Below are 71378 nucleotides of genomic sequence, written 5' to 3'. Positions count from 1 at the left end.
GGAAGGGAAGCCCCCACCTGGACAATCAGTGGCCTGTACATTTCATGGGTTACAATCCAATAATTTCACCTTGACTCAGGGTCCAAATAAATAATGTGACACATTGTTGTTTCGCTGTGCCCGGACACAGTGGAAGAGTGGCAGGAAGTAGCAGATGGATTCCAGGCTCAGTGGAACTTCCCAAACTGGCTAAGTGCTCTGGATGTTAAACACATCAACATCCGCCCTTCACCAGGAAGTGTCCCAAGCAGATGGAGACAACACCAGCAGGCCTTCCTGCCATGCACAACCAATGCTTCAACATAAGCAAAGCTGCAGAGGGATGAATATGCCACTACAGTTACTTTGTCTCTGGACAAAGTGTGGTGCTTTTCAGTGGGTCAAAATATAGGAAATGTCATCTTTTAGTGTAGTGTTTTGATTTTGTTTTCTCTTGTTTGTTCGCTACCCACGTTGCGCGCTGCACCAGCTTATGTGCAGCGGAGGAATAAGGAAGTGTTTATGAACGATGACTAAACTGAAGTTTAGCATACTCTCCTGTTTTAATGTTTTTCTGAAAAACTGTCCCCCAAGGTTTTAGTTATCGGTGTAGGGGGAGGAGGTTAGCCCAGTATTTAGACAGGTGCACTCTGGAATCTGATTTGTAGTTTAACTGCCATGTGTGGCCAACTCTAATTTACAAATTTCTACTTGTTGTCATAACATCAATTTTGACTAAATAAATGTAGCCTATCCTAATTGACTAACTTCTGTCTTTCCCCTTTTAACTCCTCATTGACTTCCCACTGCAGCTCCTTCCAGCAACATTTTAATAAATTTAAGCCTTTTTACCCACCCAAGTTTACCCACTTCTTTAAAATGAGGCTGAGAGTTTAGCCTATGTTACTCACATATTTTAGGTGTGTTAATCAATGATTGTGATTGTTAACTGTGTTATCACATATAGATTCTGAATAGTATGCAATGATAGCCGATCAGATTAGCGGGGACGTGCAGAATATGTTTTTTTTACTGACTTCATACACGGGACAGAATGAACTGTAGGCTGCCACTTAAAAATCGTTGTTTACACAACCTTCTAGATTTGATTAGATTGAGCATTGCACCGTAGCCTACTACTGGAACGACAAAATGCAGTTAAAGGGGTAGTGTGCTATTTTGGACATTTAGCCCTATTTGTCGTAGCCTACCATGATTTCACTGAGCTACAGCTGCCGTTGAGCTACATTGGAAGGGAAGCACATGTTCCTCAATTCAACTTTATTGCACACTAAGGGTGATACATAACAAAACACATCACATAATACTGTCCACTTCCCTACACATGTGTGGAGTGTAATAAATGTTTTTGTGAAAACCCAGAGGGCACTCACACTCTGCTTGAGCTCCGGCGGACGGACATTCCGTTAAAGTGTTTTTACGTTCCCTTCCTTTTGATTCAAGTTTAATGTTATTTTCGGCGCAGTAGGCTACGGCCATCGACCTTCCGACGCAATATGTAACAAATAATAGTTTTATGGATATTGATGCTATATTATACAATATATTGATGTAGATTGTTTCCATTTGGAAAAAAACATGTGATCATAACCCTACGACCTTGTGTGCACCAGACTAGGCCTACTAGTCCGACATAACATTCAAGATCAGTCGGCTCTGGAAAGACCGCTAGGTAGCCATCTTACAAACTTGGACCCTAACCTAAATATTTTGGGTGTGTTCTGAACATAGTGCTAACTATTAACCACAACAGATCATGAGGTTATAAAATAGGCTATAGAACCTGATTGATGTAGCTTGATGTCTGGTTGAATAATGTAAATCCTTTGTACGTTTTCCTCCTTGGAACGACATATTTCTTCTTGGCACTCTACAAGCGTTTTTTCAAACTGCTCAAATATCTCCAAAGCTGCCGCTGTTAATCGCTCGGTGAGAAAATCTCTGAATAAGTGAAGTTTGGACATTTTTACGGATAAAATAACGAGTTACTCTACTGCAGTGTACTATGCATCAGTGTGAACGTATGACGTGTCCGGAAGCTAGGCAGTTTCTTTCAAGAATTTCAAAAGAAAGGTCACGCAAAAAACTACGCAGTACTTATTTGATTAGTTGAGTAGTAGGCAACACTTTCTGTCCCAAATACTCAAGACTCAAGATCTGTTTATTGCCATGTATATGGTTCACACATACTAGGGTTAAGGCATGCTGTTGTAGACGACAAAGGACATGGTGCCGGACAGGACAGTGCAAAAACAGAATAAAAACACTGCACAAAATACAAAAACCAGTGCAACAAAATGCAGTGCAATGTACAAATTACGATAAACAGTTAAAAATAAAAAGTGAGGCACGATTTCAGTATACGTACTATAAACAGTGGGCTGTGGTGAGCGTATGTACAGTGTGGGTGCAGAGAAGCCTGGTTGCCTATTTGCTTTGCAGTTGTGGTTTCCGGTCTACGCAGTTAGTGATTCCCCTGTCCAAAAACAGGCCTACCCATGAACCTGCTACGATGCAATGCAGCAATAACCTCTTGTGAAATAGGTTACTTCGTTTGGTATGTCCATGTTGTCCATGTTTTATTCTTAGTGACTGGCGAGACTAGGCTGCTCGATTCAGGGCCGTCCCTAGGATTCTGGTGGCCCTAAGCAAGATATTTTTGGGTGGCCCCCCAAAACACTCCCAGCGCAACCACCAAACTAAATGCATGCACGTACACACATAGAGATGGACAAGTGAATTAACAACAAAGCTCTTGCTTTATTTGGAAAGGATATAAAAAGTTACTTAATTACAATTAGTGCAAAATATTCTAAATTAACTTAACACTACAATATTGCACAAAACAATAGCTATATGCTACTGTAAAACTATAGCTAGTCATCGCTTAACCGTCATACAAAAAGAAAGTCCTCAAATATTTGCCTCCTTGTCAGAATAAAAGTATAAATCTTTCAAAAAAAAGTGAACACAGGAAAGTATTGCACAAAACAAGCTAGCTATAGGCTTATGTAAAAAACTAAAGGTCATCACTTGACCACCATCCTGCAAAAAGAAAGCCCTCAAAATCTTTGCCTCCTTGTCAAAATAAAAGTGCAACTCTTTCAAAATAAAGTGAACACTAGAAAATACGCCGTGGAAACTCATCACTTTACAAGACTCTCAGTCCCGTGAATCTCGCTGCGAGACGAGTGAAATAATTTTAACTGAACACAACTTCTAGGTAGCGAAGATCTTCAAGTCGGTCCTCTGACAGGGTAAAAGCTGCCAATTGTCCCTCTGTGTTATTCGAGACATCCCCTATGCACCTGTGACTGTGCACTTTTGTGCCAAGTCTCTGGTGCGTTTTAAAGTGATGATGAGTTCCCTGTGGACCACACAATCGTTCTCCAGGAGGGGAGGTATAGCTAAAGTAGCCTATAAGCCAGATTCAAGGGACCTTGAAGGAGCATAAGGTTCCAGCAGTTCCGAGAGATAGATGGGTGCCAAGCCATTTAGGCACTTAAAAGTAAACAGCAAAATTTTAAAATCAATCCTAAAACGCACAGGAAGCCAGTGGAGGGAAGCCAGTACCAGGGTAATGTGCTCTTGCTTACGTGTACCAGTTAGCAGGCGAGCGGCAGCGCTCTGGACTAACTGCAGGCGAGAGAGAGAGGCCTGACTGACACCAACATACAAAGCATTGCAGTAATCAACACGAGAAGTCATAAAAGCATGTATTACATTTTCAAAAACACGTGATAAAAAAGGTTTGACCTTGGACAGCCTCCTAAGCTGGAAAAAACGTTCATTTTGCCCCATTCATTTCTACCAGAGCTCTATTTTTACCCTACATCATTTTCTCATGGTATGAAAAAAGTAATTGTATTATACTATTATTGTATTATATACATTATTATTATTATTATATTGTTTGTAATTCCCCCTGGATTAAAGCATATACAAATGACTTTATTGTGATATAACAGAATGGAATGAACACCTGAAATGCATGCTGACTCCAACCCGGGCCCCTGAATCCAACAAGCCTACCCACAGACTCCTGCACTCTTGCAACCTTCCTGGCCCATGGCGGACTCTCCCATGGAGTTGGCTCCGCCCCCCACACACCATGTCATCACATCAAGACTCAATGAAATATCGCCATCCAGTCAAGTAGGCCTACTGTCATTATTTAAACATCATGAATATTATTTTACATTCATACAGCCTAAATTCCTACATTGTATTAGATTCCACATGATAGTCATTGTCACTGCTATAATTGTGTTGACTAAGCTGTCCATATTGTTCAGCAAAAAGGTTCCAACACGCATCAGCTCAAGACAGGCGGGTCCGAGAACCACAAATTGTGTGCCCCCAATGGCAAATAAAATACACATGGAAGAGTAACATGCATGGTTCTTTATTGTATTAAGATAAATCAAAGCAAATAAATCAATAGGCAAGTAAGTAAACTGTCATCCATCAAGCCGTCATTTTCAAACTCATTCAAAACGGAGTCACGGTGCTGTACACAAGACAGAAAGCACAGAATCAATGCATACCACACAAGCTTAGAATAAATGTAGCCTACATTTACAACTGTATGCAAACAATGCACTCTGCATGTATGCAGAATGAAATATGTGTGCATGCAAGACAAATCCATAATCACACCTGTATACACACAGGTAAAAACAAAAAACAAAAAAAACTGTATTAAGCGCACTAGTTTACCCACATTGAGTACAGGCATGCATAGTGAAGGAATAAGCAAACAATATACAGCAATAGGCTCAAGTCAACTGAAATAATGTCAAACATATTGGTTTCTTACTGCTCACATTTGCAATTTCAACTGATTGATTGATCAGTGGAAAACTGTTAATTTTCGGGTAAGTTAGTGGAAGGGGATCTATTAACGCCATTGTATGTACTTCCTATCACAACTGCTCGGATGTGGTTTCTCCCATATCTCCTCAAATAGTGATTTATAGAATTCTTATTTCCAAAACCTTTTTATCCTGGCACTGAAATGGTTGTGCTGTGTTGTGGATACTTCTACAGTATTGCAAACTTAAATCCTCTACTCACTAAAATAATTTCTGGCACTGATATAATTTTCTCTTTCGTGGATTGTTCTATGGTTCAGTAAAGACGTCTCTTAAAGCTTTGTCATATTCCTCAAACTGATATGTTGTTTTGTCTTGTATGGATTCTTCTATGTTTAGCTAAATTACAACTTTTACTAAACACTTTTGCACATTCTTCACACTGATATGGTTTCTCTCCTGTGTGGACTCTTCTATGATTAACTAAACAACCCTTTAGACGAAAAGCTTGGTCACATTCCTCACACTGATATGGTTTCTCTCCTGAGTGGATTCTTTTGTGGTTGACTAAACTAGGCTTGTGACGAAAAGCTTGGTCACATTCCTCACACTGATATGGTTTCTCTCCTGTGTGGATTCTTCTATGGTACTGTAAACTACCCTTTTGATTAAAAGCTTGTTCACATACTTCACACTGATATGGTTTCTCTCCTGTGTGGGTTCTTCTATGGTTAACTAAATTACCCTTTAGACGAAAAGCTTGGTCACATTCCTCACACTGATATGGTTTCTCTCCTGAATGGATTCTTCTATGGTTAACTAAACTAAGCTTGTGACGAAAAGCTTGGTCACATTCCTCACACTGATATGGTTTCTCTCCTGTATGGATTCTTCTATGGTAAACTAAACTAAGCTTGTGGCGAAAAAAATGGTAGCATTCTTCACATTGATATGGTTTCTCTCCTGTGTGGATTCTTCTATGGTTGACTAAATGAATCTTTTGATTAAAAGTTTTGTCACATTCCTCACACTGAAATGGTTTCTGTGCTGATTTGCTCTCAGCCTCCCCAGAAGAAACATCTTCACTCTCACTGCCAGAGTGGGAGCTGGGAATAGGCCTGGTCCAGGAGCTGGGGCCGGTCTTGGTCCTGACGGAGGGACCAGAGCTGGAGCCAGGGCTGGAATTAGGTCTAGAACACTTTCCCTGTGTTCTCCTTGATTTCATCAGTTTTAGTTCAGGCAGCAGCCCTCCTCTCTCCTCCTCTTCTAAACTCGGTGCTGTAGGCCAGTCTGGGTTTATAGAACGGGGCTGAGATTCACTGACTGGGTCTGGTGCTGCACAGTCCTCTTCATCAGACTCTGCTTTGAGTTGCTCCTCAGTGGTGTTGGTGGGTAGATAGTCTCCTTCTCTGTTCTCCACAGTTGGAGTTTGGTCAAGAGGTGGGAGTTGAGACAAGATCTCAGGATCACAGTGGAGTCTCACACTGGGAGAATTGAATATGGAGTGTGTAGTATCAGACTGCAGCCCTTGAAGCTGATCTCCCCCCTGACTGGTCCACAGCTCCTGTTCCTCTTTAATCTGCAGAGGCTCTGGGAGAGGGAACTGCTGGACACCTGGAGGGAAAAGGAAGTATTAGGAAAGCCTACTTAATCATTCTACGACCTAACATGTTTGACAGCAAAAACCAGGGAAATCCATATCAGTTTTTTTTTTTTAAACCGTTAACCACAGTCACATCTGAGCCAACTTAACAGTGCAAGTCCAAATGGTAATTTCAACACAATGAGATGAAAACTTCCATTAACAAGTGCACAAGTAAACATGTTTCCCCTACCCAGCATGTTCCCTGTGGTAGCAAGTTCCCTGCCCCTCACTGACTGAGACCGCAACCCCCCCCCCCCCACACACTGCATTCCATTTGTATCGGAAACATCGGGACTCCCGGGTTCGACGTCAATATCGCCATCAATACGTCGCTCGAACTGGGGATTTCCGCCATTTATCCTGACTTCAACCACAGCTGATGATGTCAATCAAGACAACAAGCTGTAAGCTGTAATAAGACTGTTTATTAGCTCTTAGCCCTCCCCCCCCCCCCCCCCCCAAATGAAGGTTTTTGAGCGCCTTGTTCTGCGGCATCTCAAATCCATCACAGACCCCCTCCTGGACCCTCTGCAGTTCACCTACAGAGCCAACAGGTCAGTGGACTTAGCAGTTAACATCCTCCACTTCATTCTCCAGCACCTGGAGTCCGCCAGCACCTACGCCTGGATCCTGTTTGTGGACCTCAGCTCCGCTTTCAACACCATCCTCCCACTCACTCTGGAGGGCGCGCTCTCCCAGCTGTGCGTGTCCGACCCCACTTGCAGGTGGGTCACAGACTTCCTGTCTGACAGGAAGCAGCACGTGAAACTGAGCATGCATGTTTTTGACTCCAGGACCATCAGCACAGCCCCCCCCCCACTGTTGACTCCTTCCGCTTCCTGGGCACCATCATCTCCCGGGACCTCAAGTAGGAGCTGTACATCAAGTCCCTCACTGAAAAAGCACAGCAGAGAATGTACTTCCTGAGGCAGCTGAAGAAATTCAACATGCCAAAGGCAATGATGGGTATTCTTCTACACCTCCATCGAGTTCATCCTCACCTCCTCCATCACCATCTGACGTTCTCAGCCGCAACAGACAAGGACAAGGGCAGACTGCAGCGCAGCATCTGCTCCGCTGTGATGCACTGCAGGATTCTGTCCTGGTGCTGCTTGACCCCAGTGCAGCTTTCAATAGTGGATCAACGCATCTTGCTAGACAGGCTTAGAGTGGGTGGACGTCTCATGGAGCACCTTTCGATTGGTTTGCCTCAGGTAGAAGTTTCTCTGTGGCTGTTGGGCCTCATATGTCTGAGTCCACTCCCCTATCCTGTGGGGTGCCCCAGGGATCGGTTTTAGGTCCGATTCTGTTCGCTCTGTACATGCTTCCTCTTTGCCTCATATCAGCAAATTGGAAGGCATTTCATACCATTGTTACGCAGACGATATTCAATTGTACTTTAACTTTAAGCCTGACATGACTGAATTTTAATCTTTTGCATGATTGTTTGTCTGCTATTAAGGACTAGATGGCCAGTAACTTTCTTCTACTAAATGTCGACAAAACGCAAGTTCTCATTGTTGCTTAAAAATAAATAAATAAAACCTTTATAGAAGCCTTATAATTACAGGACACACACAGGGACCAAGACCAAGTGCTCAGGGACCGGGCTGCTTGTTTTTTGTATTGGGTTCTTTTTGGGAGGAAACTCTTGCGTACACGAGGAGGACCGTCTTGCTGTGAGGTGACAGTACTAGATACTGCGCCACCTTGACGCACATGAGCGATTTTGGGGTTCAGCGTCTTGCTCAAAGGCACTTCAGCACACCGGAATGTGGGATCGAGCGGGACCTTGCGATCCCCAGCCGGCCACTCTACCTCCTGCTACGTCACTGACCCAGATACAAATTTGGAAGCTAGCTACAATCGCTACACGCTTTGCTATAGAGAATAATGTATAAATTCAATTCAGAACATGAAATAGAGACTAACCACAGAAGATGAAGGTATAATTATAGAACCTGTTGGATGTAGCTTGATCTCGGGTTGGACAATGCCCAAAAGCCGTTGTGTTTGTACGCTCTCCTTGGAACGACATATTTCTTCTTGACACTCTACAAGCGTTTTTTCATACTGCCCAAATATCTCCAAAGCTGCCACTGCTAATCGCTCGTTGACAAAATCTCTGAATAGCTGTAGTTTGGACATTTTTACGGTTTAAAATCAGGAAACGTTATGACTCGTCTCGCTCTACAGCAGTGTGAACATTTTCTGAGAAACTCATGTCCGGCTTACTTTCAGGGTATTTCAAAATAAAGGTCACGCAAAACAACCAACGTGTAGCCTTCCGCCATCTGCTGTACCGGATGCTGTAACATACATAAAAGTAAAGAAAATGTCTCACAGGCTACGATCTAATACTGTAGCCTATCTTATTAAGAAAAATAAAGAGCCCTGCAGCATTCCCCCCGTGTTTCATCCATCCCTAAAATGCACTTTCTAGGAATTTCAATAGAGGTCACGCAAATGCCGTGTTTGGATCCAGTGTGACATCTGATGATGGAGTCAAGGAAAATATTGCCTAAACAAAAGTATATTTGGAAAGCGAAACATTCTTTTTTGAGATTGGATTTGAAAAGATTAGATGACTGTGAGGTTGAAGTTCATACTTTAAAATATGGGTACTTTCATCCATATCTGGCATTAAATACCGCTGATTTCTGCAATATTCACCACAGATAAACTGAGTGAAACCCACTTTTAGCTAGTGGCATTTTTCACATTAATTTATGGTCCTGACACAACCATTATCATTGATAGACCAATCACATATAGTATTATGAGTACATGTTTTTGGTGAATGTAGAAATGTAAAACATTTTCAGAGCTCTGAATGACCTTCGTCCCTGATTTGAGCATTAAAGGCACGCTGGAGGCAGAGCTCTCCAACATCATGTCCTGGCCCGGCCTATCAGAACGCAGCCTACTGGACTACTACTGGAACATGTTGCAGCCAGTGTTGCTGCTGGACCTGACCCAGGTTGACCCCCCCCGATGTGAACTAGCCTGTCTCCTCTTATAGGTGCTGATGGAGCTGGGCTATGTGAGGTGGAGGTTCCTGAGGAAGATCCCAAACCTCCCCCCTTCTCCCAGTTTTTGTTTATAGGGTCGTAAAAAAGTTGCACATTTCAACTTTAAACAGCTACAGAAAGATATAGCCTACGTATTTAACACTTTTTTTTTTTTTTTTTTTTTTAACAATGATTCTGGTCTGAGTCTTTTCTAGACTGTGCTTTTTATATATCTTTATAGCATGAACACTGTTTATCTGAAGCCATTGGCGATTTTATAGGGGGGCAGGGGGGGCAAGTGCCCCCCCTGATTGGACAGCCCAACTCTGCTCAGATTCTTAAAAAAAAAAAAAAAAAAAAAAAAAAAAGATTTTTTTTTTTTAAACTAATTAACACAATTATTAAATACATAATTGTGGTTTGTACCAGTTTGTGTTAGATCATCATTAATTTTAAAAGTGTATTTATTACTTAAACTAGACTACCTTTTAAAATATATATATATTCATAATCCACTAATGGCACAACTCGTCCGTCGAAAAAAATGAGATCTGACTGAACTGCTCAGTGCTCAACAAGCTTCAACTAGTCAACCTGCTCACAATGGCAAAAAGAGCTATAAAAACAATTTACCACTTCATAAAATAAAATAAAATCTGGCAATGCTAATGAAGAAGCTACCACTCGAAATGACAGCGCAGCAGGTGCAATCAAATGCAGAAGTGCTCCAGAGGCTATCGGAGCTAGCACACTAGCACTAGCACTAGCACTAGCACTAGCACTAGCACTAGCACTAGCACTAGCACTAGCACTAGCACTAGCACTAGCACTAGCAACATCACCATCGGCGAGGAAGCTAGCACCAGCAGGCAGTTGCAGTTTGATGTTGTGATGTTGGGTATGGCCTAGTGCTCGGTCATAAAGTCATATTGACATGCTCGTGGTGTCTAGATGAAGTTTGATGCGTTGTACATATTGAATTGTCATACGGATTTCTCATTAGCATACTGTTCACAACTGGCATTCTTTGTAAATAGATGGGACGAGACGGCAGAACAGTTGTTTTTTTTTCTCACGTCAAAATGTTGCCCCCCCCCCCCCCCTACTCTCAGAGGGTAAAATCGTCTATGTCTGAGAGTCTAGTTTAGCACAGGATAGTCTAAATGCTGCTTAATAAACCTATATAAACATGATGACTCTACTGGACTATAGAATCACTGCCAAACTCCCGACATGCTGCTGAGGAAATAGTTACTTGTTATATATTCAAATGTTTGGTGACATTTATGTTACTCACTATTGAGATGGAAGTTTTTGACTGTTGTTGTTTAAGTGATCTGTTAGTGGTTTTCTCTCCCCTACTTTTACATCTTAAGTGGTTGTTATTTACCTAAACAGTAAAATAAACACAAGAAAATGAAATGCATGGATCATTATTTATACTGCATGGACATTTGTGATATTTGTTAATTAATTAGCTCTTTTCCCCCTTCACCCCCCCCTCCTCTTCTCCATCCTTCTCCTCCCTCTATACTTCTCTCCCTCCCTCACTCCCTCCCTCCTCATCTCATCAGGGTTCTTTACAGCAGCCAATTCGTGTATTTTCCGGGATATCATGCATTTCACATGCTTTCTCAAAACATTCTGTAGGCATATAGAAGCTGCGTGTTCTAATGGATGTTGCGGGATAGCCAAGCACATATTACAACATCTGTGCCAAGTCCAGGCATATCCAAGGCCCCGTGCGTCATGGCCTACTATAATCCAGCTATATGTGCCTGTATCGAGGTCTTGTATGGGGTCCATGGATGGGTTTCATGTGATTCGATAATTATAGCTACAAACATGATGATTCGGCAAATCAATAATCTAACTTGCTGCCGTATTACTCGGTTCACCACGGATCTTTCAAACGTAAAGTTCCTTTCCAGTAATCCAAACTCCATATCCAATTCCTGTTTTGATTTTTGTTTGATCATTGACTCACACGAACAGACTAATTCCGATTCCGATTTCAGAACGATTAAACTGTAACATAGCCTAGGCTATTTGTATTCGTTGGCGTATTCATAAAAACATCTACACACCCGAATATCACAAACAAGAACTTCTGCGTAAGGATTGTTGACATAAACCCATTCTTAAGTGTCATATTCAAGTCTCGTCATAATATGGGAGCTATAACGTGCGGGAATGGATGAAGGACTTAAAACAAATTGATAATAAGGACTGTATATTGGAACATTTTGACAGAATTAGATTATTGAATAGAGAATATTATTTAAAAAAGAAAAGGGCAGGTGTTCTGGGGAGCCTATACCCACGCCCTAGCGGCATATCTCAATAAAGACTTTTTAACTTTTGGCAGTTGCTTTATTTTGAACGAGAGAATATTATTATACTATTAACGCCAAATCCAGGATACTCGTGAAGGCGCCTGCGTTGTTATGAACCAGACCTGGAGTAATGAAAAAGGTGACGACATACAAAACTAAAACCCTCTAGATTCACTGAAATTACCATGGTTAACATAAAAAAGGTGACTGTAGCCAAAAGGTGACAAGTTTGCAGGTCCGTTGAACGGAACGCTGCTCGGCTGCTAGAATAGGCCTACGCCAGCTAATTTAGGCAACAAAACCTTTATTGAGATATGCCGCTGTGCGCGTGGGTGGGCTCCCCAGCTCAGTCTTGTTGTTCCGATCATGGTTTAATTTGCAATAGCTCCTTCATCACACCTGTCTGAAAGTGCCAATCAAGTGATTTACAGTGATTTTAGAAAGTAGTTTTGTCAAAAGAGCCTCGCAAACCGTGACGTCACAGAGCGCCCTTGTGACGTGGGCCAGGAGGCGTATAAAAGCCAGAGAGCGACAGAGGAAGAACAGCCAGAGAGAGAGAGAGGGGGACGTCTTCCTCTCTTTCCCTGACTCTCTCTCGTGGGCTAGAGAGAGAGAGAGAGGAGAAGGAGGTATCATCTCGACATCTCCTCCCCCCCCTTCTCTGTCTCACTGAGAGAGATTCAGTGAGAGAGAGGGAGATGTCCTCTTCTCTCTCTCTCCTCTTCCCTGGCTCGGAGGAGGAGGCGGTGGTGGTGGCAAATTAAAAAATAAATAAAAAAACGATTTTAATCATAAAAACTGATTCTGATTCTCATTGTAAGCTATAGTGTTATTAAGATATCCATGTTAGCATATAGGAGTACTGTTACTATAGTTACTGTTAGCACTTCAGACTTAGGGGCTGGGCAGCCTCAGCCCTCCACCTCTGACCAGACCTCCACCTCTGACCTCCACCTCTGACCAGCGCTCCACCTCTGACCAGCGCTCCACCTCTGACCAGACCTCCACCTCTGACCAGACCTCCACCTCTGACCAGCCCTCCACCTCTGACCAGACCTCCACCTCTGACCTCCACCTCTGACCAGACCTCCACCTCTGACCAGACCCCCACCTCTGACCAGACCTCCACCTCCACCTCTGACCAGACCTCCACCTCTGACCTCCACCTCTGACCTCCACCTCTGACCAGACCTCCACCTCTGACCAGCGCTCCACCTCTGACCAGACCTCCACCTCTGACCAGCGCTCCACCTCTGACCAGACCTCCACCTCTGACCAGCGCTCCACCTCTGACCAGCGCTCCACCTCTGACCTCCACCTCTGACCAGACCTCCACCTCTGACCTCCATCTCTGACCAGACCTCCACCTCTGACCAGACCTTCACCTCTGACCAGACCTCCACCTCCACCTCTGACCAGACCTCCACCTCTGACCAGCCCTCCACCTCTGACCAGACCTCCACCTCTGACCAGACCTCCACCTCTGACCAGACCTCCACCTCTGACCAGCCCTCCACCTCTGACCAGACCTCCACCTCTGACCAGACCTCCACCTCTGACCAGCCCTCCACCTCTGACCAGACCTCCACCTCTGACCAGCACTCCACCTCTGACCAGACCTCCACCTCCCCCTCTGACCAGACCTCTACCTCTGACCAGCGCTCCACCTCTGACCAGACCTCCACCTCTGACCAGACCTCCACCTCTGACCTCCACCTCTGACCAGCGCTCCACCTCTGACCAGACCTCCACCTCCACCTCTGACCAGACCTCCACCTCCACCTCTGACCAGACCTCCACCTCCACCTCTGACCAGACCTCCACCTCTGACCTCCACCTCTGACCAGACCTCCACCTCCAACCAGACCTCCACCTCCACCTCTGACCAGACCTCCACCTCTGACCAGACCTCCACCTCTGACCAGACCTCCACCTCTGACTAGACCTCCACCTCTGACCAGCCCTCCACCTCTGACCAGACCTCCACCTCTGACCAGCGCTCCACCTCTGACCAGCCCTCCATCTCTGACCAAATGTTAACGGTACAGTCGAGCTCCTTGAGTGTGATCTTTACTAGCCTGCTTTGTCTTGTCAAACCCAGCCTTACCCCGTTTGTGTCTACCTAAAAAATGCCAATCAAAATAACAGAAAACATCAGCTGTTACCATTATAACAGCTGCTGTTATAATGGTAACCTACAATACATCTGATTAAAATATGTCTATAAACCATAGGATTTATTAAGTGCCTGTGTGGTTACTGTTTTATCCCGTCCAGTTACATGTAATTAATTACATTTTAAGCTCTAGGACTTTAGCAGCCTTACGAGATAAGTTAGACCATCTTTATAGGCCTACTTATAGGAAGGGGACAGGATAGAGGAACAAGGGAGGAAGAAGGGCGGTCTCCGATCCCCCGTTTTGGTTTCGAAATCGGACTCTTTTTTTCACACACCACCACACCAAGAGATCAGTTCCACAGGAAACACTGTGTTTACGGATTTTGCCACAATTGGCAACAGCACAATAGCGTGTCATTGTTGAGATCCCAAACAAATGCTTTGCACGAGCCTGTCTTGTTGTTGCGGCTAGCTTTTCAAGGAAGGAAGCTGAGCCGGAATCCACAGACTTCACCTACCGCGAGATCGAGGCATAGCGCAAGATCGGAATCAGTTAAACCTGGCTACACCCAGGTTCTGTGCAGAGAGGGTCTGTCTGGACGCTGTTACTGGGAGGTGGAATGGAGTGGTCACACTGTTGACATTGCAGTCTCGTATAAAATCATCAATAGAAAAGACAAAACCTATTTTGGTGGAAATAACAAGTCTTGGATGTTTCGGTGCTCTGGTGACGGTTACAGTTTCTACCATGATAAAGTTGAGACTAAAGTATCAGGCACTCGATCCTCTAAAATAGGAGTGTATCTGGATCACAAGGCAGGTTCTCTGTCCTTCTACAATGTCTCTGACACACTGACCATCCTCCAGAGTCCAGACCACATTCACCCAGCCACTCAATCCTGGGTTTCTGCCTTGGAATTGGGGTAGTGCAGAGATTAGTAAACTGTGGTAGAGGAGTGATACCTTCTTTCAGTCTATAGAATGAGGCTAGCCTTTCTTTGAGCATCTGAGAAGCAATAGCTTACTTTCACTTTTGACAAACGTCCGTTCCTTTGTAGCCTACCATTGCACTTACTGCTGAAGATCATGACGCCAGTACACTGACGTAGGGTTAACTGGTCAGTTGGTCCGAGCAACCAGTAGAGGTCGTTGTTTCACATCGATTGATGATCCTCAAATATTTTCATTTCAGAAACAGAATGTTTTATTCCCATACAGTTTTTCAACATAACCTATTAGGAATCTGCATGGCAATTAAACACATTCTGATTCTGATAGTATCAAAACAATATTGTAGGTTCAGTGAAGGTGGAATCAAATCTCGAATCGAATCTGAATCCTGTGTTAAACCACCTCACAACATCACCCAACACAGAGAGGTTATCACACCTTTTAGAATGATTTATTTATTTATTAAACATGTTATCCATCTGCATTATTTGCCTGCTGGCAACAAGTTTACACATCATGGGTGGTGCATTGCATTCACATCGTATGTTTCTGTCAAAATAAATGTAGTTTTAATTTAAATATCTCGGTTTAAGGCTAATCATGGTTGTGTTGACTAGGTCACGTAGCTCGGGAGGTAGATCGGGGATCGGAAGGTCCACGTTTTGATCCCAGCTCCTGGCCAAAGTGTCCTTGAGCGAGACACTGAACCTTAAATTGCTCATGGGTGGCACGGTGGCTTGGTGTGTTACGTCATCACCTTACAGCAAGAAGGTCATGGGCCTTTCTGTGTGGAGGTTGCATGTTCTCCCCGTGTTCGTAAGGGTTTCCCCCATAAAGACCCCAATATGAAAAACATGCAGACGAGCAGATCTCTAACGCTGTCCGTCCCTGACGAAGGCGGACAGGAGCACTGGGATTGGTCCCCGGGCGCGGCTCATGCACGCTGCCTTCCGGCTGCTCCCGGCTGCCCTTGGGGGAAGAACGACGTGATGGGTTAAGAGCAGGAGAAGAATTTCATTGGTGGATGCTCCTGTCACGTGTGTGTCTGTGTGTGTTTTGGCCTCGCCACCTCCCTACACCTTGTGCTGTGTCTCGCTGCATGATAAATAAAGATGTTTGTATAGGCTATTGACTACATTTTTGGTCTACTTTTAAATCAGAACTGTAGTCTAGGTGGAAACACTCAGCCTGTGTGTGTGTGTGTGTTACATGCCTGCAAAGCTCCTAGACACTAAAGACCTATGGACCCTCCCAATGACTGGCCTCTGTGTCACTAGCCTCACTCCAGCATTAGACATCTGACATGATGAGGAGGGATACCTAGTTAGTGTGCTTATAGCACCCTCTGGTGGGGCGAAAGTATCATCTTTGAATGACTGGGTGCCAAAAAAACACCTTCAACCATTACAGCTGTGGCTTAGGCTGCAAGACATGGTAGGCTACTGATGGCTTTGTCTGAGTTAAAGACTTCAAATGTACGGTTGTAATGTTGAAATCAAATGAGTCAATCAACAATCTCCATTGCCAAATGATCTCTCCAAATAGGCAGGCTAAGGGTTAAAGTTTGGCTTTACAGGGCTACACTTGTCCAGCACCATTTAAAATACATAAAAAAATACTTACATTTTCTCCCACAAATCTTGCAATAACATTATTTTTGCAATACACTATGGGAGAATATAACTTAAGATCTGCTCGCTCATACATACTTGCTGAGAAATAGTCACGTGAGTAAAAGAGTAAAAAGAGTCACAACATGCCCCACTCTCCCCTAAAGTTACACATGTAACAGACATCCAGGTAATTGACCAATCACAGCCAGCCATCTGGAAGCCCAGGGAACAGCTAGGGCCATGTTCACGTGTGTGTGGTCACAAGTATTAGAGAATTTAGAGGGAGGTTATACACTGTCCTTTTGTTTCTGTTGGTTAGACAGAGCATTGGGGTTACAGTTGGGTGAAAATTGGTTGACGGTTGACAAAAGGCCGGTCGAAGGTTGGTTGAAGGTCGGTTGAAGGTCGTGGTCATCAGGACCTGCTGGAGCAGGCGACTGAGGGTGAGCCCATATGGGTCAGAACCTTGTCCAGCCACATGAGCGGTCCACTGAGGTGCAGCTCGATCCAACATGGGGTGCGGGTCACTGTCTGCCGTCTACAGGACCACAGGAGAGGGACAAGAGGCTCAGACACCTGGCCAAGGCATTGACACAAACCTTCAGTCTACTACTTCAGCTTCCTACCTCACCAACATCCTAACCTACACCCTGTTACTACCTCACCTATATCTTCACCTGTTACAAGCTAACCTTCCACCTACAGGTACTCGTCCCCCCCAGCCTCTAACACCCAAGCCTCACATGTACTCATCCTCCCAGCCTCTAACCCCCCAGCCTCACCTGTACTCGTCCCCCCTAGCCTCACCTGTACTCGTCCCCCCTAGCCTCACCTGTACTCGTCCCCCCTAGCCTCACCTGTACTCGTCCCCCCCAGCCTCACCTGTACTCGTCCCCCCTAGCCTCACCTGTACTCGTCCCCCCTAGCCTCACCTGTACTCGTCCCCCCTAGCCTCACCTGTACTCGTCCCCTCAGCCTCTAACGCCCTAGCCTCACCTGTACTCGTCCCCCCTAGCCTCACCTGTACTCGTCCCCCCTAGCCTCACCTGTACCCTCCCCCCAGCCTCTAACGCCCCAGCCTCACCTGAACTCGCCGCCCCAGCCCTTGACGAAGCTCATGCGGATGGTGCACATGCGGGTCAGCTGGTAGACGGCCTCAAAGCCCTGGTTGACTGACTGGGCCAGCAGGGCCGCAAACTCCTGGTTGTTAAAGATCTTCAGATTACAGCCTGGCAGAGAGAACACAGCCTCGTCATCTTCACCACCACCATCATCATCATTATCACCATCATTATCATCATCATCATCATTATCAACACCATCATCACTATCACCATCACCATTACCTTCATCAGCATCATCAGCACCATCATCACTATCATCATCATCATCACTATCACCATTATCTCCATCATCGCCACCACCATCATCATCATCATTATCACCATCATCACCACCACCATCATCATCATCATCACTATCATCACCACCACCAATCATAAACTCACCGCTATCTCACCCTAACTATCATCCTTATCACCGTCATCAGTGTAATGTGCAGTATTTCAAAACACAGCTAACATCCAAGAGAGCCTTTGGCTGACCAAACATCACCCCCCCCCCCCCACCTGGAGATATCTTGCAGACCGTTGCCGGGTGCCATCCATGGCGCCGGTTGCAGCTGGGGCTCTGGACAAAGATGGCGCTGTCACTGAGGCATTCGGCAAACACCTCTGTTCCGTTGTAGTGCAGCAGCATGCCCCTGCCTGCTCTCACACACACACACACACACACACACACACACACACACACACACATACACACACACACACACACACACACACACACACACACACACACACAGGTGAGACGACGTGTTTCTCTGTACACTGTACTCGTGTGTGCACGTCCGCCTGCGTTTGCGCCCGTCTGAACGAGAGCGTGCGTGTGCGTGCGTCCAGCCTACCTATGTGCCTGCGTGTCATCTCCACCACGGCCTCGCGGTTGATGTTGGCGAGCAGACCCAGGCAGAAGCGGTCGGACGCGGAGGGGTTGGTGTAGCCGTCCACGGTGAGGGAGGGCCGGCTGGCGTGGAAGGTCTCCCCCACCCTCTGGTTGAACTCGTAGTACATTAGGGAGCACCAGAAGGCCGGCTCGGAGTACGCTACCGGCTGGAGGTCTGGAGAGGCGGGGGTGGAATAGAGAGAGACTACGGTGTTCTGCTACGGCAGGTACAGAGATCGCTACGGTGTGTGTGTGTGTGTGTGTGTGTGTGTGTTCGTTCCAGTGTGGGCACTTACCCAGGTCATGATTGACAGGGGAGAGTGTACCACTGGGTGACAGCTCTGCTGGAAAACTTTCTGTTTTCTATTTCATTCTTCACTTATGTGTTCATATCGTCACTGTAACAGTTAAGACTACACCTACAGTACCTGTGTTCATATAGTATAAGCACTATTACAAACAGTTAGCAACACATGAAAGATATGTGTGCGTGTGTGAGATGCATGTATGGGTGTGAATTGCGTGTGTGTGTGTGTGTGTGTATGTGTGCTACTGACCTGGTATGTAGCCGTTGGGAGACTCTATCCCTGCAGGGAAGTTGGGGTTCTCGGGGATGCAGTGAGTGTAGTCATCCAGCAGGGGGAGCTCTGTGGGGATCTCTGTGTATCTGGGAACCAGGACAGGGGGGAGGCCTGGAGGAAAGGAGGAGGCGGAGGCAGGGAAGGAGAGTTGAAGTAGAAAGAGGAGGAGGGAAAGGGAGGAGAAGGAGGAGGAGCAGACGGAGAGAGGGAGAAGGAGGAAGACGAGCAGAGGCGTAGAGGGTCAGTTCAATCGTAGCCGATAAATTCTAACTCCTGCCCCCAGGGACTTGTCTAGAGGGAGGGTCATACCAAGGTTCTCTGGTAAAGGTTAGAGGTACAAGTTCACTCCAGGGTCTCTGGTAGAGGTTAGAGGTACAAGTTCACTCTAGGGTCTCTGCTAGCGGTAGAGGTTAGGGGTTAGAGGTCATACCTGAGGTCTCCATCCTCTGGTCGTGGTTGACGCAGACCTCAACCTCCTTCAGGTGGAAGGCGCGTACTCTAAAATCACATTACATTACATTACAGTCATTTAGCAGACGCTTTTATCCAAAGCGACTAACAATAATTGCATTTAACGTAGGAAGAGCCAATGTACTACTACTTGCCAGAACTCACAAGTGCATCTTCTTTCTAAAACAAACAAGTGACTAAGAGCATAATCTAGTGCTGAAGGCAAAGTGCAAGAATCACAATCTAAAGTACAGTGCAATATAATATAATAAGTGCTTAGGTGGGAGGATTGTTGTAGTACTTCTTGAAGAGATGAGTTTTGAGCCTGCGACGAAAGATGGGCAGCGACTCTGCTGTCCTGACATCAGTGGGCAGCTCATTCCACCACTGCGGGGACAGGACAGAGAAGAGCCGTGACCGTGTCGATCGACCGCAGGAGCCTCGGAGTGACGGGGCAACCAGTCGCCCTGAGGTAGCAGAGCGTAGTGGTCGAGAGGGGATGTAGGGTTTGACCATGGCCTGGAGGTAGGAGGGGGCTGTTCCTTTCATTGCCCTGTAGGTTAGCGCCAGAGTTTTAAACTGGATGCGAGCCGCTACAGGGAGCCAGTGTAGGGAACGGAGGAGGGAAGTTGTGTGGGAGAATTTGGGGTGGTTGAACACCAGGCGAGCAGCAGCTTTCTGGACAAGTTCCAGAGGTTTAATGGCTGACATTAAACAAATATTTTGCTTTCGGATTCTTTAAAATACTGGGTTCAGTGAGTCCAGGGGTCTCATTTATAAAACAGTGTGTAGCATCCATACTGAAAGTGTACGTGCGCAAATCCAACCCCGGAAATGCTGTGCGCCGCCCCGCAAAAAAATATGATTTATAAAGCCTTGCGCATGCACACCTGCGCAAAATTTCCCCTTCATTAATCAGTCCACACTGTTTTAGAAATGAGGCCCCAGGTGTGCACATTCTCCCGCCAAGTTTGTTTTTATATATCACAACCCTTGCGCGGGAAGTACTCTCATATGAAAAGTATGAAAATGGACAATGACAAATTTTTCCTGTCTGACTTTTTTGTGGTTGTTTCATCAGATCTCAAACCTCTTGTCTGTCAGGAAGAGCCCTCTGTCCTGGATCCTGTTGTTGAAAAGTCTGTAGAGAGGGAGGGACACAGTATTCAATGTTATACAACACATGTCTCACTTCAGATGTTATACACCAACCGTTAGATACTGTATGTATGTCTGAGGCCCATACACACAAATGTGAGCGCATACTGTACAGACACACACACACCTCACAGTACTGATGGATGTGTTGATGGAGACCAGCTGGAGTATTCTGCCACCCAGAGCATCAGTGATGTAATTGTGACTCAGGCTACAATACAGAGGGAGAGAGAGGGGAGGGAGAGAGAGGGGAGAGAGAGAGAGAGAGAGAGAGACATCAGACTTTTCCAAATTGCCAGACAACATAAAAAACAACCCCCCCCCCCACACACACACACACACACACACACACACACACACACACACACACACACCATACTCACTTCAGGACTTGTGCTTTGGGCAGGTGTGTGAGCAGAAGCTCCAGGTGCTGGTCTGTGAGTTGGCAGTGGCTCAGGTCCAGTTCTGACAGCCCCTCAGAATGTTCCAGAACCAGGGCCAGAGATCTACAGTCCCCCTGGTCCAATCTGGTCTCACTGAGGTCCAGCTCCCCACCCAGGGCTCGGCAGAGGGACCCAGCATAGCGAGGTGCTGAATCCCCTGTGGAACACTCCTTGATCAGCTGGAGCAGCAGGGCTTTACTGGTGCTGAGGGGGGAGGAGACAGAGAGACCTGAAGACAGACAGTCTCCCTCACAGCGCAGTGAAGTTGTCCAGAGGTGACACAACATTGAGGAGTCAGCTCTATAATTAGATACCGAATTTCAAGTTAAACTGACATAATTACATAAATGTATGTCAGTGACTTCTTTTGGTCTAATGCATTTAATTAGGTGAACGTGTTCGACCGATGTACCATCAACATTAGTTTTTGTAAAATAAAATAAATAAAAATAAAATAAATAAAAATAATAATAATAATGCATTTAATTTATGGTTTCACTCAATGGAGAACCATGACACAATGACTCACCCAAGAGACTGGACATCCTCCAGACAGCCAAGCAGCAGCCCCAGGCCTTGGTCTGACACAGAGCAGTCCTCCAGGTCCAGACTTACTTTTCTTTCTCTGGACTGATTGATCACGTAGGACACGGCACAACAACAGTGAGGATCTAGATGCTCTCCGCTCAGGTCAAGTCGATAGTCCAGTCTTTCCAGAAGCAGCAGACAGGCCTTAGTGGACTGGGATTCATACAGGCACTGGCACAGAAACTGTAGATCCATCTGAGGTTGCAGGTCTTCACAGTTGTCATCATCTTGGTTTGTTTGGGGAGGAAGGAATGTGTTCACCATTTCCTTGAAGAACCAAGCTGTTGTCATCTTGACCTTGTGAACTGGAATCAGACATTTCACCAAATTTGAGTTCTTTGCATTCAAAAGTCCACACAGGAAAGGAACAAGGTGTTTCATGTGTTTCTTTTCGTCAGTCAGGCAGTCTCGTAGGACCCGTGTGATTCTGTCTGGGTTCTGCAAAAGATACAGAGCTGCAAAGAACTCCTGCATTGTGTAGTGAAGAAAGGCAGAGTGGGCTTCCCATTCAGTAGGTGAGACCTGCTCCATAACAGTCCTCAAAAAAGCAAATTGAACACTCTCTTTACAACTTACTGCTCTCAAGTTCACAATTTTGCTCTCTGTGGCTTGAAAAGCAATGTCTGCCAAAGACAGTATATTCTCACTGTTCTCACTGATGCAGTTATTAAGTTGGCGGTTGTATCCACTTGGTTTGTCAGTGTGCTTTTGAATGCAGTTGCGAAGGATGTGGACATACATTTCCGTTATTGTGCATGGATGTTCAGTCTTCGTTGAAGGATGAAAAGTAATGCAAGCAACCACCATCGATGCATACATTGGGACATGGCAGAGACTGAACAGTTCCAAGTTGGTTAAAACACTGCTCAGGGAGTCTGGCTCAGCACTCAGCGTCTTCGTTAAGTACTCCCGGATGGACTCGTCACTGAAGCCGTTCACCTCCACTCTCAGCGTAGACCAATCTAACAGGAAATTTTCTGATTCCACTTCTGGTCTGCATGTGATCACAATCTTGGCATCAGGGAGCAGGTCCTTCTCCACAAGTTGCTTCACTGCTGAGGGAGAGGAGAGGTCTGTGATTCCATCAAAAATGATGACAACGTTTTCAGAGTTCTCCTTAATATCCTTCAACACGTCTTCCTTACTTTCGTCTGGCTCACAGTACATGTCAAAGAGAAGACCTTCCAAATTCATGGGATACGTTATGCATGATATGTCTCTCATGTCAAAGTAAAACATGTAGTCCAGTTCTTTCTCAACCCAGAGATTCAACATGTGATGTGTGACAGTCGTCTTTCCAATCCCAGGTTTTCCAACCAGGAGGATTTTGTTCTCAGGACTCCTTAGCAGAGCATTCGGAGATGTTTCTTGTTTGTCAACAGGGATGTAGGTTTTCATCTTTTTGGGACGAGCTTTCTTGCATTTTTTGTTCTTAATCTTAGAGAGAGTTGAATTATCATGTGTGTCTAATACAAGAGGAGTGTAGGACAGAGCTGCACCGTTTCCATTTGGTAGCAGGCGACCAACTTGTTTCCATGCTTCCTCTGTGATCCTCTGAGCTTTTGATTTCAACTGCGCCTGATATCTGTGACAGGGTTTTTGGCCTACATTAAATGAGATTAGAAAACAATACATTATATAAATCATAATAATATCATAATAATTAAAGTATACAGTATCATATCAGTGCCCTATATATTGATAAATACATTTTCTTCTACAACTATCAATTATGTGGCAGTTAAGATTATTCAAAATATGCAAAACATGCACATATCACAAATACCGCATGCAGTAAACATGTCTATTTTGCCCTTATCAAACACTATTAGCCTACAGGATTACTTGCCAAGTGAATATTTGGTCTCAGGGTCTGTTTCTTTGAATGAGAAGCAGCTGATCCAGTAGTGCAAGTCAAACTGCACACTGCCTGTCCCCTCAAGTGGTCTCTCTAAGGTCCTCTTCCGTGTGACGTCAATAATCTTCAGAAGCTCATAGCATGCAGCTTCCCCCTTGCAGATGACCAAGTCCAGTATGTTTCTGGTTTTGTCAAAGTTGTCACATTCTGCCAGAATCTTACTGACCTGCTCTTCATTGAGAACCCTTCGCTGATACAGGTTTTCCACAATGACAGAGAGATTCTTGAGTCGTCCCACTAGGTGTGTTCTGGCATTTTGTATGTACTCTTTAGCTGATTGTTTTGTGCAAGCCATGTTACATCCTACTCTTCTGCAAAGTGACACAATCTCTGTAAAGAAAAAGTGAAATATTATCACACTGCGCAGTCCCTGGGGCGGAGGTAAAACTATTCATCATGTATACACAATTGTTGTACAGCCAATGATTTATTCATAACAATGTTTGAATATTTTCAAGAAATTCAATTTTAACTTTCAATTTCAATAGCTTCTAGAAACAATGGAATATGCAATTAAAATATGAATAAAATAGAAGAACTGCAATCTAATAAAAATAAAGTGTAACCTATTTTTCTAAATTAGTAATAACATCCGTTACTGATTTGGAGTCATTGGGTCATATGACATGGGAGCTATTGAGAAAAAATATGAATATTCCATTAAAATATTCAGAAGCACTAAAATCTAATACAAATAGGTGTCCTATTTGTCCAATCTAGTAATATCTGGTATGGAGGTCACTGGATCAAATGACATGAGAGCCTTTGAAAAAAACTGCCATTATTTTCTATTCTTTTCAAAATATTTAGGCTGTCAAATAAATTAATTACACAGCAATCAAATAGACATTGGCGATTTTATAGGGGGGGCAAGTGCCCCCCCTGATTGGACAGCCCAACTCTGCTCAGATTCTTAAAAAAAAAAAAAAAAAAAAAAATTTTTTTTTTTTTTTACTAATTAACACAATTATTAAATACATAATTGTGGTTTGTACCAGTTTGTGTTAGATCATCATTAATTTTAAAAGTGTATTTATGGCTTAAACTAGGCTACCTTTACAAATATATATATTCATAATCCACTAATGGCACAACTCGTCCGTCGAAAAAAATGAGATCTGACTGTACTGCTCAGTGCTCAACAAGCTACAACTAGCCAACCTGCTCACAATGGCAAAAAGAGCTATAAAAACAATTTACCACTTCTTCATAAAATAAAATAAAATCTGGCAATGCTAATGAAGAAGCTAGCACTAGCACTAGCAACATCACCATCAGCGAGGAAGCTAGCACCAGCAGGCAGTTGCAGTTTGATGTTGTGATGTTGGGTATGGTCTAGTGCTCGGTCATAAAGTCATATTGACATGCTCGTGGTGTCTAGATGAAGTTTGATGCGTTGTACATATTGAATTGTCATACGGATTTCTTATTAGCATACTGTTCACAACTGGTATTCTTTGTAAATAGACGGGACGAGACGGCAGAACTGTTTTGTTTTTTTCTCACGTCAAAATGTTGCCCCCCCTACTCTCAGAGGGTAAAATCGCCTATGCAAATAGGTGTGCTAAATTGAGACCAATAGTAAAACATATTTAAACATAATGTTCACTATGCAGGTAAGGTAGGTAAAGGTGTAGGCTAGGCCTAGTCTAGCCTATTACGAACAGTGTGGTTTGGATCGGTCTGTCTACCAAACGCCAGCTGACACCCAGTTGATTAAAAATAATGAAAACGATTCCTACCTTTGGTTTTTTCATTTGCTAAAGATTGTTAGGAACAAGTCACGTCTCCGATGTAGGCATGTTACTTTCACTATAGTGACAAACTTCCGCATTTGAAATTACCCCGTTCCCTTGTATTGCGTTCAAGCCAGCCTCCACTCCGGAAATCAGTCAGCAATTGTGCTGCGCGTTCACTTGGGTAATTGCGGTAAAGAGGGTTTTCCAGCCGTCGCTTTCGCCAAAGACCCATTCAAGTTAAGTTAAACGTACTTTATGTCATGGCACGAGCACAACAAAACTGAAAGGCAATACTTAAAGTCCTTTTACGTGAAACAGACATCCTTATACATATACTAACACATGACAAACAGTAGACTAATAGCCTACATATAAAGTGTGGTACCAGATGTCAACAGGGGTGTAAACAGATCTACTGTAGCAGTTTTGTGTGTCTGGCAATGTTCAGTTCTCATATGACGCTATGGTAGAAGCTGTTTGTAAATCTGTTCGTGATTTGATGGACCTGAACCATCTGCTAGAGGGTAGCCGGACAAACAGATGATATCCAGGGTGGGATGGGTCCTTCAGGATGTTATCTGCTCTACTGAGGCAGTGAGGCTGAGTAGGTCCTCCAGATCAGCAGCCGGTGATCTTCTAGGAGGCGTTGATGACCCTCTGAAGGGCCCTCCTAGTCCTCTCCCCTGCTGAACAGCTTGTTACCACACAGAGATGCAGGACGCCAGCACACTCTCAATGGAGCAGCGGTAGAAGGACACCACCAGCTTCTCCTGCAGGCTGTTCTTCCTGCGGATCCTCAAGAAGTAGTCGCTGCTGCGTCTTCTTGACTACTACGGTGGTGTTGGTAATCCAGGAGAGATCTTCAGCTATGTGTGTGCCCAGGAACCTGAAATCAAGGACCCTTTCCACACAGACCCCATCGATGTAGAGGATCGGGGTCTGCCCTCTTCCTCCGTCAGTCTTTTATAACCTCCTTGGTTTTTGAGGCATTCAATACCAGGTTGTTCTCTGAACACCACAGTGCCAATCTGTAGACTTCATCCCTGTCTCGTCTCCTCCTGAGATGAGCCCTACCACAGTGGTGTCATCCAGTGGTGTCTTCCACAAACTTGATGGAGTTTCTGGGATGGGTGGGGGCACAGTCATGTGTGTAGAGGGTGTAGAACGAGAAGCTACTGTATCAACTTCAAAGTGATAGCGGACTGTTGGTTTGCAGGATGTGAGCTGCAAAACCGCCTCTGTGTCACTCAGACCTTTTCCAGACATTCTGATGTGGCATTTCAAAATTAAAGCACTCCAAAATGTCTATATTACCTCAAATATCAGATTAGAATCTCCCGTTGCCAAATTCATGGTATTTTCAATGACATTAATGTCTGCTTAGCTCAGATGTGGCTATGGCATGTTTCACTTGTTGCCTTTGATACGTTAGTTGCACTTGGCCCCATTATTGCTGCTTGCAGCTATATTTTATATTTAATTTCAGTAAAGTTATTTATTCTATGAAAAAAAAACAGTATAATAGCCTACTTCAGTAATCTATTTCTGGAGTTAAGAACTTGTAAACACATTAAAAAAAAAAATGCTACTGAGGTAAATGCCAACAAAACAACCAGATATTGTATAAGAGTTCGATGAACAACGTAAAACAAAAATCCACCAAAATTGGACAAGATCCAGTCTCGTCAGCAAACCTGTTGCTGACAGCACAAAAATATCATTTAGAAAGCTCTACATTTTGTACAACAGTCTTCATCCTTAAGAATCATAAAGTCTCAAGTTGATGGCGGCTCAGAGTCTGGGCAGCGCAGCCGTGCGAGTGGCCTCCAGCAGCTCCTGCTCCACCTCACTCCCTCTCCCCACAAGGGCTTCAGCCAAACTGAGGACCAGAGTGATCTACAGATAAAGAGCACAGGGGAACACATGTGGGGGTAGGTGAGCGTATATGCCATTTTTAAATTAAATAAAAAATCAGTCCGAGTTGTGGTTCAGTATCTTGCTTTTCTACTGTTGAGCTTGTGGTGGTGTGTCTTGTTAGGTTGCCGTTCAAAGGGCTGGTGCCCGGTTCATTCTGTTTCAGATTAACTTAAGGTAATGAGGTTGAGGATAATAATAGGTGGGATGGTTGACTAAGAAACAAAAATCTACGTAGTAAGATTTCATAAAGTCGGGGGAACCAAATGCAGAGAACTAAAAGGTGCTGAGTAATGGAAATAACATTCAGCGTAAACATGACATAACAGGGTAATACAAATACATAACTTGAAAGGGGGAAAAATAAAAAAGGTAATGGTTCTTTCAACAAACAGTGATTATGGACAGGTGTGGGTACTTGACCTGGCGGGGAAGCCGAAATAACAACTCTTGTATAAAGGGATTGTAAAGGGACTAACATCTTGATTAGTTATACATGATACAGGTACCACGTACAATGAAATAATTAGTTGTGTCACCTAGGGGCTCAAAATCTATGACCCTGAGATTTAAAGAGTCTTATGGATTTAAAGAGTCTCATGCTGCATTGACTGAACTAGATGGACAGCTAAGGCGGATGTCTTTGAAAACACATTATATATTGGCCAACATACATTGGTTCAAGCTCTGGAGGAGGTCAGTGGACCAGGTCAGTGGCTGACTCGTCCTACATACCACTGGTGTGACGAACTCCTCCTCTTCCTCTGTGTCTCCTGAGTGCATTCCTGCATCTTTATCATTGCTCTGTGTCACTCCTATACACTCCTGGGATGGTAAGGGTGCATTTTCATATCTCGCCTGTGTGTCTAACTGTTAGAAATTGAGAAAGAATAAACTCTACTACAACAGCGCACTGTCAAATACAATAGATAATGTACAGATCAAAATCAGATGTACCGGATAAAAGATGGTGCGGACCGTTCCGGTTGCCTTGACGCTAGCTTTTATATTTCTATCAACCCATTCCTTTCTTGTACAGTAGGCCTATATATATATATATATATAGTGTATTTTTACTTATTACGCACACTTAGGGGCTAGCAATAACATTTCACTGCACATCATATTTGTACGGCTAGACTATGTGTCAGATGAAGCTGACTTTGACTTTACAGTAAGCTGGGGGCATTCCATATCATGAACCGTTTAATGACGGGGGGTGGGAATCATCCCAAGTTAAAAAAGCACCCTAAATGTAAAACACCTCTGAGCAAGTCCTGAAGCCAGAGGCCAAACTATTAGAAGTGGCAATCTCCCACACCACAATGAAACATGTCACGCTTGAGTGGATCTATAGAGCTAGAGGGGTGGAGTGTGCTGCAAGTGAGAAGGGCGACTCACAGCTGGAGTGTTGTTATTGTTGCCGACACTGGGGGCACTTGTAAGCAACCTGTTCCTCTTGACAGTGTCCACACTGCTTTCACCCTTCTGTCAATTGGGATGAAGAACCAAAACAAATTAGAACTGTATTGTCTTAATGTGACAATCTTATTGAGGACTGAATCAAACCTGGACAGATGATTGCAAGTTCATTCCATTAATGGATTTGCTCCTAATAGCAGGCTCATAGCCATGTCCCCATTACAGCCATAAAACCAGTTCAGTCACGTCCGGTTCAATCAAATAAATATACTTGGCAAACCCGGTGATGCTGGCTACTCAACTGTTGCTTTGAAACAATCCTTCTTCTCTTCATCATCATCCGCCAGCTCCCGGTCAAATTGTTTTCTCTTCCTTTGACCTGTGTGCCGGCTGAACGTGGAGTGAGGTCCAGGCCGGACAAAGTTCCTCATCCCATCTTGGGTCTCAGATTCATCTAGACCCAACTGATGGGGCAATATGTTTCACTGTCAAATACATATATGCATAATAGCAACACTAGAAGCATTGGGCCTCATTCACCAATATCTTCAATAGGTTTTTCCTGTTCAACCTCCTAAGAACAGTCCTAAGAAAAGTGTCTGTCAGATTAATAACTTCTATAGCACCTTTTATACAGATGCAGCTCAAAGTGCTTTGCAACAACCAAAGTATCTGCTTCACATAACAATAGTCATAAATTGAACATAAAAACAGGGAAAACAAGATGGAAGACGAGAAAGGGTGCTCAGAGAGCACAGATCTCCACCCATGAATGAATTTTGTCAGGATGTGCAGTTGTTGAATGTGTGAGTGGACAAAATCAACAGACAGTGATTGAGAGATAAGTAAGCAGCAAGGTCCCCCTCTCTCTTTCTCCCTAGGCTATCAGAGCCAACCTCAATAACATATTGACACTTTTATTAAACTATTTATGATTTACAAAATATGAAAAAACACAAAACACTATCACTATAATATACAAGATAAATTAATTATTTCAGCTGTTGCCCTTCCCTGGCCTCATACTCTAAACCTGCTGGTTTGAAGGCACGGACCCTACCGATGGAGCTAGAGTTTCTGTTGCTCTTGGCTCTCTTCTCGCCCAATAATAATAAGTTGATACATCTCCTATCTCCAATAATATTTGTGCCAGCATACTGCACATCTGTGAGCAGTGGTGGTCGGTTGGAAGTATTATTACTCCTATGTACTACTCGCAATAAAAAATAGAAAGTTACAAAAATCGTAATTTGCTGTGCAACATATGAACTTATCAGTTGTCAAAACGAAATGCCTCCCCGACCATTCATGCATCAGCTGTTTTGTAAACGCTGTGCTCAAAGTTTTGTTTTACAAGCAGGATATGTTTCGTATTGCTGCATTCGGTAGGTGATGAGCTTTATGCAATACAGACCCTGTGTCCCTGTGACCTTCCCATGTCGAGATATGGCCATTTCAAACAATGATTTGGGGGAATTTTTCACTCGAGCATAAGTCCAACAAATGAATGGAGGTGAATGGGTGGCTCGAGTCACAGCCGGCGCGGGGTGGTTCGGTGCACTCTGGGCTCTCCCCCGGCACATCCCAGTCCAAACCCTGTGAATCTAGCGCCCCCACATGGGGAGCTGGCTTCACTCAAAGTTTTGTTTTAATTGATGGATCAGCCCCGTCATTCAGACCTGCTCCAAAATGTTTGGAGTTCTGCTACACCCCTCCACTGAGTTTCATGAAAATTGATCTGGTAGTTTTCAGGTTATCCTGCTTACTAACTATCAGACAAACAAACAAACAAACAAACAAACAAACACAACGACACACAAGACCGAAAATATTACTCCCCACCCAGCGCGTTCGCGCACTAGGCAGAGGTAACAACTCTATCAAAATAAAGTTATAAAAATGAGGAAATCAAGTGAAATACAACATTTCCTATCAGTAGGCCTACACAAGGCAGTTGGTAGCAATTCACCAATTTCTCGAATAGTGTTTTCCCCTAATGAACGCGTTCTTAAACTGTAGAATTGTTCACAGCTGTGGTCTTATCCCATTGTCGAATAAAATGTCGAGTAAATACTATAGAAAGTGCGCATGCCAACCGTCTATAAATAGCAGAGTAAACGGCCAGCGAATCCCCATGAAAGGTGATGAAACTGTAGGGTCGTGTGCACACATTTTTAGAGCGCAGAGGCAAAACATTTAGTGCGACAGAGCAAAGATGTGGAGGGAGCAGGTCAGGTGTTGTGTGTGCGTCTACTGTATGGACTTCAGCAGACATGTAAATAAACCTTTATTGAGTGTATAATAGACCGAAACCAAAATAAAGTTAATGGGTGTAGCCTGCTAATGACTGATCTTCAGTGTTTGTAGATTATGTTCTTAGCTACAAACAAACCCCAAATGAGGAAACACTGCTTCGGAAGACCGGGTGGTGAATGAGGCCCATTATATGAGGCTGTTAAAAAGCACCATAAACAGCAACATAAACACAAACAATAACAAACACCAACACCAACAAGCCCTGCATTCCCCTGATGCTTGCACAATTGGTAAAGACTGATCCTCACCCTTGCCTCTCTGTGGCGATGGCGCAAGCGGCGGTTCTGTTTCATCTCAGCGCTGCCCTCAGACTTGGGATTGGCAAAACAGAAACCACATCTGCCACAGTCCCTCCAACGACAGGCCTCACACTTACCACATGAGCACCGCATACGTTTCTTTTTCTGTTTCTGAAAAACACAACCACCGTCATGGGACATACTGACACTTTAATGAAATGAAAAATAAATCATACTAATTGTTAGAAGCAAGTGTGTCCAAAACATTTGAACAGGAAATCCTCCAAGAGCAGCAGCAGAGGACGGAGGACAGAGAATACCAGTTTGGAGCATTCTACCCTCAAACACTGATAAAAAAAAAAAAAAAAAGTTTTTCAAGTTAAGGGAGGAAAAATGGTTTGACCTATCCTTTTTAGGCAGAGGAAGAAGATAACCTACAGTATAATAACCTACAGTATAATGACCTGAGTCCACAGCCTCATGCTGTAGAATAAATAACAAATATTTCAAATAAATAGTTTGAGAATAGTCTCAACAGTAGACCCATGAGAGTTCTTTCACTGATACACTACGTAAGTTATGCTAAATATGTTACTGCATGCTGCAGATCTCTATGGGTCTGGGACACTTCATGCAAAAATCTGGTGTTCAAATCCTGGCAATTCATTGGTAGCACCGGAATCCCGGCGACCTTAATCAGTATTGACTTTCACAATCAGGCGTATATCACCCATAGATATGCCCCGCCCATCTAACCTGGGCTAGCGTCTCTCATTTGCTTCTACGACCTGTCACTCTTTCAATTTTGACCCGAAAATCGAAAGAGACAAACCACCACTGAGAGTCAGTCACCTGGCTATCCATAATATGGTCAACCCGTCTGGTTGATCCCATTTCTTCATCAGAGGCAGGAGTTATAGGGGCCATCCAGCTGGACTCGGAGTAAGGAGAGTGGTCCCTCTGTACTTTCTAACACATCATGCATTCCCAAAAGACAAATTCAGCATTGTTAGAAGATATTTTAGAGGGCGGGGGATTTTAATCTGAACATGGTATTTCATTACCTTCCTTCTCCCATGTGATGGGAGAAACAATCCTGATTTGAACTGAAACCTGGACAAGTCTATAGATAAGACTTTGGCAAGTTCCACTGTGCTCCTCAGGTGTTTATTCTGTGGACTATAGAACACATGAGGGTAAGTAATACACTCATTAACATTTGGGTTTATGACTTAAAGTTGTTACTGTGAACATTATATCTTAAGTGTGTGTTCTATTCATTAATAATCCAGAGATTTATGGATACGACAGCAGACGACAGTGTCAATAGGATTCCTATGGTGTAAGTATCTAAGCTGTAACATTTATACTTCTTGAGATAGAGTTCTCTACAGCGGACAATGCTTTCCTCATGCCTGCCCTCTAGTGCTGGTGTGCAACAGCATTGGTGACTCCTGATTGGTCTAAATCTCATGATACGAACGGACACACAGATGGATACACGTCATGTATAGAGTTAGGGGCTGCACCGCCTTAAAACGTTAGTTGTCACGGCAGTCTGCGGAGCCCTGCGGTTGGCTGTGCCGTGGGCATCAATCCGCGATCAGTGTTTAAAAAAAAAAAAAAAAAAAACTTTTTACCTCTTATAATAAGTGTCTGTACCGCCCACACTGACACCTGACCGACGGACAACCACTTTCCGCTTCCACCCCTCTCCAAGAATGGGCCAGTCCTCCCATTCCTCATTGTGGATGGGAGGTATTTTCCTTTGATGCCTGACAAGGAATACATTGGAGGAAAAACAGTGTCATAACGTTGTAAACCCCGGCAGTTTGCAGTCTTGCTCTAATCTGTCTGTAGGATCGATGTTATCAATGAAGTGTCTTGGCATCATGACACATTCACTTAACAAAGGTGGATCTGACCATTTTTAAAAGGGCATTTGGGTCTTGTGCTCAATAAGGATCTTGAATCTTGAATATGGCTTGCAATCTTATGGGTTAACATAATTCACACAGGGTAAAGACCAGGGAAAAGCTTCAGCATTGTAATCCATCTGATAGGCTACATGTTTCTGATCTATCTCTGATAGGCTACATGTTTCTGATCCATCTCTGATAGGCTACATGTTTCTGATCCATCTCTGATAGGCTACATGTTTCTGATCCATCTCTGATAGGCTACATGTTTCTGATCCATCTCTGATAGGCTACATGTTTCTGATCCATCTCTGATAGGCTACATGATTCCCTGTGTGAGTGCGCCTCCGCCAGCCCTCACCATGCGCGGCGTGCAGCATCTGCAGGGCTGTCTGGCCTGGACGAGGGGCGACCCCGCCTACCGGTGTCTGAAATGAGAGGAGACAGAGAGGGGGTTAGAGACCACAGACAGAGAGACAGACACAAACACACACACGCTCGCTCACACACCAGGTGCGGAGCGCACTGGTCCTTATGAAGAGAGAGTCTGTCTGCATGTTAGTTCATCCTCTCACATCTACAGGACCGAGAGGGTTGGAGAAAGGTCAGGAGCACTTGTTTCATCTCTCACTTTTCTTTTTGATCTCGGCGGGCTTACGAGGCTTCCCGTTGCCCACCTCCTTCTCAGCGTTGACCTCAGACAGCAGTCCCTCCTGTTGCTCCTCCCCTTCTGTGTTGTAGCGCAGGCGGCTCTTCTTTCTCTTCTTGATGGTGTGGGGCAGGCACCCGTGGCACTTGGCCCAGGACTGGACCTCTGTCTGGGGCTTGGAAGGATCCAAGGGCAGGGTGTGGCAGATGACAGGGTCTCCATCTTTGGGCAAGGCCGTGGTATCTACCAAGGTACTCTGTAGCGCCCCCACGGCTGCCTGGGAGGCAGACACCTGCACGGCAGACACTGATACCAGCTGTTGCACCCCGAAGCCTAGCTGCTGTTCTGCCACCTGGGAACACAGTTATTACTATTAACTAGGGTTGCAAAATTCTGCAAATATTCAAAATTGGAAACTTTCTATGGGAATTAATGGGAATTAATGGGAATGAATGGGAATAAACTGGGAATTTTGGGGTTATTCATACCAACTGTATTTACCTTGTCATAAACAGACATAAATATAAACATTTTGTTTTGTCATAAGCAGACATGCAGGCAAACATTTCTAATAACTTAAAAAAATAAATGTATTTATTTGTGAGTAGAACTTAAATGGATTCTACAGCCCTCTTAGTGTGCAGGATGCTAGGAATTAGCTATGCATTGAATCGAAGAATGCACTGCATGTGATGGATGAATGCACAGTACAGGGTTGAAACTCAACTGAATTTTCATTTATTATGATTATTCAGTTCTTTTTATTGATTTTAAGCATAACACCAAACAACAACATACAACAACAAACAACAACAGAACCCCCACCCTGGCTACCCTCCACAATTACAGAAATGAAAGGGTTACTGACAATGGCAATATTGCTACTTGTGATACATACATCAAAAAGACAAATGATGGACAAGGTCCCATTCTGTAGTCAAGTAAATAAATACAAGTAAAATAAATGGAAATGTAGGTGACCGCAGTTCTTCAAAGTTTGTAAGGGTTCAAGTTAAGGTACTGTACGATACAAACACTACATTCCAGTCCTTGGAATGTAAACATTATTGTAATAATCCATGAATGGTTGCCACACTTTACAGAATTCCCTACTCAATCCCTGAGTGGCGTATCTAAGCTTTTCCAGCTTCAAGTGGGCCATTACCTCGTCAACCCAGCGGCTGTGCAGTGGGGGGATTTTCAGTTACACAAGATAAGACGTCTTGCTAAAAAAGACGAGAAAGCTAAACATTGGGTTTGGGCTCGAGAGAGCCTAAGGTCCCTCTGAACCACACCAAATATTGCTAAACTCGGCTCTCGGTCTTGTTGCATATGACTGAAAAGGTGCTGCGCTGCTACTCTGCCTGATACTCCCCTCAATGACACCCTACGGACTGTCTCTGGATACCTACAAGCCACCCCAAATCACCAACTGCCTGTCCTTGCTGGAATCGCTCCAGCCGAGGTCAGACGAGAAGGAGCCATGCTGGCCCTTGCTCGGAAGGCACAGGCTAGTGAATCCCACCTCCTGCACAAGACCGTCACGGAGAGACCACAGCGCAAGCGCCTCAACTCCCGGCGCCCTTTTGCCCAGAAATTGCTCCGCACAACACCAGCTGACACCAGCAAGGCTTCCTGGGTCAAGGCGAAATGGAGGGAACAGTGGAAGGCAGCAGAACCATTTAGGCTTCCTCGAAGACCCCACAGACATCCCTGGCGCACCTGCCGCAGAAGCAGTGGACAACCCTCAATCACCTGAGGACAGGCATTGGGCGATCCGGCGAAGCAATGCAGAGGTGGGGCCTCGCGGACAGTGCCCACTGTGAATGTGGAGACGGCACACCTGATTAATCACTTCCATCCAATAATATAGGACAGGAAAAAAAATGCCTGTAGAGTTTCAGGAAGTAGTGGAGCTTGTGCAAAGAGCTCATTAACCTGGATGATGAAAACGATGGTTACGTATTGTAACCCTAGTTCTATGAGTGGAGCTCCGCCCCACAGGGCTAGCTCCTATTGGCATAAGCAGAGCTACACGACCGCACCATACACTCTTGCTGGCCCCAGTAATGGAATGGCCAGTCAGGACACGAGCCAGGGCTCCAAGGCGAGACCATACTAACAGTTGATCAGACCCAAGCACTGGCCCCACCCCGCCACACTCGGTCTATCACAGCCGAGGGCAAGGAGAGGTACGTGTCATGAGGCGAGAGCTGGACCAAAGTGGTTACTCCGTAACAAGCCCGTCCCAGCCTCACTCATAAACAGGAGCGGAACGTCACTAGACGGGCCTGCTCCTACCTTAGCTGAACCGGTGAGACCTGCGTGAGTCACGTCTGCTTTCCTAGCAGGAAAAAACCCAGCGGCTCGAACCGGTTCTCTAGCAGCGGCGAGACCTGCCGTGGCCCATTCTGACTCTTTCACAGAAGACCCGGCTGCTCGAGCCGAACACCTACATGAAAACATCCTGTCTAACACTGGCTTGCACCGGCGGCTGTGTTTAGCAGACGACGCCACAGAGACAGAGGACATGGATAAAAGGTAATAACGGACAAAAGGAGACGGGGACGACCAAGTCGACGCTGCACAGATGTCCTCCACCGACACACCATTGAACAGGGTAACTGATGTGGCCACACCCCTTGTGCAGTGTGCCCGAACAGTCCCAGGCAGAGGGCGACCCGCAGCCACGTAAAATTGGGCGATGCCCTCACAGATCCAATGGGAGAGACGCTGTTTCGACAACGGTGAACCCACCTTCCATGGGCCGTGGCAAACCAACAACTGGGGGGTAATGCGGACCGCAGCTGTGCGCTGGACGTAACACGCCAACGCACGCACAGGACACAATAAATGTAGGCGGGCCTCTTCCTCGCTCGCATGAGGCGGAGGATAGAAGGCTACCAGCTCCAAATCCTGTGCTCTTTACGCGCCCCGGACCACTTTCGGAAAGAAAGCTTGATCCGTGCACAACACAGCTTTGCTCCCATCACCTGTGATGAGAAAAAAACTGTCAATGCCCTCAGATCACTGACCCGCATGCTCGACGTCAGAGCAAGGAGCAGCGCGGTCTTAATCGAAAGCCACTTGAGAGATATCTGCTCCAATGGTTCAAATGGCGCTTTACATAGCGCATCCAGAACCAAGAGCAGATCCCAAGGTGGCGTCGCAGCCTTACGCACAGAGCAAAGATGGCGTGCGCGGGCCAGGAAACATTTAACCAGTTTTGGCGAACCCCTCATGGCATGCGGAAATAGCACACGCATACACTTTGATAGTGGATGCTGCCAAACTGCCACCATGATCAATCAGGTGCTGAAGGAATTCCAAAATCGCCTCGACCGAGCATGACTCGGGAGCGAAGTCCCTTTCTTCACACCAACACGCAAAAGCAGCCCATTTGCCGGAGTAAACCGAGGCAGTGGAAGCCGCGCGCGCACTCTGAATCGTACAGATCACGGCCGGAGAGAGTCCCCTATCAGACAATCTCCGCCGTTCAAGAGCCAGGCCACCAGCGGCCGTCCCAAATCGAGCCCTCCGCCTGGGACAGCGCGTTCGGCCAATGAGGGATGTGCCACGGTTATAGTCATGGCCATCACTTCTGCATACCATCTCGCCCAGTGGCGGTCCGGTGCTATCAGTATTACTGATGCACCCTCTGACCGCACCCTGGCCAACAATGGTAAAATCAGCCCCATCGGCTGGAAAGCATACAGCAGCGGCCCCGGCCAGGGGGCATGCGCGAACGCATCCACGCCCAGCGGAGGATGGTCCTGCTGTTTCAGAAAGAACCAGAGGGGACACTTTGCGTTCTCTCTCGAAGCGAAGAGATCCACCCCCGCTCTGCCGAACCGGGTCGAGAGCTGAGCCACTATCTGAGGATGTAGGCTCCACTCGTCCGGGTGAGGCCCGCCCAAGACATCAGGTCCGCCCCGACGTTCAGATGGCCGGCAATATGCCTGTTCTCCGACGGCCCACAAACCACCTACGGCCTGGGACAGACATGTACCACCCCAGCCGCTTAGAGATGCGTCTGTGAAGACGGCAACGTGAGCCGACACACTGCCTATTGGAACACCATGCGCTATTACGCGCCGGTCCCTCCAATAGTCGAGGTCTGCTGACAATGACCCCAGCATCTGCACAAGGCGCCGTCTGTGCCTCACAGGGTCCAGACGAAGCCGCGTGAACCATCTCTGCACGCGCCTCATGTGAAGTAGGCCCAGTGACACTACCACGTGGGCGGCTGCCATGAGACCCAGAAGGCGCATGACCGACAGAAGCCTATCCCCCAGCCTATCCCTGGTGGCAAGTAAAAACGTTTTAACTGCCGAAGCAGAAAAACGTGCCACTGTCCCAGCCGGAGGCTCAGTAAACATGGAAGTATTCTCACTGACCGGTGAGCGTGAAACCTCTCTACCTGTCGAATACACACAGGGAGAGGCTCGAACGCTCAGCCCGAATGAACGAACGCCGTCTGGGGGTCTAGAACATCTTTTTTGCTTACCCGCCAGCGGTCGGTCCCGAGAAAACTCTGAACAGGGCAATACAGCCATAGCACTTGGCCTGGGTGCACACATCCCCTCTGTTAAAAACCCAAACAGTCTGTTTAGAACAGGGGCGGCGAGACCTGCCGTGGTCAAATCTGACACAGATGACCCGGCGGCTCTAGCCGAATATATTACATTCGCTGAACTGGCGAGAACTGCGCACGTCACGTCTGCTTTCTTAGCAGGAAAAGACTCCGCGGCTCAAACCGGTTTTCCAGCAGCGGGGAGACCTGCCGTGGTCAATTCCGACTTGTTCACGGAAGACCCGGTGGCTCTAGCCGAATACATTACATCAGCTGAGCCGGCGAGCCCCGCGTGAGTCACGTCTGCTTTAGCAGGAAAAGACTCCGCGGCTCGAGCTGGTCTGGTCAGCTGCGGCGAGACCTGCCGTGGTCAATTCTGACTCTTTCACAGAAGACCCAGCGGCTCTAGCCGAGAACATTACAGTAGCTGAAACAGGAGGAGATGCGGACTGTACATGACAACCACGATAACGTTGCATTGTGGCTTTATTCCTCAACAGGGAAACTTGCTCACCGCCGCTCTTAACAGAGCGTGGTGTGGGCACAACACAGTCACGCATCTCCACGCACCGTCAATAGGTGCGTCTCTTCTTACCCCAAGCCGGAGGTGGAGCTTGAAGACGCCGGTCCGGTCCTGGCACCCTGGGCGGGGTAGGCAGGGGGAGGTCACGGGGGAGGAGCCGCGCGTGCAGTCCAGGAGCCCGGGCGAGCCGGTCCATGGGCCGTAGCGTGGCGGGACCCCGTGGCAGGTTGTTTGGACTTGTGTGTTCACCGCACTTGCTCCCGGTCGCGGCAGCATCAGCCGGAGCACGCGGACGTGCCGGCACACTGCACTCCCTTGGAGCAGCGAGGTGGCGAGCGAGGAGAAGCCGGTCCTGCTCCTGGCTGCGACACTGCTCCAGGATGTTAGACACAGCTGCCCCAAACAACCCCTCCCTACTGACCTGTGAGTTGAGGAGGACACTTTTGTTTTCCTCGTGCAGATGAGTCAGGGAGAGCCATAGGTGGCGCTGCTGCACCACTGACGTGGCCATCACTCCACCCAGACAGGAGGCGGAGATTCTCACAAGCTGAGCGACGGCTCCGGCGGCTTCGGCCATCTCCGCTCTCCTGTCTTCATCCATAAATGGGGGGGGTTTGCTCCGTAGCCAGCTGGCCGATGTAAATGGCCAGTATAGCAATGGAGGAGGCAGCCACGGCCTGCGCGGCCAGCTAAAAATTTTGTCGGCCAAGGACAGGGTTGTTGTCCTTGACGTCCAGCATGAGAGGCTTCCTGGCCGAGCCCCAAGCGGAGGAACCAGGCACCAGGACCGCTGCAACCAGCTGAGCCATACCTTCAGTCTCCAGCGGCGGCGGAGCGAAGAAATGCACCCGGAGCATCCTTTCCATGGGGTCAAGGAGGGCGCAGATCTCGCAGGCGGGGGACGGAGCCAGACCCGCTCTGGCGTACTGCGGTCCCGGATAGCGGAAGCAGAGGTGATGTCCCATGTCGCTGTAGCGGGAGCCGCAGACACAGAATCGATCCGGCAGATAAATCGGCGTCGGCAGGGGGTCATCGCGGGACGCCGCCGGCTCCGCTTGGCTCCGCTGGGTAGACATTCTTCTATTCTTGATCTTCTCGTTCTTCTAGTACAATGCGAGCTGAAAATTTCAAAGGAGCAGATGTGCGGGCGAAGTCCGCTTATACAGTGGTGCACCAGACTTGGTTGGACACAGGTGCGTGTATGGTTTTTTTTTTTCAGTCAATGTGGCGAGCTGGGTTTCGCTAGCCAATAGGAGCTAGCCCTGTGGGGCGGAGCTCCACGAAATAGAACACTGGACTGGCTTGCTGCAACAAGAGCTGAAGGTCTAACGGGCTGCTCACACGCTTCCGTTTGATGCGTGTCCATCAATGTATGGGGGAAGGCGTGTCTGCCACACGCAACAACAACCAATCACATTGTCCGAAACTGCGCTCGCAACAGCCAGTAGATTCTCGGAACCTGCTAGCGCGCACTATTTTGAAAACCCACCCGGCTTTTCGTTTAGTGCTGTCATGGATGCTAATCTGGTCGAACGTGAGGCAATCGTCTATGCATTGTGGTTGAGGCGACGTGAACGTGGTGCCCGCAGGTATTGGGTACATCCTATCCTGCAAACCCGCTGGAAACAAACAGCATGATAAGTTTGTCCTCCATCTTGGTACGAAAAATGTGAAAATCCCGCCTTGCGATGACGTCATCTGATTGATCGGCAGCTCCAGCAACGCATCTGAAAGTTGAACATTTCTCAACTTTATAGCTGCAACGCAGGCAACGACCGGGACAACAACGGAACCAGAATGCCATTCGGCTGCAGCCATTGAAAGGCATCCGTCAATGCTGACGCATCAAACGGAAGTGTGAGCAGCCCGGACATACGCAAGAAGAAGACTACTAACGGCAACATCATAGCTAACAGTAATATGTCCGTAAAAGATGTAATTGTTTCCGAGTGGTCGGAAAAATCAGTTCAGAACAACCTAGATTGCGACATTTTAACGTTGCTGCTATAGTAGTCACACGTCATTTGAATGCAATGAATGTGTGTGAAAAGGGGCTAGGTTAACCCAGGGTTAACTCTTAGCCCTAGGCAGACAGACAGTGTGAAAAGCCCCTTTGTCATCTTAGGATACTTACTGCGTATATCCGTTCGCCAACAATAATGTGCATTATGAAGACTGCAAGGCTAAAGTAGCACCGATCAATCGGCCACCGTACGGTTTCACCCTGGAGTACAAAGTGTGATCGGAGACTGCACAGCCATCGTGATCTAGCTCAGCAGCTGAATGTGAGCTCGCGAGATCTGGGTGGTATCACGAGGCTAAATGTATGCTGTCTTGTCGGAAAATGCTACCGTAGAATCGGTGGAAGATGTTTATGATCAATTATGCTCCCCAATATTCTTACAGTAAGCTATATGGATAATGGTGAAATATAAAATGTTAGGTTATTTTCCCTGATACTCCAGCCCGCTACCCTGCTGCCATTCCAACAGGTCTGCGCTGTTCTTTCAGTGCCATATTACACAAAGTGGAAATTCGTAGCCTAATCAATTCCTAATTCGTAAATCAAAGCATTTATTAAGTATTTGCAATTATTAATAGTTATATCAGTAGTGGGGTAACTAATAGCCTACGCACCTTCGGCTGTAGCCATATGAATGTTGGACTCAGCCCTGCTATTCCCACGGCCAAATAATTGGCACACGTTGGCTATTTAGGCCTATCATTAATAGTAGCCTATGGGAGGTTTAAAGATTTAAGAAAAGAAAACAAACTCCAAGAGGACGCTATCAACACACTGAGCCTGTTCTATTTGTGCTTATGTATGCGCCTATTCTAGATTGTAGCCAACTTTTTGCATAACATTTTATTATGCTTATTGTTTCTCGTACATATATAGTTGGGACATGTGATGCACCCCTTCGCTGCGTGGAGTAGCCTACTGCCCAGAGGTCAATTTCATGGCAACGGGAAGCTGGGACAGATCAGTTCGGCTGTGGGACCCGCGCAACCCCTATGCCGGCACGTTTACCCAGCCTGCAACGGTAAAGGTACAATCTAAACTACTTGTGTACCTTTTTGGTAAGGTAACTGTAAAGCATTTATTGGTCTGCATGTGTAAACTTCAGCTTTTTATTGAGGGCCTCGAGGGAAATAGCTGGCATGTCTTGTCAATATGCCAAAGTCACACCCCTCTACCACTAAGGCACAACAAACCTGAAAACACCGTTGGAAGGGTATTTCACAAAGCTTCCGTGACTTTTGCAATGAGTACAACCTGAAAACTCTTCAAATCTGGAACATGAAGTAAAAAAAAAAAAAAAAAAAAAGCTTTCTAGGTTTTACTTTGTGCAGAAGTCAGGCTTACTCAGCCAGCTTTGTGAAATACCCAGGACTTTGGCACTCAGTAACTCAGTGGTTTTGCCATGTCAAGTGTCTGTCTCTCTTTCTGAAAGGTATAAACGCCTCTCTGTGGCTGGAGAGAGACTGATTGTGGGTACAGCTGGAATGAGCTTGCTGGTGAGGGACCTAAGGGACGTCGGCTATGTCCAGCAAAGAGGAGAGTCCAGCCTCAAGTATCCGACGCTGCATCAGAGCCTTTCCCAACAAGCAGGTAACTCCCCACCTGTCACAGACATAGTCATCTGCGTCTATTGTGGTAACATTATTGATTGCCACAGGCATTAATTCACTTGTATATGCTGCTGCTTTCTCTAGTGTGTCATGCTAGCTAGGATGTAGCTCGAGCCACATCTTTGTTGTAGGCCCCGAGTTCAATAGAAGGCAGTGTGGCTGCCGAGTACCTGGACCCAAGCCAGGAGGAGGCTCAGAACAAGCATGCCTTCAAGTGCCACTGGCTGGAGGAGAATGGAATCGAGCAAGTTCACCCAATGCCATCTTATTCCACAGTGCTGCAATACCTTTGCCACATGTATACAAGATGAAGTGTTTGTAATAGGGGTGTGGTTTTTGAATGACCTTTTCTATCACCTGAATTAACTAAATCAATCACTTCAGGGGAGAGGTCAAACTCAGTACAGCGTTGGCTCTAGTTGCTACTGATCTGAAGGAAGGAAATGGACTGTGCTTTTCTAAAGTGGATTCAAGGATTTTATTGAGGTCATCTTCTGCTCATAAAAACACCATACAAATCAATATCCAGGTTTGCATTGGTGTAATTCTGTTAAAACAGTTCAATACAAAATAGTGGCAACAAAACAGTCAATAGAAATTACAAGCACAAAAGGTAAAAACAAAGAACAATTGGTAGTGGTGGCAAACAACAATATTACTGTATCACATCCTTTAACCAAATACAGGTGAACTATGCAAGAATATACTATTATGTTATTTAGTTTCCTAGAGAGTTATAACGTATGGCTTTGTATTAATTTCTAATCCGTATTAAAACACAAACCACTCTTGAAAGATGCAGAAATCTCTCTGAGAAACGTGAAATCAGTAACATGTGTGCAACTAATGGTGCGTTCGTTTATAACTGGGAGATGGCAAATTGCGACTTGCTACTAGGAATGATTAAATAAAACGCCGCATGAACTCGCACTTCCTCGTCGCAAATTCGGATGTTTCTCAGCCCCTAGTTGCCGTCTGACGTCAATATCATATCATATCATCATCATATCATTCGCTATAGCTCGAATGCACACAGGTCGGAGGTAGGTATTTTGCCACTTGTGACTTGCCAGCTCCGACCACAAACGAATGCACCATAAGATGCTCAAACCCAACTGCCTCTAATAAACAAGTTGATCACTTCAAGTTCAAACCATGTTTGGAAAACTGAACAAAAGAGAATACACCAAACCTGCTAAACTCTACCAAAACTATTAGTATTTATCCCATTTCAAATAGTGTTACAAAAATAAAAATTTCCCTACAAATATATGCAACGCTTTTATATGAGGTGTGTCATTATGTGTTGTTAATAAATAAATCACAAAACATATGTTGCATGTTTGCATATCACGGTAAACATATTACACACTGATTGAAGCTCGGGAATATTTGGAGTGTATTCTGTGTCTGATGTACTCTTTGTTCAAGCCAACATCCCTCCATGGCTCTGTAAAAAAGAGAAGGACAACAGTTTATAATCATGACATAACATAATCATTAAACATAATCATGACATGACATAATCATTAATACAAGCTGCTTATGGTATGAGTGACTTCTTAAGCACTAAGTTCGCCCAATGTACTATTGGCTACAATGGGCAGATACCTGTTTGTATTGCTATGATATCATGTTTCCTATACGCTGTCTGAAATGTGGTCAGGTCAGCACATGGGCTTTAAGTATGTAAATTACAAGTGTGTGAATACATTCTATCAGTACATACAAACACTCCACGTGTGGGATAGGGTTTATCTTATGTTAAGCGCTGGTTGGAACAACCCGTCCAACGTACCATGGGCTTCATCTCGGGTCCGTCACCTTCTGCAGCGCTGTGACGAGTGCGCCCCGCCATCTTCTTACTGTTCTCCACAAACTCCTGCAGACGGACGGAGAGACGTGAGCGCAGCGGAGCATCTCCGCAGATAGAAACAGACTCTTCCTTTCAATCTCTCTCTCTCCGACTCTGCCAATCAATCTGGCATTAACACGCTTGACGCGGTTTATTCTCCAACAACCACTATCGCACTTCCCAACGCTCTGTCTCTCTTTCAGCCTACCAATGTTGGGCTCTTAACGCCATCTCCATCTATCCATCTACAAATGAACTAATATCACACCCGCTAACATCCTCGCACACCATTTCTCATCTTTAAGAAATATCTGATCTATAACAAATATTTACCCATCTCTAACACTATCTCGAATCTATCTCTACACCGTATATCTCCGTCTGTCCGCCTGCTTCCATTCCCTCCATCCCATCCCTGTGGCCTCACCATGAGAGCCTTGTCCATGTAGTACTCCCTCCCGGGGCTGCCGTCGTTGTGCTTGGCGTCCACGGCGAAGCAGACGAACAGCACGTCCACCACCATCTCGAACACGGACAGGAAGCAGTGGGCCACCAGGAAGGCGAACAGGCAGACGATGAGGAGCGGGAGGACCCACACCGTGTAGTCCCGCTGGTAGTTCAGCGCCAGCACGCCGGCGAACGCCGTGACCGACACGATCAGCACCTACGGACAAGGCGGCGGGGCGGGGGCAGCCCGGAGGTTAGTGAGGAGATGGGCCGGCGGCTTGGAGGGTTGCCGGTTCAAGTCCTGGCGAGGGGGAGGGGGACATAAAGGGGGAGCTGAACTTGGAGGGCTACCGGTTTCAGATCTGAGGGACTTTAAATATAAATGGGCACGTCCTTCCTCTGTGCCTTGAGCCCCGAACTATTCTAGTAGGAAAAAGGGCTGTTAGAGGAATAGAAGCAGGTGAAGGATGGACAGATGATGTAGGAGGAGCAGACAGACAACCAAAACCGACACTGCCTAGTTTCCAGAAATGTGTGTCCGCTCCGTGGCTGGTACCTTTCCCAGGAAGAGGACGAAGTCTCCGATGGTGTTGATGGCCGCCACCCTGAGAGCGTTCTCCACCAGGATGCTGAAGGCGTCCCGGGCGGAGGTGCAGAAGCTGGTGCTGTTGATGGCTGTGGCCGCGTACGCATTCTGAGGTGCGGACGAGAGACAACGGACAACTTTCTTACGCTAACTGTAGAAGGACGCCCTCTTGTGATGAGAAATATTCTCAACCACTAAGGTTTTAGACAAAACAGCTGACATTTCAAGGAGAATGAAAAAGGTCTTGACTGTGGAGCAGATCTGATATTGATAGGAGTCCTTACCTGATTCAGGTAGGTTAGACACTTCTCCAGGCACCACAGGCAGCAGATGCAGGCTTTGAGCATGCAGCGAGCACAGGCGTTTTCCTATGGACAGAGAACAACGTATACTGTATCAAACGCATCAATTACAACAGCACCATTTTGGACTTGACATTGAATGCCTGGATCTGGACACGACGTGAGGCTTATTTTGGGATCGGACAATCTTTTGAACTATCCCTTAACTTCCCTAATGCAAATGCATGTACCACACCCAATGCATACAGTCAATAAGAGGGGATGTTTCTTATTTTCATATTCTGTGTTTGTAAAGACGGGAGAGAAACAGAAAAGCCTAGCATCGGAGTTACGTGTGCTAAATGTGCTTTGCAGCCCGGGCCACAGCAGACGCTGCTCCGGAGGACCTACCTTGCCTTTGAGCTGGTTGTGGATGTAGGTGAGGATGAGTCGAGGGATCTCCACCAGCGTGATGATGAAGGAGCCCTTGGCCACCGTGCCCAGGTGGTAGCGGAGGAGGCGCAGCACGGAGGTCACGATGGGGGTCAGCGAGAGCTGCGACTTGTTCCTGCGTGGCGCCGGGCGAGAGAGGGAACGGGACGGTTTGGGAGAAGGTTCAAAAGTTGAGGCGGGGAAAAGAGATTCTAGGAACGTTCCGATTTCCATCTGTTTATCTGACAAAGTCTGCCGTCCCTCCCTCCCTCCCAATTTTTTTTTCACAGGACACAAAACTCTTCCAAGATGTTAAACGCCTAGAGAGCACACAAAATAATGACCGGACTTCAGACTAGTAACGCAAGTGTGACGGTTCGGTGACGCTGTCCAGCCGCTTCCGCCTCCCTCACCTGGTGAAGTAGTAGGTGACCACGGCTCCGGCGATGGTCATCTGCTGGCAGGCCAGGATGAACTCGCTGATCCAGATCAGGCCCACGGCGTGGTACCACACCATGTACTGGAGCGGCCCGGACATCCGGTACTCCACCAGGCCCGTCTGCTCGCTCTTCACCGGGCTGCCTGAGGGAACCGCAAAGGCCGGGGTTAGGGGCTGACCTCAACTCCCGCTAAGTACCGGCTTCTGGTGGACGGGGGAGGTGGCCAGCGAGGGAGGGGTACAGGGAAGGTTCATATCAGGATGTCGTCTCAAGCTTTTATCGGAGTGTTTTTGGCTTGCGTCCCGTTCAATGCGTTCTTTATGAAGGTAGCAGGGAAACGGCGTGGGGAAACACAGTGCAGAACTCAGCCACCAGGGGGTGTATGTGGTCCAAGGACAGCAGCCATACCTCTGACTGGACTGGTACACTGGGTCAGTCATAGACCACCAAAGGGAATGTCACTTCAGAGTTGACCTACAGACTAGATGCTCGTTGATTAAACATAGCCTGAATTACACTGATTTATAAAAATGAATAAATAAATGAATAAATAACTTTTTTATTTTACTGAGACTGGATGTGGCCTAAATCCCTGCCGTGGAAGAGAGTGGGTGAACTCGGAGAGAACTGGTTCTTTGACTTGGCGCGAAACCACCCACAGCACCAGACTGGCCCAAGAATCCCAATGAGAGTGGGCAAGAGAGTCACGCCACTGAAGACATGTTCTTCCAAGTCCAAAATGGGACCACACAAGTAAAAAAAAAACACACTCAGTATTTGGTAGTTCAGACAAGGACAAAGTGACATGTAGCCACTAGCCGTTCTACAGGACACACTCGCTAGCAAACGTTGTCAGAAAATGCACTGGGTCAACTGACTAGTCTCCCCTTTGTACTTACCCCGTCTACTATATCTTACTAATTATTTTATGTTTGCGCTTTAAACTTTGTTACAGAAAAAGTGAAATAAACCCATTGTCCGCATATGCATTACTTGCAAAAACGTCTTCCTGTACAAAGACAATGCTTAGTTTTTATACTTACAATATTAGGTCCTACTTATTCCAAATAGATAGGAGAAATTAAAAATGCACACAAAAGCTCGGGTCTCAGGAGGTGAATTAAGCTTTTAGAAGAGAGCTGTATATTAGTACGATCTAATGTATTAGTATGATCATTTTCTATATAACCCATAAACATGGCCGTGTCCTGACCTGTCGTGCCGAGGAAGAGCAGCACAGCGATCCAGTACACCCAGAACAGCATGAGGGCCAGGAACGTCCAGAAGGGCTGCAGGGCCAGCAGGGGCAGGTGGGTGAACACCTTGCCCGCCACGTGGAACAGGGCGATGGTCAGCGCCACGCGCTTCCTCATGAAGAGCATCAGCAACAGGAGGATCACCTGGAGGACGGGACACAGGACGACAACACACGGGACGTTATTATACGAGGATGGTCAACGGACTGCGCTTATATTTATCCAAAGCGCACTTTACTTTACAATTGCCTCTCATTTACCCATTCACACACACATCCACACACCAATGGCAGCAGCTGCCACGCAGGGTGCCAGCCTGCTCGTTGGGAGCAATTCGGGGTTTAGTGTCTTGCCCAAGGACGCTTTGACATGTGGACAGGAGGAGCCGGGATTTGAACTGCCGACCCTACGATCATTGGACGAGCTGCTCTACCTCCTGAGCCACAGCCACCCCAGAGGAGTAGAACCAACTGTTTCTGTATTTTATGATCCTGATTAAAAACTACTCATGCAGTTTATAACACTCCCCACAATGCCACACATCGATAACATCAATACCACACACAAACACACCCACACAGTCCCAGACACACAGAGAGGTTTACCGTGAAAACAGTGGCACCGATGGCATAAACCAGCAGGGCCTTGACATTGTCTGAGGCCACCTCCTGTTCCAGCGCCGTCATGGTCTGGTCCTGCAGGCGCGTCCTGTGGTCCACGTAGAGCCACCAGAGGACCCCCGTGCCCCCTGGAACACAGACGCCCCTTCAGGAAAAATAGCTACTGGGGACGCAACTACATCCAAGACACTCTTCATTGGTTCAAAACAGGAATATTGCCTTTATTCATTGGTTTATGGAATAGATGGGAAGAGGTAGAACAGGAATTGTTAAAAAGTAAAATGACACTTTCACCTGCACTCTTGAGACTCGGTACTCGTTTCGATATGATGCCGGCCAAGAGCAAAGAAAACATCTCTTCGGTGGTAAAATGTAACATTGCGTACCGCGGGTAAAACCCGCTGACGTTGTGAATCTCACCTACAGAGCCCAGGATCACGAGGACAGTGATGATCCACACCAGCAGGGTGGAGATGTACCGGATGACCACCATCAGGATCATGGACAGCACTGCAGAGAAGGGGATTGACTGACTGGTAAATGGAGTGCACACATACAGTATAGCGCTTTTATCCAAAGCGCTTTACAATGACCTCTTGTTCACCCGTTCACACGCCACGCAAAGTGCCAGCCTGCTCACTGGGAGCATTTTGGGGTTCAGCGTCTTGCTCGAGGACACTTCCGATACACCCCCGGGAGGAGCTGGAATCGAACCGGGAACCTTCCGATTGCCAGACGCCTACTCTACCGCCCCACCTACTGCCGCCACAACATTAGAGATGCCACTTTAGATACTCATACACCACTGGTATAAACAAGGGAAGATGACACTGTACACCAGAATGTTTCTACGCTCAGTCAGAGCAATCTAGGCAACCGGTTGTTTGCATATAGAAAGAACTCACCCTGCATCCCACAACTGGGACGCACGTTACATGAGTCAGCCAGCCTCTTTAGGACAACAACCGACACAATGCCTTGGACATTGAACAGAGAAGCACGACATCTCCCCTCAACACTGCTCTGGGGTCAGTTTAGAGCTTCCTCCTCATGAACACCCAAACTGAATGTGAGGGGAGGATGAACTGATCCTGGGTCTGTGTCCCGAGGACCACGCTGCTCCACCGGACACCATGGTGACGGCGGATGCAATCACAGAGACATTTCCTGCTATTTCCTGACCCCGTCCTGACTAAAATAACTTCCTGGACAGCGAAAATGACTTTCCCAAGCACTGAGAAAATAACTATGTAACACAAGTTAATTAGGGGGCACTGGAGAAATGTTTTTGTTTTACATCTGACAATTTGCATAGTTTTAAGAGCAATAGCAACTGAACAAACCAAGCAATTTGCAAAACAGTGGAAAACCGGCAAAACAATTCCCAACGGCGACGTTCAGCCTGCTGAAGTTGTGTCCTACCTAGTGCCAGCACACACAGGCCCATGATGATCTCCTTGCTGGCCATCACGCCGGCTATCACCCTGTGCAGGACGCTGTTGTCGCTGACGAAGGTGATGAAGGCCTTGGCGAACTCGGCGTAGCAGGCCACGTCCACAGGGATGCAGCGATGGAACACCGGAATCGATTTACTACCCGGGTGGAAACGAGACAGTTAAGAGAGGAAGAGTGCGGCCATACGCATGATTCAACGTTTTAATACTATTTATGTTATTAACATGACATCGATACCTGTAGGACACACGCAACATTCAAGTGGTAGGTTCTTCTGGTATGTGCATTTATTGTTTCATTATATGCACAAATAGCGGACTGTGACTTTCAAAAAACAAATTTTCCACTTCGATTTGAATATTCACTATACAGGGGCTTGGTTGCGTTTCGGTTTCGTATGGCCTTTATTGTCTGGCAAGCAGTTACGGGTTGAGCGTGTTGAAGGTGTTTACCTTGGTGGAACTGGTAGTTTGGGGCACTTGGTAGCTCTGTCTGCGTGGCTGGGATAACTGGAGGGTTTAATATCATAGGAGCAGAGATCCGACCCTGTGACAAGATACAAGTTATCATGACCGCATACCTCTGGTTTGAGATTAAGTCAGTTTTCAATTTGTATAACTTTTTTCAACATGAAGGCAACATTGTACAGACAACTGAAAAACGAATTTAGATCTAAATTAGTTTAAATACATAAATAAAGCTGAGATTAAAGTAAAACATTTTGCCGTAAATAAAACTCAATTTTAAATCATTAAATCAAATAGGATATCAGAATTTATTTGAAACATTTCTGCTACATTGTGAGAGAAACCAGTTGAGAGGCCACTTGATCAACTTAAGCCTTTGCGATCAGGAGAGTGATCTCACCATTTTGTAAGGCAAACTTTTTGACGTCAGCATATGTTTTAAGCTCCATATCAGGGCACTTGGAGACACACAACGCCATGGACTTGATCTTTCTGTTGACAATGTCGATGTTGCATGGGTCCAGGAAGAAGACATATCTAGAAAAGGGACAAAACGGTTTTAAATTCTCACCTGGAAAAAGGAACCCAAATATGGGACAATTATAATTATTATCACTGGCCCCTTAAGTATGTTCTTTAAAGCTCAATGAGATAACTTTTTTATAGTTCAATATTGACCTTTACTTGCTATTAGTTGATGATGATGTCGATGAATTGGCTTTAGCAGACCCAAAAATCGTTTTTGTGACATGAGACTGCATGAGACCCTGTGAATTTATTATTTTAGAATTTCGGTGTACTGGCTAGTACACTGGCGGGAAATCTTGTGGTGGAAGCGGAAGTGACGTGTTTTGCATGTCACAATATCAGGAAGACAACAAACACTTCACCCCGCGAAAATAAATCTACAAGCACATAAAAGAAAGAAGACCGGTATTGACCTGCATTGAAGCCATCCTTCCAGAAAGTAGCTACAATCTTCCAATCCAGTCTGCGCCACACGCGTTTGTTATGATTTTTTTCCCCCATCATTACAGCGAGTGAGTGGGGGATTATGGGAAGTGTGGTTCTTAAAACGCAGTGCCGATTTTATCACGACCAGAGGGGCTGCCAAAGTGCCGAGTTATCTCATGTAGATTTAAATTAGTAGTTGAGTATGAGGCATTTCTAATGAAGTCAAAGGAGAATGATCCAACCAAAATGTTTGAACTCTGATAAAACAATAATCCTTTAATTGTCTGAAAACTAGATTTTATCATAAAAGACGTCTTAATAGAAATCTTAATATAAAACAGAGAAGTCTTAATATGAAATAGGCCAGTTGAAATTAGGTCGAACCACAAATGTTTATTATTTTGGTTAAAGGGTGGTGAGTTGCTCTGGGGGACACAGACACAGTGACATTTGACAGCAAACAGATCTCCCTCTGTCACCAAAACGCCCTGGCCTTTTACTCCAGGCCTGCATGGGCAATCAGCCCATCTTCAGATGCATGGCCCATTGTTTTAGTGTCTAAAGCTTGCCAGAACTAGGGAATGTTACTGTTCAACTCTCTGTCTGATTATATTATCCAACTACGAATCTGATAATTTTAATTTTTTGTGGGCATGGTGAAAAAACTAAACACCATATCAACATTATACTTCTCAATGAATAACATCAGACATCAACACAAAAGGCCTGTGTGAAATGTAAATGAGCTGCTGTGTAGAGAGCCGGGAGACTGCAGACGTGACTACATGTTTCTAAGAGCCTCATCTGGGAAAGGTTATTCCCACTGATCTCCAAAGGGGTTAAAATGGAGGCTTTCACATGACTTGCATCAGATTTTCTACGATAAAGGCTAGTTCCCATAAACACAGAGGCCGGTTTAGGGTTAAGGTTAGGGTTAAGTTTGGGGTTAAGGTTAGGTTTAGGGTTAAGGTTAGGTATAGGGTTGGGTTAAGGTTAAATTTAGAGTTGGGTTTAGGATTTGACCGGTTACTGTGTTGAGCAGTACTACCAGAATCATCCCTCTTAAACACCTACTGTTTTTATATTTTGCTACTTTTGCACTTTGACTTCAGCACTAGATTATGCTCTTGGTCACTTGTTTACAAAGGAGATGCACTTGTGAGTTCTGGCGAGTAGTAGTACACTGACTACCTATATTAAATGCAATTATTGTAAGTGGTTTTGGATAAAAGTGTCTGCTAAATGACTAATGTAATGATGGGAACTTCTGTAGCTACTAAAACATTTCTCTGGTGGCCTTAATCAGCTGTGAGGAGAACACCGTCTCTTAGTAGCAACTACCATGGCAACAAGGATATCTGGGGCACAACGTGGATTATCCAAATGATGCAATCCTTGAGTGTGTGCAGGTAATGTTAAATGGCTTGTCTGACAAACACAACAACGAACAGGCCTATTTGCTAATCCTGTTTATTTTGTTATTGGAACCTTTCAAAGTGGTCTTCAGAAGAGCACAGGTCCCACCTTTTAAACTTTATAACAGGAGGTTACGAGATGGTGTTACCAGATGTGTTCATGTTTGTGTGTTTGTGTGTGTGTGTGCGCGCGATAAGTAGAAAACATTAGACCTGTGTAAACGTATGGCCTCTGTCAAGTTAAAGAAATGGTAATAAAGTAGTCATCAATACAGCTTATACACAGAAGTTACAATAACATAATTGTAAAACAGATGCATTGTGCAAACTTACCTTTTGTCTGTTTGGTCCAGACCACTGAGCTCAACGCCCTCGATCTTGGCGTTCTTCTGACCACAGGTGTTACCGTAGCTGTCATACCCAGAGATGAGTCTGGAAGCCGCTCCTGTGGCTATTGAGAAGCCACAGATACACCCCTAGGTGGGGAATCTTGAGTTAAAACAGCAATATTGACACGTGACGGTACTATCCTCCCCCCACACACCGACACTATCACAAAATGCATCGGCCTTACCCTCGTGAGACCATCCTGATCTCGTCAGCATCAGGTTACCTTACTGCTGGATGGGATTTCCATTGAAATGCAGACCAATAAATACATGGTTATAAGCATTATATCCATTACAAGCCAGCTAATCAAGCTCCGTGTGGGGCTCCAGGTGTGTGCTTCTACAGGTGAGGCCAAAGATGGCGGCCATGACAAAGCGGTGGTAAACTGGCGTTCTTTCACCGAAAACTCACCATGCCAATACAAAAAAGCGTGAATATGATGAGCCATGGGATATCCGTGCAGCGTCTCTCCTCCAGTGGTTTCCAGTCATGTTTGCTCTGCAGCAGAGTTTTAAATTGACAAAGTTATAGACTAATATATTATGTCCCCAAGACCCTACCCTTGCGTACTGTAACGCCAGAAAAAACATCGAATGACAGAAAAGGCTAGTTTCGTTTCACGCAAGGGTTTTCCTTGGCGTCGTTGCCTTAAAGTGAGAAGTTAAGACAGTTTATTAGCATCAACTACGACGTTAATTTGTGACATTGTAATATTGTTATCAAAATGTTTGCTTGGCCTACCTCGGAACTACCACCGCATCCCATGTCGAATCCTTATTTTGAGAACGCCCAAAAATACAGGAAAAGTTGCTTCAAGTTATTCACCTTCCATAGGCTACATTAACCATGTAGGCTATCTGTTCCAAACAGAACCAAGTGGGTTTACTAGCCCCGAACTAAACTTAAAAGTTTGTTTATGTCCACTTTGAACGATCAAAATGGATCACATCACAGCTTGTAGAGCACGTTTAAGTTGTCTTCGGCAGGGGACTGGAGAGGTAAATGCGGAAGACTTTTGGAGACTTGTCAACACACCTCGCATGCATGGCAGCCTGTTCTCTCAAGGCGGCTTTATCGAAATGTTGGAGTTTGGCGCCATCAGGCGGTCCAAGTTATTCATTTCAGCTGAATAACTGGTTTGGTAAAAAACAAAAGTAAATAGGCTAGTGTTGTTGATTTGTTTGTGCTGCAGTGTTATGGAGGGGGGAAGTGCATTGTTTACAGTATATTGCTCAGATAGTTGTAGATTATGGCAGCACCCACTCCAATAAGCAGCATTTACAAAAGTCAGAAATGGTAAAAAGGAAAAAGCCACAATAAATAATCATGGTCACAATAAATAAATAAATAAATAAATATGGTCATAATAAATAAATATGGTCAACAAGGATAGCATCAGTTATTGCACTTTATATATATGCACACATACACACATATCACATATAGCTCATGGGGGGGGGGGGGTGTTATGGATTTAGCAGTTTGTCCACTGCTTGAACAGGAAGTGACCAGGGTGTGAGGGGTCTCTGGTAATCTTGGTGGCCCGTTTGTTCAGACGGTTCGAGTAGATGTCACTCAGATGTGGAAGTAGGGAGCCGACGTAGCCTTTCCCTTCTGTGATAGAGTAATAAATAAGTCAGGGCCAGTAGCCTATAAGCTCACTTTATACCACCATGCTTCTAGCGCCCTCTGCCCCACATCTCACAGCACTGCAACCAACCACTTTCACAACAAGACATTCCCAGAGGGCTGGGAGTACAGCGATATCCAAGCAGGGGCACAAACTCTAGGCTCTCCTCCCCACCTCAGCGACTGGCCATGTATGGTGTTCCAGCCAGCTTTATTGATGCCACTGCAGCATCTCTTGCTCTGTCTGTCTCTCTCTTTCTCTATTCAGGACGTGTCCCATTAGGGAATTGAATCAAGCCCTGATACTTATTCATCATCCTACTACCTTCTTAATGCGGTAGCCTCTGTGTCTGTTGACATTGCAAGGCCAAAATGTCTCCCTCAAATCATTAGCATTGTCTTGATGCCTAATGTTAAACACTGGGTAGACTGGGGTTCAATCCCCCAGCAGGTTACACCTACACAAGGTTCTCCTGACCTGTGAGCTTCCTGTGTGGGTTGGAATGTCAAACAGTTTCCTGAAAATGAGGTGTTTTGCTTCTCTCTGTTCCCTCACTGTACTGCTCTGTAAACGCACGCCCTCGACTTCGCGTAGGAGACCTCAAGGCAAGATAAATATTTAGCCAAGGTCATCTTATCCGCTTTTTTGCTCGGGAGCCACAGTCAGGCACTTATACGAACATGCCTCAGTGAGGGGGCGGTGAGGACCCCAATTCCCAAAGTGTTGCACACCCAAACTAAAACCTGAGCAGGCAAAATCTACTGTACTCCCTCCCCACCCCCCTCTCTCTCTGTCTCTCTCTCTCTGTCTCTCTCTCTCTCTCTCTCTCTCTCTCTCTCTTTCTCTCTCTCACACACACACACACACATACACACACACACACTGGGCAGATGTGAGGGAACAGGGAACAAGGGAAGGACAGATGTGATAAAAGAAATATTCTGGACTGAGATACAACCCTGTGAGCACATCATTACACAGCCGCCCCCGATCACATGCAGCCCCCCCCCCCCCCCCAAACCCCCCGACCCCTGACTCCCCAGTCTCAAGCATTTCCTGCCGATGCTGCTGTGGCGACTGTATCCAAGGACAACACCGGCTTTTCCCTGGACATCCATAGGATGGGTGGGTTGGGGGCGGCCATGCCAGAAGCCTCAGGCCAGCAGGACCTCTCATCAGCAGGCCCAGTCCAGAAACTCTTGGACAGCAGGCCCGGCCCACGGCCAACACCCTTCATCAATCACAGCACGAGACACGACGGTAAATATTGTTGTCTGTCCACGGGTTCCTCGAAACCTCCACAGAGAAATGCTTCTTACTGTACAAGATGACAAGGGCATGGATTCTCCAAAACAATCCTAAAACTAGAAACGGTGCTCGGCAAGCACAAACCTCCGGCCGTGAATGCATTCCGTGGCTTTGTGCACGCGCACGTGCATTTGGTATTGGCGCATTCGTTAGGTGGAGAGCTTTACGCCAGCCAGCCCGTGTCTCTGTGACCTTCCCACGTCCAGATATGGCCATTGCATCCCCCTCCCCCCCATTAACAATGAAAGGGAGGAATTTTTCGCTCCAGAGGCCAAGTCCAAAAAATGTATGGAGGTAAATGGGTGGCCATGTTTGGGCAGCTCCGTGGCGCCCCCCTCCAGTTGCAGCCGGTGGGAGGGGGCGGTTTGGTGCACTCCGGGCTCTCCCCCTGCACACCACAGTCCAAACCCGTGTCTCTAGCCCCACTACACCGGGAGATGGCTTCGTTCTAAGTTTGGTTTTAATCCCTGGATTCGGATATGCTCCAAAATGTAATGGGTTCTAACTTCTAAATGGGCCCATGCTACACCCCTCCACCACGTTTCATGAAAGTCGGTGTGGTAGATTTTGCGTAATCCTGCTAACAATATAAAACAATCAATAAATAAACACACAACACCGAAAACATTACCTCTCGCCCTGTGCTGTCGTTGGGGCGGAGGTAATGATCTCCGTTCCTACACCATAATATTATGATTGCCCGGGAATCTTTTTATAGACATATTACAATGCCATCTTCCCGTACCATCTTGCCTTTGAACTCCATTAGACTTTGGGAGGAAGTGCTGTAGGCTACATGTTCCCTCCATGGATATGCCTTTCGTACAAAGTCTTTGTTCTTTGTCTCCCCTGAAAACTCTGCGGTGCTTTCTGCTTCGAAAAAAACAACAACATAAAAAACACACAATATGTTCTTTGTGAATCGCTTGACCGTTCTGAAAACAAACACTGAGTCTCGAGAGATGAGGTGAAGGAGTGGATGCCAACCAAATCAAATGTTATGCCAATAGTCTTCTGATTCATGAGGCATTGGTCAAGGACGGCGTGTTTTCCATTGGCTGGGAAAGCACTCCTCTGAAAGCTGAAAATACAGCGTTTGCACAAAAGTACGTCCAATTGGGGAGAGTAGGGGAGTGAGTAGAATTTGGACGAGTGAATTGTCGGTCTAAGACTAAGGAGCTGTAGTAGTGTGTAGATGGCCTTTACCCCGCTGCCCCCCCCCCAAACAAAACAAAAAAACAGTCAGCGTAATCCATGAGAACTATTGAACAGGTGTTTCAAATCAGATGTCCTGATATCACCAGCAGTGTGTGTGTGTGTGTGTGTGTGCGTGTGTGTGTGCCTGCGTGTGTGCGTCAGCACACGCTAGCCCAGGTATGTTTGTCTGGCGGTCTGTGAGCGAGAGCCGAAGGGCACAAATGGGGTCCAGCTGTAGCCACAGCGCCGCGTCCGCCGGGCCCCGGTACCGGGGGACGTGATCTGTGTTTTTCCCGACCCAGACGGGACATCTTTGCCTGACTAGAGCCAGAGGTGCTGGGGACACTGACCCAGACTGACAGACAACCCTTAACATAACCCAAACCAGACATGAGACTTTACAATGTACAGCCCTCTGTCGACATTGACAGGGCGTGAACGGAGGTCCGGTGAACGGCCAATATTCCATACGTACTTTCGGGATTATAGGACTGTTTCTTACGACCTCAAAGCGATATCAGCATGACACATCGCTCTAACGCACGTAGTGATGAAATACAGAAGTGCGTCAGCTACTTCTCCAACCCATCTGTTTCTGTTAAAGAAGAGCACTGACATGGAGAGAGGCCCAGCAGAGGAGAGGACGCGCAGCAGTGCTAGAATCCTTCTCTCTGCTCTCTCACACACACACGCGCACACATACACACACGCACACACACGCAGAGCCCCTCGCTTGGCCCGAGTACACACAGACCCCCGCAAGAGCAGATTAGATTGATTATTTTAGCCGCGAGATTGTTATGGTCTGTATCCGCAATAACCCGGACTTCCTGTTCCCACGGTAACAGTCACACTGTGAACCATGACCAAGCACACACACACACACACACACACACACACACACACACACACACACAGATAAAGCAAACATTCACCCACACTGATAGCAAAAGTGCACCCACACAAGCGCAGGTTGCCACAAGATGCAACACAACTCTTGGTTGTTGTTTGCGCAGAGTTGAGCATTCAACAATAACTCAATGTCACATCATGGACAATCTCTCACGCCTCTATCATGCAGTTATGAACTATGCTTGTGTTCCACGGTTTTGGGTTTGTTTGTAGATTACTGGGTGTGTTCGTTGAATTTCAGGTCCCTTTCTCATGTGCTTGAACTTCTTGACCTCAATCACAAGAAGTGAGTTCTGCGTTTCAATGACTGGAGAGAAAAAAGTGTGCTTCTAAGTTCAGTAGCTAGTCAGAGGGAATGGGCCAGAGAGGGAGTGAATGGACATGATCATGAAGTGGTTTGTTGATGTTATTTTTAGACCACCAAACAGATTTTTGAATGATATTTACACAAGCTGTAAATTGATCCAAAGCCTGTTTTTAGGGCACAGTAGAACATGCCTGTTTGAGGTGGCCTAAAAAGAGCAGATCCAAAAATGTTCTCAAAGCAATCATTGTACAGTATGAGTGAAAATTCAAAAAAGGCAACATTTTTTAGGTGAGACAGGATTTTTTACAATATTTTTTTTATGTTTTATTTTAATTTTATTTTTTTTAACCAGCGCCCACATTTTCCTACAGAGGCACAGGGCCGAGTACGGTACCCTTCAGTGGCCACAATTTAGACTGGATTTTTTCCAATAATAAACTATATCAGCGAGGAATTTGAGACTGTTTCCTCTGGGTGCTCTGTGCTTCACTTAGGAGATGGAGGGCAGAACAGTGGAAGACTATGGGAGCGTCATGAATGGGTCTTTCTTCACCTCCTCCTGGCCATGTGACATCTGTGGTCATGTACCAGAGAATCCACACACGTGCACACACGCGCGCGCACACACACACACACACACACACACACACACGCGCGCGCACACACACATACACTCTCCATGACCGGAGCTGGCTTAAAGTTGGCCTGTAATTGTGACTCATCTTGGATAAACATGCTCGCTTACACTTAAATATGCACTTAGTCATTTTCACAGATCCTATACACCGCTCCCACACCCACACACTTGGACCAATGCAACGGTTTCTCCGGTCTATTCTCAGGAACGGTGACTGACGTTTTAACACGTTTTAAGTACAGTAATGGTTCTGTTTTAAAACTGGAATCATACTGTAGATAGAGCGAGACAGACAGGGAAAGAGAAAAAGAGAGACAAACCGGGAGAAAAAAAATTGGGAAGGAGCCAGGATTCGTTTATTCACATTTTTAATTTTATATAATGGCTTTCCTTTCATTGCTGACTTGCACATACAGTGGCGTGATGGTGATGAAACATGTACCGCACTTCTTGTTCAGCGCGTTGATTGGTTGTAATTTGCATCAAGACATCCGCTTGAATTCAGAGGCCGTTTGTAGAACGCCCGAGGCTATGACGCTGTGCGGCTGAGCAAGAAAGGTTGAGCCAAAGCCACTCCTAAATTACAGACCCACGTTGGTCGTTCAGTGGAAGGTAATGAATGGACGCGTTGTGTCACGCTCCGCGGCGAGCCCTCCACTTCAATCGCCGGCCTTTTCCACGCGGCGGCTACCGTGACCACCGTGAGTCCTGCATAACGTTACACGGCTGTTGCCGTGACCGCAGCAGCACATGTGACATGCTGCAGAAGAGAGTCTGGTCTAGCTTGAATGGATCCTCTCGAACATCTGGGCCTCTCACAAGCCAAAATGGCCGACGTTTAATGGGACAGGACCAGGAGTTTCCCACAGTGGCCCTCAAGAAAATCTGCAGCTGGATGACCCAGAGTAGGGAGGGTGGTCCAGAGGGAAGATATTGTGTGTTGAGGGAGGAGGAATTTCATTCAGATATGACATACGACAACAAACAGACACAACATTAACCAGACACGTGACATGTCATTTTTAAGGATAGCAGATTTCCAACGTTTACGGAAACTGAACATGGAGATGAAGGAAGTTGGGCAACGGCAGAGGGGTGGGGTGGGAATTGAACCCGGGTCATGGGGGATGATGTCCAGTACAGTGTTGGCTGAACACCATAGTCATAGTTCAACACAACAACATATAACTTTGTGTCTCGGTGATGGCCGAGCCGGTCTAGTTTGATTCTGCCGTGATTCCATGGCAGGCAGGGGCGGACTGGGGAAATAATTCCGATCGGGCAACGTAGCCCCAGTCGGGGGGCTGAGTGATTTGTTGAGCGGGGGGGGGGGGGGGGGCACTTGAGGACCGGCCCGTCGGGATTCGTCCCGAACTTCCTGATGGTCAGTCCGCCATTGATGGCAGGGCTACAAGACTGGATTGTATAGGCCTAGGGTTTGTATGGAAAGAGTTTCTGACAATACGTCCTCCAACGATAGATATACTATAGATATACTGTAGAGTGTGTATCCAGTTCAAACCGTAAAGCTGTTAAGTATTGGACCTGAGAGGCGGAGGTAGAATGTGTTTAATAGCCATATGGATGTCTGTGTGTGGAAGTATTCACGGCATTTTATAGGCCTCAAGAGTCTTCCATGGGCTTTGACCAGAACTGTAATCTTTATCCACAGATAGCTGAGAGTGAAAATACAGAACGTTTTTGTCAAGACGGGCAAGTGTTTGTATTGTCCTCAGTGATACAGTGATACTGTATCTAATTTTATGGTGAGCGTCATATGTTATGCTTCAGTGGGAGAGTAGGCATATGTCTATATTTGGGAATGAATGACCAGTCCTCAGAAATGCCTTTAAAAATAAGTCTTCTTTGACTTTCATTCGTTATTTTCGTTTAACTCCCTAAGCACTTTAATATTGCTAGTGGGTGTCCACCCGTTTATCCAAATACGTCTCAGAAAAGAAGCCATACAACTTTGATGACCCCGGTTTGTATTTTTTGCAAGAGTGTCATATTCTTCAGGAATGTCTGTAAACATGTCGCGCGGTCTGTGTCGTATTTTAGTGTTGGTTGTTTGTGCAAGGATGCTTGTGCAGTTACTAGGCACAAGGCGACGCACTGTGTAACAAAAAAAACACATGCCTCAGAAATGGCTGCCAAAACATTACTGCAATCTCACTTGGTCCGCAGCCAGTTTTTACAGAGCTGCCTGTCTGTTACTAATCAAAACCAACTGGAGGGAGCCTTTCCCAACCTTCCCAACTTCCCCCAAGAGAGAGATCTGATATGTACAGGGAGAGAGAGGGAGAGCGAGAGGGGGAGGAGGAAAGAGAGAGAATGACTTTGAGAAGGAGAGAGACTTGAGAGGAAGTATATCCAGAACATTGAGGGGACAGAAGGCATAAAAACAGGAGGATGAATAAACGAGCGAGGTCTGCCTAGACCGTCTGCGATCCGCAAGGGGAGGGGGAGGTGACTCAGGCTCCCTGAGAGAACAAGGGAGGGAGTCGAGGAGGATAGGACAGAGTAGAGGAGGATAGGACAGAGGAGAGGAGGATAGGACAGAGGAGGAGGATAGGAGGGAGGAGAGGAGAATAGGAGGGAGGAGAGGAGGATAGGACAGAGGAGAGGGGGATAGGACGGAGGAGAGGAGGGGAGGAAAAACCCAGCCCCCCCCCTAACACCACCCCTACTCCAGGCGCTCAGCGTCAGCAAAAACCCTAATGCGATCAAGATGGAAGCTGTCTTTGGACTTTTTACTGCGCCCCGGCTTTTTGCCTGCCTTCGGGGGCTCCCGTTACCCAACGCTCCTCTTCCCAGCAAAGGTACCGACAGGGACTGATCCGGATTTGTGAACCTCGGGAGCGTTAGGGACCTGGACTGGGCTTGACATCACAGGAAAAAGGTGGTTCACTTCTGAAGAGGCTTTGAGGATTGGGATTGAAATGTCACTCAAGTGATGGAGGGCTACCTTAAGGACGTGTAAAGAGGCAAATTGCTACACGTCTTAGTTACAAGGTGCTTTCTCTCTGTCTTACCCCTGCATGGCTCTTTTTTCTTCTTTTTTTTGTGGACGTATTGGAAGATTTGTCCTGTTTCTCAATAGATGATTGTTTGGATTTTCACTGAAATACACCCATGCTGCTCATATGTGGGACTCCAATGACCATGGTGGAATATTGATGGAGTACTATATCATCATCATATAAAGTATGAAACATTCATATCATAAATATTTCTCAATTGATACTGTACATTTGCTTTTTAATGCTGTGCGGAGGAGAATTCGGTTTAGTACTGTATGTGCTCTGGGAATTCCTCCTTACATCACATTTCCAAATCCCAGGTTGTAATTGATGTCAGCAGTGTAAATATTGCCATCAGGTTCCCTGGTCCAGCTACTGCTCAAGTTCTGAAGAGACTGGAGGTACAGACAAAAAAAACTGTCTTGAATCTTCACCAAATCTTTCCCTAAAGGAGTAGGCAAATCTCTACAGCTCAGATAACTCCCATGCAGTGCATTCAACCACACACACACACACACACACGCACACACACACGCACCACACACTCCTCTCGCTGACAATGGAACATTAGAGAAAGGAAAGCTGCCAAAGTTTTCAGTGCGTATCTCATCGTAGATAGACACAATTATGCTTCCTTGATAGCTCAAGTTAGTCACGGCGTATTGATAACTTGCTTGCAGCGATACAGATCATGAAAAGGGCTCCTAATGAACATGCTAATCTGATGTTCCAGTTGTTTGCGAGGCTGGGGAACAGATGTACCAGGGAGTAGTTCCTGCTCGGCGCAGATGTTTGAGGAATGATACGATCTCCCCTGTGAAAAACCGCGGCCGCTGGAGCTGTCAGAGCAGAGTCATCACAGAACCACACAGCAGCCAAATTGGCAATACACCGTATCTACAGGACCATATCAATCCGCACTGTTGTCAGACATGAAAAAACGTGATGCAGGAGTCAAAGTGTGGATGGTTAACGGTTTTGATAGGGGATTTACTTGTAGACAGGTACAAATTTTATGAGCGTTTTAAAAGCTTTTAAGAAAGAAAAGTAGCACCGAATACATCAGGGATGAAATGGGAAGTGGAGCTACATCAATGTCGTAATCCCTTTTCACCGTTACTCCCTCTCAAACATGACCAGCCTTTTTTTCGACAGGAAACCATTGCTTACTTTACAGTGGTGCTCCGTTGAAGATGTATAGGAGGCCCTGTTGGCTGGAGTGTACGCATGCTAGTCTCCTTCATCACAGAACCGCCCTGTGCCTGTACTGCTATAACACAGACATTCTCCGCCAGTGACTGGCTAGGACAGAACCCAAGAGTGATTCTGACAGTTCAATTATGACTCGCTAAAGAGTCATGTGGCAGGCAGACTTTTTTTTTTGACCGCCATGCTCGTCAGGACAAATTGACCCAGGGTGGTTGGTGCTTTTGGACTGTCAGTCTCGTTCTTCATTTTACCCTCAGGATCCCCAGATAGAACCGTTATTGAAGTAGCAGGCTACAGAGAGGGGACAGTTTGGTTTGATTCGGACTGTCAGGGCTTAATGTTTGTGGCTTGAACCCATCACATTGTCTGGGTTGTGTTATGGTGGACAGGGAATCTTTCTTCTAAATCATCTCCATCCCCATCTACATAAATCTTTTTACTTGTGTCAGTTTCACTTTTTTTAATTCCGATTCATTGCCAAAAAACTGGTATTTTATCCCTGAACCATGTTACTGTTTGTAATTAATTTGTGATGGATGGAATCCTGCTCTCCCTGACAAATCATGGCTTTTACAACTGGGAACATTGTCAGCTTACGCAGACGTGGATAAGTGTACATGTCCTTAGTGAATGCAAGGCAAACGTGATTGGGCCCTTCTTAAACCTCCCCGGTACTAGCCTACCCAGCTGTTTATTTTCAAACTGTAACTGTTTGAAATAGCCAGATCATCCTCTGCAAAATCTGTTAGTCCCACAGAGAACCTAAGCACTTGGCATGGCCATAACCGTTACCCGCCCCCTCTCTTCCTTTCTTGCAGGACGCTTGACAGAATTGGATTCTCTCACGCCCCAAACAGAGCTCTTTATGGGATAACCGTGGGCGTCCGCCATGCCTGTAGCCATACGGAAAAGAAGCTGGGAAGATCACGTGACTCACCGCTCCGGTTTACAGTACAGCTACGATGACCTGGACCTGGTCTGCTGCCACGGCTTCGGCAGCGAGGGGCCGCGGGTGGGGGCGGGCGGGGCCAAGCCGGGCCGGCGGGCGAGGTGCGCGTCTATGCCGGAATGCTGTCATCAGCCGCGCCCGGCCGAGCACATCCAAAGGTCGGAGGTCACGAGCTCCGGCGCCGCGGACGCCGATAGGGAATCTGGGGGCGCGGAGGTGGCAGATGACCCCGGTACGACCTTGGCCTGTGCTTTTCACGAGGAGGCAATCGACGGCCCGGCGGAGGTCGGGGACGATGACCTCGCCCGAGCGCCGACGGAGCCCGGCGAGGGACGTACAACGGCCGCACGCACACAGGACTCAGTAGGCAGTGCGCCTGACTGTGACACAGACCGCAGGACTCCCGACGCTAGCGCCACCTGTACCGTCGGCAGCAGCCGCGACGAGGACCGCGCCCTCGAAAGTGAGGGTGATCCGGACGTTGGCGAGAACCACGCCTCCGGCCATGACAATAACGTCTCTGCTCCTCGGCCCGCCTCTGTAGGAGAGGAACAATGGACCTCTATCCCTCCGGACAATGGGCTGTCACTGGGTCATTGTGCTGGCGGACCTCCAGTACCGCAGGGGACAGCGGAGGGCTGCACAGACGGTCACGCTGGAGCTCCTCAGCCCCCGTGGGCTCGACAAATCACGCCGCTCCCTCCTACCGAGTCACAACCGCCAGCGGATCCTCACGCCGAGGAGGAAACCAGCGTTCGAGCAACCACGGGTCCTACCGTCGACTGTGGTGCGATTCCGTCAAAAGATCTACGGGATCGCCAGGTCCTGCCCGATAGGGCCAACGGAGATGAAATGTCTAGCGAGCTATCGAACGCCGGTGAGGATCCGGAAGCTTCTAGTTCGCTAGATGCGGAAGGACCGGCCCACGAGGGAGACGGCGGACGCGGGAGGCCGGGCGTCATTATCGAACGGCGGGTCGGCGAACCGGACCGCCAGACGGAAGTCAACGACGGGGACGCGAAACCGCCCGCTCGCCTCGAGGAGGTCTGCGGGCCACAGAGCGAGCTGGAGGACGGTCAAGGAGGGCGAGACGGCAGCCGGAGCATGAGCGCGGCGGATGAGGCGCAAGGTTGCGAAAGCGGCGCGCACCAGACAGTGTTGGAAGAGGACGATGTCGAAATGGCAGAGATGGACGCGGACCAAGGGGATCGCAGGGCGAGAGGAGGGGATCTTGGGACGGCGACGGGCAGCGACGAGGCCGCCTCGTCCACCGATCTGTCGGCTGAAGCCGGACGCTCGGAGGAAACAAATGGCCGTACTCTAGCAGAGCAGCAGGATCTCGAACGATCCAAACCGGACGAAATCAAGGAAGCGACGCCGCCCTTGGAGGAAGTGACACAGGGGAGTTCCGATGACCCCCTAACGGAGAACATGAGGGGTGGCCGGCCCTCTGTTGCGGCTGAAGCGCTGGTCTCCCAAACCGCAGTAGGTACTCAAGAAGACGGAGGACAAGCTGGCGACAGCGGTCCCAAACTGAACACCATCCATGAGGTCATCCAACCTGAGGTCAGCGATGACTCTAACCCCCTGGAGGATCGCCCAGGTGGGGCCCTGGAAACCTCCAACCCCTCTGTGGTCCAGCATCCCGATGTGACTGTTGATGATGTCATCCCCGAGCAGGAGAGTCAAAACCAGACCGCACGCCCTGAGGTGACCCGTGACGAGGTCTTGCCGGGGGGATGCCATGGCAACCAAACCCCGGGCAGCGCGTTAGGTGAGTCACCTGCTCCAGAAGCGCCAGATGGCCAGAGAGAACGAGGCCATCCCGGAGACACGCTCTCTAAAACGGAGGAGTCGGAGATGTTATCGCAACCGGGCAACCGCTGCGATGCTCATCTCGTCGCCGACGCTTCAGAAGGAAGGAGAGAGGCCGACCGCAGGGCAGAGGACAACATGGTGAAGCTGCGAATGAGAAAGGTACGTGAGAGAGTTAGTTCTGTTGAGTGCTGATGGATGTGCTGTATCAGAGCGTGGAACCACAGTCTGGAACAACTTCAAAAGGGAATGTGTGCTGGATAGAATTACACTTGGGTGTCCTAGATAATGTGAAGATACACTACCGTCATGTTTGTGTACTGTATGTGGGAGGTTTTGTGTGAGTGATAGGCTATGTACATTACGTACAGTATACAGACCATGCAAGTTATTGGCTGGGCCGCAACAGTGGGGGCAGCCCTATGAACGCGCATGTCTGTCACTGACTGAGTGTTGATATTGAATCTGTCACTGACTGACTCGGTGATGATGTTACGCCATTCGTCGAGCCTACTAGTGTAACTCGATATGACCAAGTGTCTCCAGATTCGGCAAATTAGGGGTTACTTACTACTTACCTCTCTTAGTCTGTTCACTCAGAACCATGTTGCATATAAGCCTACTTATAGGCTCTGTGCACCAGCTTCACTACTTCCTGAAAGTCACTTGGCTTCTTTATTTCCTGTCCAATATGATTGGATTAAGTGATTAATCAGGTGTACAGGTTGCAGGTGGCGTGGGGATTGTTAACGCCAGGGGCGGGGCAAGAGAAGGCGGGGGAAGAGAAGATGGCTAAGGGCTAAGTTAAGGCTAGTCTGACTCAATGGATGTAGGTTGTGGGGGCCTTGTCGTTGGTTTATTACTGCCCAATCAGTGGCAAGAAATCAGATTCAATCCAGACTCTTCCCCCTATCTGCATGTTACCGTTTTTAAAGTCTTCGTCATTATGTGAAACAAGCAACCTACAGAGTACACACTGAAAATGGCAGGTTTTGACAAAGATTTGGATCGTGCACTAAGGCAGGCCTGCTTTCGGTGGATGATTGTGAAGATATACAAAGAATATGTTTACAACTGTCTAATATGGATGTCCTTGGATGTTTGCCCAGGGGTTATGGAAAAAATGTCATATTCCAAGCATTCCGCTCAAGACTATTGTGATTGGTTTAAAGAAATACAGAATACATTTTCCCCTCTATCCCCGAATAGTAATGAGTCCAGCCAGACCTTTCTCCAGCGCTGACACAGCGTAAACCAAGTGTGGAGATAAGTCTGGCTATGCGAGACTAAGTAAGGCTAATTCCTCATCTGCTATCCCTACACAGCATTTTCCTTAACAATATACGGTCTTTGGCGAACAAGAAGGATGAACTGCGACTGCGGATCACTACTCATAAAAACCACATTTTTATGTAATGACTTTGCAAAGACAAAGTTCAATCTAAAAAACATTCCCCCATAGAATGGTTTTAGTTTACACAATCTCGCCCCCCCCCAAACCTATACTAGGTTTTAACCTTAATCTTACAATAAGGAATACTTATGTCAGAGTTTCTGAGATCACAGTTGGAGCACTGCATCGTTTCAAAAACAGTATGGGTGTTGCACATTGAACACAGCCCACAAATCTTGTTTGTCCCTCACTCTGGCCTGCCTCTCGGAAAACAATGACTTCACTTTCACTTGCTTGCAGATCTGTGACCAGGGGGATCTGTAAAATGTTCTACACTCTCTCCCAGCTTGCCTTGCAAAACAAGGTCCTATAAGGGCATGGAAACGTACGTGTGTGTCACTGTGTGGGTTGGTGTGTGTGGGCTCATAAGGTGTGTGTGTGTGTGTGTGTGGGGGAGGGGGGGGGGGGGCACAGAGTGTAGTGACACTGGCTTGTGCGGCCAAGCGTCCCCAAGGTAGGAGCCTCCAAGCGAGCATTCGCAGCTCCAAATACCCAAGTCTGTTTACACGCAAGCCGCTGCGCTGGCCTGTCAGGGACACGGCTGAGCCAAGAGCCTGACATTGTTCATTTAGTGGCGTGGCCATCTGGAATTGACCAAATGCCAAATTCCTGACATTATGTGTTGACTGTTAGCAGTAGCTAACTCCACTGCAATGGAGCTATTATTTATAAGCGAATGCCCATTAAGTAGGCATGCTGTTTGGGTCATGACTTGGTACAGGCTACCATGGTATTTAGTTGGCTCAAGTCTTGTTTTTTAAGATACTTTTACAAGGTTGAGCCTGCTTGGTTGTTTACATTAGATGCCAAGCTTAAGGTACATACTGTAATATGATTAAATCCCTCAATATCGTCTTAGAAGATGTGAAGGACTGAAAATGGACGGTGTGTGCTGATCAAGGGACGGATGTGTCTTTGCTTCGGTTTGTTGAATGAGTGATATGTGTGGTCAACCACTTTTCCTACTTTAGACGACACACCACGCATTGAAGGCCCAAATAATGGAACAGTGGAATCTGTCGACGGTTTTGTGAAAAAACTGTGAGACTGCACGATCCCAATGGAGTTAATGTTCCATCCGTCCCCTTGACATAAAGCTCACATTTACGTAACGTTGTTAGAGCTTTTCCCCTGTGACCCACTTCACGCCACTTGGTGCCAATGATGAGAAATCCTGTGAGATTTCACACACACACACACACACACACACACACACACACACACACACACACACACACACACACACGCACACACTCAGGAACATGGAAACCTCTTGACTTTTATTGCCCTTCCAGTCTAAGCACCCCCACTTGGCTTGAAAACCTGGCTTGAAAGTCCGTCCGTGACTGTTGAGGGCGCCAATAAGACCATTCATCCACCACATGGGCGTGTCTTGAAACATCTCCCGGGTCTGTGACAGCACTACGGCATTAAGCGTACCTTCACACTGCGTAAAAGGCCAATTTAGCTTTGGAAAATATGGTTTAGGGTTAGCCTTGCAAGACCATCTTGACCTCGCGAGCGCACATTCCTCTAACAAACCATCTGGCGCGTCAGGTTAGTTTTGGGTCAGTCCGGTGAGCAAAGGTTCGAGTCTTGAGTAAAGACTTTGCTCCCTGGCTCCATGCAATTTCGGCTAAATAATGAGGTGAATGTTTTGATGCTGATTTGAGCTCAGTGTACCTAATTAACTCCCCATGAAGGAAGGCAGAGATGGTGAAGAAAGGAGGGGAGAGAGATGAGATGATGAGAAGATGGGAGGAGAAAAGAGAGAGCTGTAAGAGGGAGAGATAGAATGTGGTATTAGAAGCTGATTCCGGGTGTTTCCGTGTTGATTGAAAGCCTGGAATAAGTTATTGATAACAATAAGTGGAGATGTGGGGCAGTTAGCAGATGTATATTTGCACAAGGTAGGGATACTGCAGACCACGGATAAGTGTAGGTCCCCAGGGGTGTGGCTTGCACTTACAGGACCGGCCGGTTATATGAGCCCCATCTGACTTGAATAATGGCTCGGAGATAAACTGATAGCGAGCTTTGTCAGGTTGTTTATTTGTTTTATCAACAAGGGCCTTGTCTTGTCTTTGCCTCGGGGCCATCTGCTGCCAGACTCGTCGTCAACACAAGCTCTCCATCTCACTGAGTTACCTAGATGAGTTACCCATTTACCATTTAGATGATGCACACACGGTCGCGCATACACACACACACACACACACACACACACACACACACACACACACACACACACACACACACACACACACACACACACACACACACACACACACACACACACTCACATTAAGTGTTGTGGCTCTTAGGAACTGGGTTCATATGTAACACACACACACCCTAGAAAGAGAAAGGACAGGGACAGGCCATAGAGAAGGGTGGTGGAGTGGGATGCAGAGATATAGGCGTACAGGATGGAGGGATGAGGGAGAAAGAGGGGACATTTGGGAGGTCAGACAGTGTGGGAACTCTCTCTCCATCCCAAACAGGAAGTGGTAAAGGAATGCAACAGAAACACCCCCAAAGACAAAAAAACATTAGAGGGGCTCCAAACCACTGGAATGCCCCCCCCCTACACCCCCCACCGCCCACCCCTCCAAAAAAACATGCCTTCTGGGCTAAGAGTTTGTTTGTTACCCTGTTATTGCCATGACCATTATTGTTCATTCAACCAGCCCACATAGCATTTCTGTCATGACGACAACCACGTGTCCACGGTATTGAAAGTCAACAGTATGCAGTTTAGTGCCCTAGCTCGGAGGGAAGTCTGAGCCATGGACGCTAGGAAGAATTCCACGTAGCCGCCACGGTTCTGCGTCTGTTTGCCCTCTCAGCAAATCCAATGAGAACGGCTCTTGACCGGCTAATTCATCGCTAGCCGGAAAATACATGTAAGCGTGAGTCACAAGACGTTCTTTAATGAGAGGGAGGCTGGAGCCAAGCACGGAGCTCAGCTGGCCTGCCTGTCATAGGACAGACTCTCCTGACAGTCCAAAACACCGCTGCTCCCCCTCTCTCATTGTCCCGGCCCAGCTGTGCTAGAGTTAGCTGAACCTAAACCACATCTGGGCACCTCCGTCTCCCATACCCTCTGTCCAAGTCCCCCTTGGAAGAAGTGCAGATATATAACCAATGTTCTTCACAGACTCACATTACGCAGACACGCAAGCTCATCTACACACAAACACACACGCGCACGCATGCACGCACGCACACACACACACTCGCACGCACGCACACACACACACACACACACACACACACACACACACACACACACACACACACACACACACACACACACACACAGCTTACTCTTGTAAAGCAGTTGCCAGGATCTGCTTGTGTTACAGATTGTAACAAGATTTGTTAGGGGACTAATGAGCCTGGACTCATGATGTCATCTCCTGGAGGGAGAGAGAGAGAGAGAGAGAGAGGGAGGGAGAGGGAGAGGGAGAGAAACAGACACAGATGAAAAATAGCTGGGGAGGGAAAGGGAAAAGAGAGAAAGAAGTTGTTTTTATTTTTATTGATCTTTACTTAAGCCCTCTTTGAGACAGTTAATCTGTTTTGCAAGGGAGCAACATACTACTCGTATTTTCCCCAGCCCAGCAGGCCAGGCCAGTATGTTTTCCCTTTCCCTGGTCGACACAGACATGCTCAAAAAGTGGGATCTCAACTCAAGCCTTAAGGCCCAGGACTAAGAAATATGGAGGCAGCTTTTAGTAATTGTTTATTGAACTTTTATTTAAGCCGGGTGTCTCTTT

General features: G+C 46.6%; 3 protein-coding genes and 1 long non-coding RNA gene across 7 annotated transcripts; 1 reads left to right on the top strand and 3 right to left on the bottom strand.

Moving 5' to 3' along the window:
- Positions 1-15369: 15369 nt before the first annotated feature.
- On the bottom strand, positions 15370-25551 carry LOC311322489 (mothers against decapentaplegic homolog 2-like). 3 transcript variants are annotated; one of them, XM_084454559.1, is made up of 13 exons: positions 25374-25551; positions 23563-23961; positions 21655-23317; positions 21066-21329; positions 20810-20893; positions 20615-20665; positions 19505-19572; positions 19051-19185; positions 18790-18837; positions 18456-18668; positions 18118-18255; positions 17574-17718; positions 15370-17027 (listed from the first exon to the last, which is right to left on the bottom strand). In XM_084454559.1, exons 2-13 carry the CDS (start codon positions 23924-23926, stop codon positions 16904-16906), a joined length of 3297 nt encoding a protein of 1098 aa, XP_084310685.1. In that variant the 5' UTR covers positions 23927-23961; positions 25374-25551; the 3' UTR covers positions 15370-16903. The 3 variants fall into 3 exon arrangements, with proteins under 3 accessions (XP_084310685.1, XP_084310686.1, XP_084310687.1); XM_084454560.1 differs by having other exon boundaries at positions 18790-18834; XM_084454561.1 differs by lacking the exons at positions 20615-20665; positions 20810-20893; positions 21066-21329; ... (1 more) ...; positions 23563-23961; positions 25374-25551 and adding an exon at positions 19826-20283.
- Positions 25552-25689: 138 nt separating this feature from the next.
- On the bottom strand, positions 25690-41354 carry LOC311322294 (uncharacterized protein). Its single transcript, XM_084454355.1, has 11 exons — positions 41060-41354; positions 33812-34181; positions 33542-33608; positions 32902-33036; positions 32326-32440; positions 32114-32230; positions 31271-31432; positions 29009-29170; positions 28686-28772; positions 28020-28154; positions 25690-27266 (listed from the first exon to the last, which is right to left on the bottom strand). The coding sequence occupies exons 1-11, from the start codon at positions 41090-41092 to the stop codon at positions 27162-27164; spliced, it is 1488 nt and encodes a 495-aa protein (XP_084310481.1). The 5' UTR covers positions 41093-41354; the 3' UTR covers positions 25690-27161.
- On the top strand, positions 40813-42484 carry LOC311322296. Of its 2 annotated transcripts, none has more exons than XR_014630930.1 (3): positions 40813-41210; positions 41825-41975; positions 42381-42484. It is a non-coding gene; the product is annotated as an uncharacterized lncRNA (long non-coding RNA). The 2 variants fall into 2 exon arrangements; XR_014630931.1 differs by having other exon boundaries at positions 41825-41969; positions 42381-42476.
- Positions 42485-43873: 1389 nt separating this feature from the next.
- slc44a1a (solute carrier family 44 member 1a) lies at positions 43874-54037 on the bottom strand. Its single transcript, XM_084454356.1, has 16 exons — positions 53898-54037; positions 53568-53654; positions 53100-53242; positions 50798-50934; positions 50383-50476; positions 49898-50067; positions 48896-48985; positions 48461-48603; positions 47813-47999; positions 46573-46741; positions 46139-46295; positions 45731-45814; positions 45417-45554; positions 44841-45077; positions 44357-44440; positions 43874-44008 (listed from the first exon to the last, which is right to left on the bottom strand). The coding sequence occupies exons 1-16, from the start codon at positions 53919-53921 to the stop codon at positions 43985-43987; spliced, it is 1968 nt and encodes a 655-aa protein (XP_084310482.1). The 5' UTR covers positions 53922-54037; the 3' UTR covers positions 43874-43984.
- Between the last annotated feature and the right edge of the window lie 17341 nt (positions 54038-71378).

Source organism: Borostomias antarcticus (assembly GCF_949987555.1).
Source record: "Borostomias antarcticus genome assembly, chromosome: 20".
Taxonomy (NCBI): Eukaryota; Metazoa; Chordata; class Actinopteri; order Stomiiformes; family Stomiidae; genus Borostomias; species Borostomias antarcticus.
This window is presented reverse-complemented; position numbering and strand designations above follow the sequence as displayed.

Excerpts from the sequence above, each read along its gene's own strand:
- LOC311322489 (XM_084454559.1), bottom strand. The coding sequence starts at position 23,926 with ATGGCTTGCACAAAACAATCAGCTAAAGAGTACATACAAAATGCCAGA. Across the intron at positions 23,318-23,562 it reads TGAGACCAAATATTCACTTG|GCCAAAAACCCTGTCACAGA; the intron begins GCAAGTAATCCT and ends CATTTAATGTAG. Across the intron at positions 20,666-20,809 it reads ACATCCATCAGTACTGTGAG|ACTTTTCAACAACAGGATCC; the intron begins GTGTGTGTGTGT and ends CCCTCTCTACAG.
- slc44a1a (XM_084454356.1), bottom strand. The coding sequence starts at position 53,921 with ATGGGATGCGGTGGTAGTTCCGAG. Across the intron at positions 46,742-47,812 it reads GCTCTTCCTCGGCACGACAG|GCAGCCCGGTGAAGAGCGAG; the intron begins GTCAGGACACGG and ends CGGTTCCCTCAG. Across the intron at positions 45,815-46,138 it reads ACAACCAGCTCAAAGGCAAG|GAAAACGCCTGTGCTCGCTG; the intron begins GTAGGTCCTCCG and ends CTCTGTCCATAG.
- LOC311322294 (XM_084454355.1), bottom strand. The coding sequence starts at position 41,092 with ATGCACATTATTGTTGGCGAACGGATATACGCA. Across the intron at positions 28,155-28,685 it reads ACAATAACAACACTCCAGCT|TTAGACACACAGGCGAGATA; the intron begins GTGAGTCGCCCT and ends AATTTCTAACAG. Across the intron at positions 27,267-28,019 it reads AGGAGTTCGTCACACCAGTG|ATCACTCTGGTCCTCAGTTT; the intron begins GTATGTAGGACG and ends CTTTATCTGTAG.